Source organism: Haemaphysalis longicornis, unplaced genomic scaffold (assembly GCF_048455015.1).
Source record: "Haemaphysalis longicornis isolate Haplotype H1 unplaced genomic scaffold, Haemaphysalis longicornis Haplotype H1 scaffold_3, whole genome shotgun sequence".
NCBI lineage: Eukaryota > Metazoa > Arthropoda > Arachnida > Ixodida > Ixodidae > Haemaphysalis > Haemaphysalis longicornis.
This window is the reverse complement of record NW_027526335.1, coordinates 193,543,976-193,606,951: the sequence shown is the minus strand read 5'-3', so window position 1 is coordinate 193,606,951 and position 62,976 is coordinate 193,543,976. Positions and strand designations below refer to the sequence as shown.

Below are 62,976 nucleotides of genomic sequence, written 5' to 3'. Positions count from 1 at the left end.
GTGTACGCTGATCCGCAAGGGGCTAGCCCATGTGAAACACCAGCAATTTCTGGGCAACTCAAGCACCGCGATCGAAATGTGCGTAACCGAACTAGCGTTCATCGGCAAGGGAGGCAGATCGCGGGGTAGAAGGCAGAAGACGTCGACGTCGCTTCTTCTCGCCAGCATCTACAGCAATCCAAGGCACAGCGGACAGAAGTTCAAGACCCTCTTCAACAAAGTCAAAGACGCCACGACCAAAGCTAAGCGAGAAATGGCCAAGATGGGAGACGCCGCGGCGATAGTCTGCGGGGACTTCAATGCGCAGCACCTCGAGCTAGGATACACGGTAACCACAGCAAAAGGGAAAGACCTGTTAGAAGACGCCGCCGAAGCGGGTTTCACGCTACTAACGAACCCAGCACAGCCATCAAGAATAGGGACGTCCACTGCCCGGGATACGAACCCGGATCTTGCCTTCGCGTTGCTACCCAGCGGTGGTACCGCGAGGTGGAGAAACACCGGGATCAACCTGGGCAGCGATCACTTTATAATCGAAATAGAGATCCCGCTGGCCCACACGAACGGGGACCAGAGCAGGGGCAATTCAAAGAGGCACAGACTCGTAAACTGGGACGAGTTCAGAAAGTCCGAGCTGGGCGAAATAGCCGACATAGACGAATGGTCCGCGAGGTTAAAAGAAGCCACGAACAAAGCCACGAAAGAGGTGGAAGCTACCGGAGACATCGAAACGATGGACTCGAGGCTCGCACACCTCCTCGACGCCAGACGATCGCTTCAGCGGCGATGGCGAAGACAACGACACAACAGAAAGCTTCGTAAGAAGATAGCCGAGCTGGGCCGCGAGATCGAGCGGTACAGCAAGCAACTCTGCGCCCAACAGTGGTTCGCCCTATGTAACCAGGTCGACGGACAACTACACCGCAGCGGCCCCTGGAAGATCCTCAGACAACTGATGGACGAAACCAAGAGCCACGAGTTCCAACACACCCGAATGGCGCAAATCCTCCACACCACGGCGCGCCAGATGGGGGAAGAAGAGATGCACAAACGTCTCAACGACCGTTACCTACCAGAGACCAGCAGGGAAGACCACCGAGACTACGAGGGGCGGCCCAACTCCCACTTGGACAGAGATATCGAAGAGTGGGAGGTGAGGCTCGCAACGCAGAACCTCAACTGCCGTTCGGCCGCAGGGCCGGACAAGATCTCCAACAAGACGCTCCGCAACCTGAACGACTCGGCGATTGCGGCGCTAACAAAGTACTACAACGAGTGCTGGAGGAGCGGCACTCTACCGAAAGCGTGGAGAACGTCGAAGACGATCCTGCTACCCAAACCTAACAAGCCACCGGGAATAGAGGGCCTGCGCCCCATCTCGCTCACGTCCTGCGTGGGCAAGGTGCTGGAGCACGTACTCAACACCCGGTGGAACGACTACCTGGAGCGACACGGCATCTACCCGGACTCCATGCTCGGGTTCCGGGCACGCCTGGCGACCCAGGACGCCATGTTGCTGATCCAGAGGGAGATCCTCGACCCTCCGGGCGGGCTGCCCGGGAAGGACAACCGGGCAATCCTGGGCTTGGACCTGCAGGGTGCCTTCGACAACGTGAGGCACTCGGCGATCCTGGAGCAGGTCTCCCGCCTGGGCCTGGGGGCGAGGTCCTACAACTACGTTCGAGCCTTCCTGTCGGACCGCACGGCCCGGCTGGAAGTGGGAGGCAAGAAGCTGGAGGAGCGGAAGCTGGGCAGTGTCGGGACCCCGCAGGGTTCGGTCATCTCGCCACTTCTCTTCAACATCGTCATGATCGAGGTGGCGAGGCGCCTGGAGACGCTGAACCCGGGGGTCCGACACTGCCTATACGCCGACGACGTCACCATCTGGGTCACGGGCGGCAGCAACGGGGAGATCGAGTCCAATCTCCAAGCCGCGGTGGATGCCGTGGAGTCCGCGCTCTCGAGCACGGGCCTGCGGTGCTCGCCGCAAAAATCGCAGCTTCTCATCCTGCCGCCCCCGGGGAGGCACCGGAAGGCGGCAAGCCAGGAGGCCGCAAGGAGCATCGTGGTGCGGACGAGCGACGGTGCACCGATCCCGCACGTGCCCGGGCTGAGGATCCTGGGGATGTTCGTGGACGGGGTCCAGACGAACACCACGGCTCTGAAGAACATCGTGACAAAGATCGGGATCGCCACCCGCCTCGTGAAGCGGGTGTCGACAAGACACCGAGGCATGAACGAGAGGGGGCTCCTGCGTTTGCTGCAGGCCTTCGTCATTAGCCAAGCAACATACGCGGGAGCCTTCCACCGCTGGACCAAGGCGGAAGAAGGCAAGATCGACGCCGCCATCAGAAAGGCCTACAAGAGTGCCCTGGGCCTACTACCCAGTACGAGAACGTCGGCCTTGCTGTCTCTGGGAGTACATAACACGCTCTCGGAGATCAGCGAGGCCCAACGAATATCGCAGCTGACCCGGCTGAACGGCACGCCAACGGGCAGGAGAGTCCTCGACCGCGCGGGGCTCAAGCCACCGGGAGATCGAGCAAGCAGCGACGGGGTGCTAGAAGAGCAAGTCCCCCTGAGCGACGAGGCGGCGAGGGGCATCATTGTGTTCCCGCTGCCCAAGAACATGGACCCGGAGAGGGACCTGGACCGACGCAGGGCGAGGGCGGCAGCTCTGGCCAGGCAATACCAACACGACGGGGGCGCTGCGTACGTGGACGTAGCCAAGTACCCTGGAAGGAGAGACGCCTACGCGGTCGCAGTCGTCCAGGCATCTACGGGGGATCTACTCAACGCAGGCACCGTGCGGGCCAGTACGCCCGGCCAGGCAGAGGAGGCGGCGATAGGCCTGGCGATGGGGGTACCGGGCACCCGCACGGTGCTAAGTGACTCAAAGACGGCGGTAAAGAATTTCGCCAGGAGCACGGTCTGGCGGGATGCCGAGCGGCTTGTGGGGCTCGCCAGGGCCTCGCGGGCTGCAGGGAGCACCCCCGCTAGCCCGACTACCGTTATCAAGTGGTTCCCCGCACACATGGGGGAGCTGCCGAGCGTCGACAACCGCAACGAGGAGGCGGACGCGGCGGCCCGTGAACTTGTCAGATGCCGGGACGCCAGCACCAGCCTCTCCGCGGATGCAGGTGAAACCAACGCCGAGGAAGACCTCGAGCCCCTGACGGACTACGGAGAGATCCTAAAGCGATTCAGGGGCGAGAGGAGGGAGTACCCGGCCCCGCACCACGAACTATCCCGTGCGGAGTCGGTGATGCTTCGTCAGATGCAAGTGGAATGCGTGCTAACCCCGGCGTTGGCGCGCCACATCTGCCCCGAGGTGTTCGCAGACCCAGTGTGTAGCGTCTGTGAAAGGGAACTAGCGACACTCGGCCACATCATGAAGTGCGGCGGTGAAGTGCGCGATGGGGACGGGCAGTCCCTGGATGCCACGTACCCCGAGCAAGTGGAACGCTGGTTGCGCTCCATAGACTCATCATCACAGAGATGGGCGATCCAGCGGCTCGAGGAGGCCCTGGCTAGGCAGAAGAGAAAGGGGACCAAGGACCCGGTTACCGGGTGCCGTGGGACCCCAGTACCGGACGCCCTGCCAGGAGCACACCCCGAGATCTAGGTCCAGTGCCCTAGGACTTTTAATAGACTAGGGCATTAGAAGGGAAGCCCCGAGCCCTGCGCGGCCGGTTGGCAACCCCACGCAGGATCTGTAAATAAAGTCTGTTCTCTCTCTCTCATCGCTCACTCAGTCACGATGATGGTGACACGACTCAGCACAGACACGGGCGACAAAGGGCTGCGCCCTCCAATAGTGAGCCGAGGTGTACCCGGTGGCAATCGAACGCTCCCCAGGGCTGTGACGGGCGAAGCGTCGGTTCTCCGCCATTCAGCGATCATGCCAGTGCTCATGAATTGCAGTCTAGAGTCGAAAACATGCCCAGAAAATGCAAAATAAATTTTGATGTCTCTTTATGGTTGTCTGTCTGTCCGTCTGTCCCTCAGATTTTCATCATTTGGCGACGTTAAATATAAGTTATTAATGGTAACTTAACCGTAAATGAGCTATGGTTAAGGAAAATGCCATGGCGCCATTCTGTGTCATATGTTTCCTCCAGGTGAAAAGGAATACACATGCAGTGTTTCTTACAAACGAAAACATTTCTCACGCAGGATCCCATAGTGGTCCGAAATTTTATTTTGTTTTTTGTAAATTCACCAGAAGCGTGTCATGGTAATTTTGTATAAAACTTGCTAAAACAGTTGGTGAGGCCGATTAGGCTATCGCTGCTGACTATAAACGCTTTTTTTTTCCTTTCTTGAAAGACTGAAATCACTGTGGATTGTTTCCATAGCATAGGTAGCCACTCAGATTTTTGCATCATTGATGCCGTGACAAAGTACCCTTTAGTGTCTTTTTTTTGTGAACACGATGTAAAATTCGATGTGCATGTTGATGGCACCTCAAGCTGTTTTCCCCAAATTTGATTGTGCAAAAGCTAACTCTTGTTTTCTGCACAGGCAGATGTAGTCCCCCCCTTTTGCTTACTTCATTAGAAAAGTTTAACATTCGCTGTTTTCTCGAGTTTGGAGAATTAAGTCCTGCAATAAACTGAGATAGATGCAGATTCAAAATATTTTCTGAAAGAATTACCCTGGTCTTCTCCCGCGGGCATTTCCCCGGTCTTGTAATGGCTGATTAGCCGAAAGGGCGACTGTAGAGCATGTGGTTACTAACCCACGCAGAGAACGATCCGGGGCCGTCCTCACTATCCGCCTCTGAAATGCTTTTAGCTGAAGATGCAAGCAATGAATGACGACTCTATCTCATGTATTAACTACCTAGAATGTTATCTATCGCAACTTGTGCACAAGCCTTCGTCGCCTTCAGTGTCCACTTTTTTTCGTCATTCTCCTTTGCTAATGGTCCTTTCTGTGTACTGACACCCCTTACTTCACATATTAGTTTGCGCGCCAGTGATATGGGCCACAAAATAAAATAGTACTATCAAGGTTATGCAATCTGTAGTGTGTTGTAAGTATCCTTGGTGCGAGCTTTTAAATATTTGGTGTAACCAATGCTAACACCGACCACAATATCGTTGCAGGTTTGGTGGCCACTACCTTCTTGCAGTGAAGACGAAGCCCGCGCGGAGCTCCAAGTGTTGGTGCTGCATGTCGCTATGCGCTGGCGGCTGCTACCTTATGACGGTACTGATTGATTGATTGATGCATTCATTCATTCATTGCGTGGTTGGTTTGCTTCTATATTTATATAAGTATTGATTTAAATATAAATAATTAGCTGCTATAATTAAATAAATATATTTGATTACTTGATTGATTGATTGATTGATTGATTGATTGATTGATTGATTGATTGATTGATTGATTGATTGATTGATTGATTGATTGATTGGTTGGTTTACCGCGCCTAACACCTAGGCTATGACGCGCGGTAGTGCAGGACTCGGTTAATTTTGGCCACCTGAGGATGTTTAACGTGCTCCGATATTTTGACACACAGGTGTTTTCACTTTTCCCTTGCATAATAATGGGATTGGGAGTATCTTTATAAAAGGAACAACTATGATACTGGTACTGCAATATCTTGAGGTGTCCAGTTTACCATGGCGCTTCACTCAATCTTGTTTGCATTGAAGTGCCTAGAATGGTGTTATTAGAGTAAAAAATTCCCCGCATTTCCCCGAGGGGAAGAATGTGAAAGTGCGAATGCAGGAGTTGAATTTGCGCGGTTCGGTAATGTTCGCGAAAGAGAGATCACACACACACACACAACTACAAAGAAAGAAAGATGGATTTATTCACAGACACCTATTTGTGTTGTCGTTGTACTTGATTGCTAGAGCGGATCTCAGCTTTGAAATTTCGTGTCAGTACTCCTTTAAGCGGGTGCATTAGCCCTTCTCACGCCCGATTCCTGGCCAATCCCCCACGTGGGTATGTGACATGTCAGCGGCCAGGCAGCGCGCGCCCATCTCCCCCCGTTGCCAAGGAAGACGACGAGATTCCTGGCCAATCCCCCACGTGGGTATGTGCCATGTCAGCGGCCAGGCAGCGCGCGCCCATCTCCCCCCGTTGCCAAGGAAGACGAGGAGCACGCGCACCCGCAGCTGTTGCTATGTGGACGGACGGCGGTCACCGGAATTCAGGGTCGCTTATAAAGTGCATTCGCACCTAATATTAAGGTTGGGTTCGCCGTTATACCAGTCATCATTGCACCCCTGTATATTGTTGTCAACAGTGTACTGAGGAGGCAAGCTATGAAGTGTTGGTCATTTCCGAAAGTTCATTGAGGCAGCAACCAAATGTTTATGGTTTTCAGTGCTTCGCCGTTTTTCTCAACTGCTTTCAATCAATAAAATAATTATTTTTTGTAGGGGTCGGATATCAGGCGGGAAGGAGTTACATACTGCTTGAGGGTGGTGCCTGACGACAGGTGTAAATGGCAGCATGGTATACACTAGTCAAATCATGACAAGGCCCCATTTACAACGTTAAAGCCGAGGGTACCCGCCACGGTGGCTCAATGGCTAAGCAGCTGTGCTGCGGAACTCGACGACGCGGATTCGATTCCAAGCCGCGGCTGCCACTTTTCTGATATAAGTGAAACGCAAACACGCCCGGGTGTACGAGATTTGGGCGCACGTTAAAGATCGCCAGGTGGCCAAAATTAATCCGGAGCCCCTCACTACGACACGCTTCATAGCCTGCGTTGCGTCGTCGCGTTAAACCGTACAATCAATCAATTAAAGCCGAGGGTAACAGTCGGCGAACGTGATTGATAAAAAATGTAGTGTGAGCACTATGCAAGTATACAAAAATTCCCCGCATTTCCCCGAGGGGAAGAATGTGAAAGTTCGAATGCAGGAGTTGAATTTGCGCGGTTCGGTAATGTTCGCGAAAGAGAGATCACACACACAACTACAAAGAAAGAAAGATGCATTTATTCACAGACACCTATTTGTGTTGTCGTTGTACTTGATTGCTAGAGCGGATCTCAGCTTTGAAATTTCGTGTCAGTACTCCTTTAAGCGGGTGCATTAGCCCTTCTCACACCCGATTCCTGGCCAATCCCCCACGTGGGTATGCGCCATGTCAGCGGCCAGGCAGCGCGCGCCCATCTCCCCCCGTTGCCAAGGAAGACGAGGAGATTCCTGGCCAATCCCCCACGTGGGTATGTGCCATGTCAGCGGCCAGGCAGCGCGCGCCCATCTCCCCCCGTTGCCAAGGAAGACGAGGAGCGCGCGCACCCGCAGCTGTTGCTATGTGACGGACGGCGGTCACCGGAATTCAGGGTCGCTTATAAAGTGCATTCGCACTTAAAAAAAAAAGGCACGGACCATTTAAATAAAATAGCTGTACTGTGGGTGTAGTGACAATTCATAATTGTTTACAAACATTGCATGAACCCCTTCTCGGTAATAATAACGTAATGCTTTATTGTTTCTCATGTACTATGCGATGCTGGTAGTGTGTTTTAACAACTTCAACTAAACTCACTCCGTCAACTTTGCACCAGCCAGTTAGCACGACACCTAGTGCTTTTATGCTTTGCCTTTGTTTTGAAGGTCGGCCTTCAGCCAGGCAATCTATACAGAGGACTTTCCATATCGCACATATTTACTTTGAACTCACAGAGTCAGCAACAAGCCCTGCTTTGTCGAACGAACTAGCGACGGAAAACACAACCATCACCACAAAATCTATGACTGTCTTCGTAATACCAAGCAAATTTATTTCATGGCACCTTCTAAAGAGCTTTGAGGCTTCTTCCTCAGTTGCCTATTGCGGAAAATTTTGTGACCATTGAGTCAAAAATTCGGTGCCCGGAATACTTAAAAAACGGCTCCTTGTAAAATGTTTTCCAGGAAGAGGCCTATAATACCGCGATGCGTGCTACTTAGCAGTGGCTAAGGGTGGCGTTTCTCAGCAGTAAACTGCAGATAAAGGGACCAGGATAACGTTGTTCAAAGAGCATTCAGACAGTCAATTTCATCATCATCGCAAACTCTCCTTTCACACCACGGCAGATACTAGCAGCGGCGCGACACGAACGAGTCAGGTCGACGTAACTCGAAAACGGTCAGGTGAATCGATAAGCAGTAGTTCTCGAACATCAACACAGTCCATGGACAACATGCGACGGGAGCAAGGCGTTGCAAGCATGCAATTAGTCCTGGATGCCTTCCCAACCGCAATGTATAGAAAGTCCTCGCGAGTCCTTGCACTTTTCTTTTATTCAAGCCACCTTGCAGGACACTTTTAAGCAACCGTTGTATCGGCTCTTTTTTTTTTGGCTTTATGACGTTTAAATATGGACAGTACCATGTCGGCCATGGGCACAGGTACAAGTAATGAGGGGTGCAACATCATTCGCATGTGGGGACTTCCTACCACAGCGAATTTGTCGTTCCTTGTTAAGCAACTACAAGCAGTGCTGTCAAAAGAGCCACCAGTATGCACAACTATATCTCTTAAAATCCATGGTGTGTTTGTCTCGTGGTTACAGAGAATGCGTCGTATCTTCTCAATCCACGTTCAGAGCGTCCAGCACTGAGACCCAGAAACCACCTTGCACGCTCAAAGGAGCCCAGAACTCTGTATCCTCACCTTATTTGTCGGTGAATATTTAGAAGAAACGTCTTGCGGGAATCGGCAACAGGAAAACAATTGCCATAACCTATCTACAGCAACAGCGCCACCTATAGCACAGACGTCACACTGCTTGCCCATGCGCTTCCAAGCAATCTCTATTCCCAAGAAACAATTTTTTATCCATTTAGTCTATGTCGCCTTTCTGTTTCTTCAAGAGCAGCTTGTTCAGTGTAAATATGGTAAAAACAAGCTACATTTATCCTGAAAGACTTTCCCGCGAATGTCCGAAGCCAGCGTCGGTAAATCAGTTTAAAGGGGGATAAAATTCGAGCGGCACTTCATGACGCACTTTTGCATTCAATAGGCATTGGAATTGGTCATAAATACTCCGAAATGACCTGTGAACTGTAGAATTCTGATGATGGGTGGGTTTTATTGGCACACGGCCGGCTGGTGCAAACAGTGCCGGAGCAGTTGTTATATATGAGAGATGAAGAGGTAATACTAAAACCGGTTAGAAGAACGGAAGTAAAATCAGTGAAAGAGAATGAGGATGGCTGGTGTAGAAGACTAGTTTGTGATTATGCGTGGTATGAAATTAGGTCTAAAAGTTTTACTTCCTCTAAATAGTTAAAAATGCGCTTGACAGAAAACTCGTTAGGAAAATAGTATTTTTCAATGCAGCATATGTCACCTTAACAGATTTTATGTACATCTGTTTGTCATCTTCGCTCATTTTTATACACTTCTTTGTGTATGTGTTGTCGTTTATTTTTTTTTTGTCACAGAACGCGTGGGGCCTAAACCGTTCTCATTGTTTTAATATTTGTTTCTCTGGATCAACATAGGATGTATTAAGCCGCCGCGCGCTGTTCTTCGCTCTGCCAATGTATCAGGGGTCTAGGCCTTGGTCAAGTGTTGAAAAAGACTTTTTGCCTACACCCTCGCGTCACTGCTTCTTTTGTAAGTGTGTGGTGCTAAATAAACTTGAAACTTGAAACTTGAAACTGGAAGGTAAGACCGGAACAACACTGGGTGTGGTGGGATGTGTTGTCAGTAAAGTTGAGGAAAGTGCTTGTGTCGTATTGTGTCGATTGCTTTGCATTGAAGTACGTGGGTCACGGATAGGGCGTCTCCACACCTTGCTACACAGGCATCTTGGAGACCCCGTCAGCAGGTAGGAGTGTGTTAAATGGGTGTGACCTATCCGTCACCTAGCTTAGCCAACTTTGTGTGTATGTTGTGTGTGTCAGGGGTGTATGTTCCTCCCAATAGTGGCTTTGTTACGGGCAGTTACTTGTCTGTCTCTTCATTCCAGTGCGCTCACCGTGTTTTGCGAAGGGTTTGTCTGATATCTGACTTAAGGTCAGTGTAAGGTAGTATTGTTATGTTCACTGTATTTGTAAGCGCAGCAGCAGCCGCCATTTGATTCGCTGTCTCGTTTCCGGGGATACGCGAGTGACCTGGAACCCGGCAGACGGCCACTTCAAGAATTAACAAGTATGCTGACATACTGGCCTTGTAAACTAAATTAAAAACATGATTTTTGCAAGACGGCTTACATGCCAATGCACGAACCACGCTCAAAGAATCTGTGGGGAGATGATAGACTTAGGTATTTTATGTTGGACAGTGTGATTTAAAAGCAGAAATATACCACAAGTTTCTGCCGTAAAGATGCTGTTTTTGGGTTTCAGGGTCCTGCAAACCCCGAATTGTGGTCCATGCGCCGCACACGACACGCTAAGGGAGGTTTTAGATGCGTCGCTAAAAAATTATGCACGCCTGTATTTCTCTTGAAGAAACAAGGAGCGCTGCAAAATTGCAGTGGCCGGCGCTCGTTTTTTATTAACGGCTACAATAAACAAGTTGCATATCACAGGCCGAGCTGCCATAGTGGTAAAAAGTCAGAAAGGGTTGATTTGCAGGTGTCTGAAAAGGTGACAGATAGTTATGACGCTTCTTCGCTCACTCTATGGGAGAACGGAGCAGAAGTAGATGGACGATTTAAAAGAAGTTGGGACATGGGTATATCGCAAATAAAGGTTCCAAACAAGGGTGGGTTATTGACGAAATTTTAAAAAAGCGCAAAGAAGGTTCATGTATGTTCGCTATTGATCCAGGGACCATTTATCGCACTCGACATATACGCTTTGTACGGGGCTAGTGCGGAAAGCGCCCGACGCGAGGCGAAGCCCCAAGTGCAGCACTGACCTAACATTTTCAGTGCTGTTTTTGTTGCTGAACCATACACCACGCTTCCATAGTCCAAGCGGGACCCCGCCAAGCTTGTCAAAACACGTAAGAAGAGCTGTTGCCGGCACCCTAGGATTGGTGTGAAAGAACATTTAGAAAGTTTATTGTTTTAAGACATTTATGTTTGAGCTCTTTGATATGAGGAATGAATGTAAGTTTTTGATCTAAGACGACGCCTAAAACGTTGTTTTCCTTTTGTAAAGGAATCTAGTCGCCATTCAGTTTAATTTCATGATCGGGCTGAATACCGCGCGTCTTTCAGAAGACGATGCAGGTAATTTTCCCCGGATTAAGCTTAAAACGATTTTGATCTGCCTAGCAAGCAAGCTTGTTTCCTTTAAGCTTGACCTGTCGTTCACATATAGACAATTACACGATTTAAAATATATTTGTACGTTGTCCAATTACATCGAACAAGAAGTTGATGGCAATGATACCTTCCGAACGGAATTCATCTTGACTATAAACAAGGTGTGGCTCAGAACGCCACCTTGGGGCACGCCATTCTCCTTCGCATGAATGTTTTATAGTGCTGACCCAATTCTGACACGAAATGTTCTTTTAGACATGTAACTAGGAATTGTGTTTAGTATGTTACCTGATATACGAAAAGATTATAATTCTTGAAGAATGCCATAGTACCATGCAGTATCATATGCCTTTTCAATAACAAAGGACACCGTCATGCAACATTGCTTATGTAGGTAGAATGGTTTAATGTAGGATTCTAAGGCTACTACCTCATCATTTGTAGAACTCCGGAATTCTAGTTTATAAAGTACTCAGCAATGCTCGGGCCCTCTTTTTTGTCGTTTTAAGTGAATTTAAACGTATAAAAATTAATCAAAGCTTGCATTCACATGCAATACTTGAATGGCGGAGCTGTTATAGATGAGTGTTGCCGGATACATAGTTAAGTTTCAGTATTATTTGTTGTTTGCATTGTTGCGATGCTCCTAATTGTCATATACAGCGAAGAGGTCGTCGTCTTCGCGGCGGTTGGTAATTGCAAAGTCCTCCTCAGCATTGTAGACCTCCACAAGCTCAACTAGAGGGGTCGCGCAAGGCCTGAATAACAGCGACGCTGCAAGGTTTATAAGTCACCACGCATTTGTCCAGTTTTAAATTGTTTATTTACATGTTGCGAGTTTATTGTTTATTTACACTGTGCAAGTAGTATTCATCGTCATATGCATCGATATCATCGTGTTCCTCATGCAAGCATTACTTGTGTGGAAGCGCTTCGTGACGGCGCTGAAGTTAGTTCTTTTTTTTTTTTTTGCTGAAGCCACTCTGCGAGTCGAGAACTTGAGGATCGCTGAGATGCACCCGCTCACGAGTGCACGGCATTAGTTTGCTCACCGTGGTTTCGGCCGTCTTTTTTTGCTGAAGCTACTGCGCGTGCCGGGAACGCTCGACGGTCACGGCGAGGCACGTGCTCACGAGCGCTCCGCATTTTCGAGATGTTTTTTCCTGCAACGGTGAACTTAAGGCGTGTATGGCAGCTCCGCTATTAATGGCGAAACACGCTGGCACTGGTTCGGCATTTTTAAAATAGCTCGTTGAAATCTTTTCGGATAGCTTGGAGTATTCATTTAGGGTCAGTAAAAATATAGTATAAGCCTGTTTCCCTGCAGTGCGCAAGATTATCACTGATATTCACATAACGTCAGTCGAAGCAGTGGTTATTGAATACTTACGGGGATCAGCTGTAAGGTTAGATCCTAAAATGGTGGAGGCGTTGGAATCGCAATCAGCATGGTCACATTTGCCTAATCCCTCGCTGTCATTTTTCTTGTTCACTGTCATGCCACAGTGATCACAGTCGTTAAAATTAAAAAAGGAGCTTTAACATCTTCGCACTCAATTTCTAAGCAGGTTTCGTAATCTAGGTGAACATTTCCACAACAAAATTTCATCATTGAGCGTACTATTCAGCGGCTTTTTAGAATGGTACAAATCACAGTTAAAAGGCGAGGGGGAAACATAGGTTAAGTATCGAAGCATTTCGGTCCAGAGGCTACGTCAACCACGGCCCCCACAAGCCACCGTTATTTTCTGGAAAGCCTCTCGGATCGAACGAGTCATCCACTGGCGCCACAGCCGTCTCGTTGTACTCCTTGAGCTTGTTCAACATGAAAGAAAGAAGCTGAAACCAAGAACAACAACGACGATGTTCTGTCACAACTTTCCCTGACTTTTCTCCCAAACTTTTTCCTAGTTGATATCTTCCCCAAGCATCGTTGAATTTTAGAGAATGTAGGTTTGTTTAGGCGGGGCCCACCTGTCAACATTCATATAGGCCGTGCTACTTCATGATCCGCAGGCTTAAAAAACATTGGCCTGTACACGCAAAGCTTAGGAAATACCTACAAGTGTTCACCATGGCCTACTTTGCCTATTTTAAAATATAGGACTACTGTACTGAAATAAACACATTGAAGTCTCACGTGCTAGACAGTTAGCGCCATCTAGGTAAAACTAGATAAACCGAAATGTGTTTCTTACTTATTTTTTCTTTCATTACACAAGCGATATATTTCTAAAAAAAGCAAAGTAGGTCATTAGGAAGATTTATTTGGATGTGTGAGCCTTTTAGTATTGGTACACGATGCTTTTTAAGTCCGTGGTCATGAATTAGTAAGTGCCATAAGAATGTGATCTGGTGAGTTCACCTTAATGTATCTAAAGGCAGTCTGTGCAAATATTTTTATACATCGACAAAAGCTGTGGACACAAAATCCAGCTTCCCATATTACTTACGAGATAGCAACAGCATACAGGTTTTTCAGGAACGTTTGTTCCTATTACTAGAATACGCCAGGAATGTTGGATGACATAATGCGAACTAATAGTGACTGTCGCAATCGCTCTTCCACTGTATTAAACACCACCGAATTCAAGACACCTTGCATCACCTTTGAAAGTAACTTATCATTACAAGGGTAAAATGCTTATCTGCTCATGCTTATACACATAAAAACTTTTATGGGTTATTCCTCTCCGATTGTGCGCGCAAAGATTGTCACGTAGCTGTTTGTAAGTCCTCTGCGGATTCTCCAATACCAAAAGCCCAGAGTTGGGCCAATTATTGCAGTTCTTTTCTGCGACGTTTTGGTGTCGGCCTTTCAAACGAGCCTATGGCCGGTTCGCATATTTTTGTGCAGCAGCTGGGTGACCTGCGAAGGGGGTTTATAGGCCTGAATATATCCTGTTTGAGTAGAAAGCTTGGAAGACGCATCTGAGAATGTAAACCTGTCTTCGCGAGCTGCTTTTATCACATTAAGAGCGATCGGGTGGGGTGGGGGTCTGTAATCTTGGTAATCATTGTCGCTTTGTGTTTTTATTACTGCTGCAAACTCGACCAAGACTATGCCACAAGATCACATTGATTGTCATGAACCACCCTACGATATTGCTTTGATCTGTTCTGCCCCTCAACTAGAAGTCCACCACAATTTACAACACCAACAATAACTGACGGACACGTCGAGACGCTGTTTGAGGGAGAACAGGGTGACGGGCCAAACTCATGCGCGGATAGCGGTGAGTTTGAATACTCGTCCTCTTGGAATCCGGTCCACCAGAGACATGCATGAAGGCCACAGCTTTGGAGAGCGAAAAACTACGTGCGGAAACGCGCCGCTTCCACGCATATTTTTGGCTCTTGAGCATCCGTCATCTTCACGTCTACGCCAAGCGCAGGGCGAATCCACCGGCATTGCAGCGAATTCGGGATTTGCGAAATTTTGGTGCCATACCCCTAGCCTGCGCCCTTCTTTGATTTTGTCGCGCCATGTCCGCAAACGTGCAAACTTCTGCCGGAACCCCCCATATATTTCTCGCGAAATAATAAACACGTTCGAACGCTTCAAAGACATAAATATTATGATCGCATCCAGTGCACGCTTAAATGCAGAAAAACTTTCTACGACCCCCAAGCACTCCCAGTAATAAATTGTTAAAGCGTTAGGGGCTAGTTTTCAAATGTGGCCTCTAATTTTCCAAATGACACTTTTACCTTCGCGTCTTCTTTCTGTCGGCTACTCTGACTGACAGGCTTAAGCAGTTGCGTTTGATATGCCTATGTCAAGTACAAACGTTGCTTAGCCGTCACGCTTACTATTACGGCACCGAAAGCAAATTTAAACTCATTGTACCCTGTGCTGTTGAGAAATTAGCCGAACGACGGATTTCAGTTGAGAAATTAGCCGAACGACGGTTGAGAAATTAGCCGAGCGACAGATTTGAATCGCGGCCGAGTTGACTGTTTTGCTAATGGCGAAGAAAAACTGCAAGGCGCGTGTTTCGAGGTTTAGGTGCACGCAAGAGACTCCTGGTTAGCCCAAATGAATCTCTAGCCCTTCCGTCAAGTGCGCCTCATCGTTCACGTGCAGCTATGTGGCCTAAACCATGCCCAACCCAAGAAATAAGTGAATGAATAAAATTATTTCATAAGGATGGTGCAATGGCGACAGAAGGGAAAGGTCGTAAAAGAAGGAAAGATGGGAACGAAAGAAATAATAACCACTTGAGGACGCTAGAATTCAAACCACGTCATCAATAACGTTAGGGAGGCGCATCCGTGTTTTTGAAGTTTGAGCTCTATATCGGACCGGGCAGCGCCATGTGACCGCACATTTCAGTTGATGCCGTATGGTGCCCACAGGCCTTTGCGAAGATGGCGTAGACAAATGCAAGGAGCAAAGGGAGATAGCGGGGTCGGTGCAGATCGGTGCAGGCAGACAAAAGGAAGACGACGGCGTGTAAAGAGAGGGGGAAAACTGAAGATCGCGTACATAAACATGCAGGGTGGTAGGAAAAGAGAGAAGTGGATGGAGATTAATAAGCAGATAGAAGAGGAAGATATCCAGGTATACGCTGTGACCGAGACGCACTTACGGGATTTGGAGGAACCTCCGGTAATCGGAGAGTACGTATGGGAAGGTTGTAATAGGAAGGCTGGATAGAGAAAAGGCGGAGGAGTAGGTATGCTGGTACGGCAAGGGGGCTAATTGGAAGAGAGGGAAAGAAGACGGTAAAGAACATGTGTGGATGAAAGGGATAGTAGAGGGTAGGGAGATGGCTTTAGGGGTGTCTTACCTGTGGACGGGTAAGGATAACAAAGAACAAAACGAAAAAGTGGTGGCGTGTCTAAAAAAGCACATCGAAGATTTGAAACGTTCCGGGGAGCTACTATTGGTAGGGGACATGAACACCCGCATTGAAGATCTAGACGGGTACACAGACTTCAACGGAAATCTAATGCTAGATATGTGTGAGTACCAGAAGCTGATCATAGTAAATAGGGAACAAAAATGCGAGGGTCAAATAACATGGGAGTGTGGTAGGAGACAGTCGGGTATTGACTACTGCCTTATTTAAGAGGGACTTTATGAATGGTTGGATGGAATGACCATAGATGAAGAAGGGGGCCACAGTCTGGGCAGTGACCACAAGCGCATAAACCTGAGTTTTGAGAAACTGGGGGGCGAAAAAACGGGTCGACCGGGGCAGCGCACAAAGTTAAACAGCAAACAAATTGCGGTTATGGCCAAAAGCATAGAGGCAGACATAGAAAGAAATCCTGGAGAAGAGTGGGAATATGACATGCTCATCAAGACTACGCGGGAAAAAATAGTCAAGGCCGAGAGGGCCAATCGATGGAGAGGGAAAAAAACACTCAAAAGCTGGTGGAATAAAGAAATCAAGGTGGTGATAGAGAGGCGTAAACAGGCGTCTAGAGAGCACAGGCAGGCCAAGAGGATGGGGAGACATCAGGAGGAGGTGGACCTGAAATGGGAGCAGTATAAGCTAATGAAATAGGAAGTGCAGGAATTAGTGCAGGCAAAAATAAAGGAGGACAGCGAGCGATGGGTAGTGCAAATACGAGGAAGGAGTAGAGACGCGCCGAAAAGTTTTTGGAACCATGTCCAGGCATTACTGAAACGTACGAGTGCCACAGAAGGCGGTACTATGAAAACGAGCAGGGGCAGATGCTCAAGGGAGAGGAAGCATTGCTATACCTACACAAAATCATCACGGAGAAGTTCAGTAAGGTGGATGAAGAGGCCCCGCAGCGACACAGAGATGTCGCGGCGGGTAGGCCGGAATGGCTGGAGATAGATGGGGACAAGCTGAAATGGAAAAAAGCAGAGGAAAAGTTCCCCAAAAATACCGCGGCAGGCACGGATGGGATGCCGATGGAGTTGATTAACCAGTTAGGACCAAAGAGCAAGGGAAAGCTACTGCAAGCCATCAGAACAAGGATAGAATAAAAGGCAATACCGGCCGCGTGGCAAATGAGCAGGATGAACTTAGTGTACAAGGGCAAAGGAGTCAGGACAAACCCGAGCTCGTATAGGCCAGTAACCTTCACGTCAGTGCTGTACAGGTTAGCTATGCAGGCAGTGAAGTTCGAACTAGAGCAGTGGGTGGAAGAAGATAGGACATTAGGGGAGCTACAAAATGGGTTTCGAACTAGACGACAACTTATTCGTGGTAAGCCAATGCATAGAGGTGGCGAAGATGCAAAACCGACCTTTGTGGTTAGACTTTCTGGACATTAAAGCGGCGTATGATAATGTAGACAGGGAGCGGCTTTGGAGTATCCTGGAAGACGATGGAGTTGGGGCAAAATTCCTTAGCTTACTCAGGGAGCTATACCGGGAGAACCAAGTGCAAATAGTGTGGGAGGGGGTAACATAGAATAGGACTGTATACACCTACAAGGGTTTGAAACAAGGATGTCCTCTCTCTCCGCTGCTGTTCATAATCTACATGGCGGGGTTAGAAAGGAAGCTACAAGACAGCACGCTGGGGTTTGACTTATCCTACATGAAAAACGGGCAGGTGGTGGAACAACGGGTCCCGGGACTAATGTATGCAGACGACTTATTGTTGATGGCGGACAACCGGATAATCATGCAGGGCTTATGCATATATGCGGTGACGAATCGACGCACCTAGGGCTATCCTTTAGCAGAGAAGAATCGGGGATTATGGTTTTTAACGACGGCGCGGAGCACAAAACACTATCAGTGCAGCAAGTAGAAATACCACTGGTGTAAGAGTATAAATATTTAGGAGTATGGCTGAACAACAGCGAAGATTACACGCAATCGCATGAGGCCACCTTAAGACGAAAGGAAGACGGAACGCGGCTATAATGAAGCATAGAGCCCTCTGGTTATACAGCAAATACGAGGTGGTAAGGGGAGTCTGGAAAGGGGTCATGCTACCACGATCACTTTCGCTAATTCGGTTCTCAACACAGATATTTTGCTACCAATACATTGTCAGGGAATGTAAGCAGTCCAACATCAAAGCAGGACCACTTTGGGACGTTTAAAATACATATGTAAAACGTGGTTACTTAGCGCGGTAAATATGGGACAAAAGTAGAGACCACCCAGGATTAGCGCTAGACATCAACTGAAATTTTTACTACAGATTTCGGCGCACGTTAAAGATCCCCAGGTGGTTAAAATTAATCCGGAGCCCTCCACTACGGCGCGCCTCATCGCCTGCGTTGCGTCGGCGCGTTAAACCCTACAATCAATCAAATTTTTACTACACACATCAAAAGATATACAGGAAGGGCGCATGCGTGAACATGCTCAAAGCACAAAGAAAAATGACAAGGTCAAGTGGTGCATTCTGTTACGCACGTGGCTAGTTAGCATCCAGATATTCTATTTCTTTTTTTGACAAACTAGTATATGCCGTGCTTCAGGTTAGCAGAGATGGCCCGGAATTTTTTTTCCTCTCTGCGACATGGTTGTTTAACACAGTAAAGCCGACTTTAATCAGTCAGGGAGTTAATAGTGCCTTACGCATTTATCTGACAATCTCCAGTAATAAATTGCTGGACTTCTTTTTTGCAAGGCCGGGTATGCACGACTTTGCTCCGTACGTTTCGTAGGTGGTGAGCACGTTAAAATAAAAAAGCCAGTTGTTAGCGCTGCATTCGTTTCAGTCCCCAGTCTCATGTGCTTGCCGTTACAGCCCTTTAAAGGTAAAATGCTTGTAAGCTCTCTCAGATAGCGAACAGTTGGTCATTGCTTACGCGAAATTCTTTCCTGCAAGAAATTGTGAACCCTCTTCCACCCAATCTGTAATCTGCTGTAACAGTGGTGCTGCGGGTTGTCATTACCAACGTTTCGGCATCTCTCTTGTTGGTGATATTAGAGTCGTCTTAGCGGCTAATTGTCATTTCATGTGTTTCCACATAGTTTCGACGAGGCAACAGTTACAGCCATTTTCTGTAAACATACCCTTTCCGCAGATGGCCATGCATCATTCACTGTGCAACACAAGTGGAGGAGGAGAAGGAGGAAAAACTTTATTGTGAGCCAGGTGATGTGGGAGTGGCTCCTCAGTCCAGGAGACCATGGGACGACCTTGCTGTCTCAGCCCTGGACACCAGGAGTTGCTGTGCATCCAAGCTGGCGCTGGTCGTCAGGTTCTCCCACAGCTCAGGAAGGGGAAGGGAAGTGGGTAAAGGAGGGAGGGCTGGGTTGTGTGCGCACCCCAAGATCATGTGTATGAGGCTACATGGGTTAGGGCAGAATTTACATGTGGCAGAGTATTGGGTGGGGTACATCCGATGTAGCCAAGTTGGGTGAGGAAAGGTGTTTGTTTGAAGCCTCCGGAGTATTACTTCTTCTGTTTTAGTAAGATGTGGGTGAGGAGGGGGAAAATGTTGTCTTGATGTGCGGTAATGTTGGGGGATGTCTTGAAATGTGAGCAGGGGAACGAGACTTGGTGGTTCCTTAGAGGCATGGGAGGAGAGTTCGCAGGCTTGTCTATGGGCAAAATTATTGCCCGTTAGTGAGGAGTGTCCCGGGGTCCACACAATGTCGATCTTCCTGTTGGGGGCGTGTTGAGCCAGGAGGTTCCACGTAGTTGAGGCCACGTAACCCGATAAAAAGCTGCGACAGACGGCTTGACAGTCAGTAATTAGAATTGTGGCGGGTGTTTGAGTGATGGCGAGGGCCACAGCAAATTCTTCCGCGGCCCAGGTAGATGTGGTCTTGATTGAGGCGCAGGTGATGATCTTGTCTTTAGTGGTTGCTACGGCTAAGTAATGGGACGGATTGGAGTAAGGGCTGGCATCTGTGTACAAAACGTTAGGATTTTTTCCGTAGATTCGTTCTTGGGCTTGGCTACGGGCGTGTCGACGACCGGAGTGCAAAGTGGGATGCATATTTTTGGGAAGAGGGCGGACACGAATGGATTGACGCCTATTATGGGGAAGAGGTTTTCTGTCTGTGGTTTGAGGAATTGACAAAAGCCAGCTAACAAAGACGCTTACACCGATTCCTTTAGAGCACGCTTCACTTCTAAACACAGTGCATTGCTGCGAATACATACTTTCAGTGACAATACAAGCCGTCTTATATCGAAAAATGGACCTCATACTACTTTTTTGCTTTTTATGAACATTTTTCTGCACCGGAAAACGGTTTTTGCGCGATGGAGAAACCTGCTTCGAAGAGAGCGTGAGACTAAACCAGCCTAGACTGTCGTCATGGCCAGCGCTATAACAGCTCCCCTGTTAATATTAGGCATTCTGTACAACATTTGCATGGATGGTAGGGATAAATAACGGTCGCGCAATGATTAGTTCCCTTTGGATGTTGGAAACAGAAAAGGTTTGTACATCTTTGAATACCCCCGAAAAATGAACAGCGTTTTGTAGTATAGGTTGCACCTGTTTGCTCCTTCCATGAAACCTGCGCCGTACAAATTTGGATAAAGTAGTACCAAACTGGATTTAGATTTAAGTGGGCTCTTTGTAAAAATTATTGACAGCGTGATCCCTATCGGCGCGGACAAATTTTTGCTTTCTTGGTGAAAGGCCGTCACTGGTTGTGTTTTAACAGCGAAAGGTTTCTTGTATTCGCCTTCATTTAGTGACAAGCTATGTTGGAGAACAAAACATGAAAGTAATCTGTTTGAATGCAAAAGTACAGCAGCGCTGCAAATGCATTTTTATGTTCAAATGAATCGTATGGGCTATTTTGTAAACATCCATCCGCTTTGTTTCCATGTCCAAATCGCCACATTTCAACGGCTTTGGCGAGGATACGAAAGTCATTTGCCTCCATTTACGTCAACATTCAACAGCAGCGCCTACAGAACACAGAGCACAGGTCGACAACCGGAAAAAGTTAACAATCAGTCAAATACATTGCCAATATTCCTAACCTTGCATCGCCTTCACTGAAAAAATAATTGTATTTTACTTACGTTGGATCTAACCTAGAATACGCCTCTTATGTTGGGGACCCCGGTTACGTTACATTAATAAATAGTTTAGAAAGTGTTCAAAGCCGCTCAGTCCGCTTCATTCTATCCGACACAGCAAGCGTTACTACTATGAAGGCCGCACTTAACATTCCCTCTCTTGTTTCTCGCAGAAAGCTGTCTCGACTATGCCTCTTCCCAAGGTATATTATGACAATCATGTGCAGCGATCACGTTTCATTGCACACCCTTCTAATACTTCTACCCGTGTAGACCCCCATCATAAAATTCACATTCCTTTTCAGCACACTACAACATACAATAAATCATTTCTTCCGAAGACGTGCACTGGTTAGAATCATCTGCCTGCTTCATTGTTTACTATCACAGACACTCATCTTTTTGGCGCTGCACTTACAAACCTTATCTCAAACGTACACCCCTAGGCCTTAACTGTTTAAGTGATCTTTTTTTCCCTTTATGTTGGGGACGTGAAGGAGCGCGCACAAAAATCAGCTCGGAATTTTTGACAGCGATGTATTTGTGAGTTACTGCTTCTTTTCACTTTATACTTGTATCGTTGTTTAGCAGTCTGTTTTCAGTTTTTGATCAGATTCACTTTATACTTGTTATTGTACCGTAACACGTGTGTGTTGTCTCATGACTTCTTGCAGTTTTATTTCTTTTAGTTGCCTTCTTTTTACGTGCTTTATATTCCAGTATTCATGTAGCCCCTCCTTTCTATAACGCTTTTTGTAAGCCTTGAGGTTTAACATAAATAAAAAAGTAAATAAAGAAAACTTCGCTGCAATATTTCACTCAAACAGGACACTTATGGTACCACCAAAATATCACTTACGTCTGGTCTAACATTGGCAATGTTTCTCAGCTCGCACGGGTCCTCAGCAATGTCGAAGAGGTAGTGTTCTTGCCCAGGGAAAAAGTTCGTTTTTTGGTCCCTCCCGCAGTACACGGTAGCATTCCGTCTCCAGAAGCCATCGCTACATACAAGCGACGCCTCTTCTCCGTAGAAACGTCCCAGCACGGACGCCGCCTGGGACTGCTGCAGCAGAACGTCAAGATCTCTATACGGCCGGCTGCCGCCCGGAATCTGGTATCGTCCATCCCATGTCGCCTGGGAGCTTCCCACGACAACCTTGAAATTGGCGTAGAGAAAAGAGGCGGTGCCCTCTTGACTGTCGATGTTGTGCAGGATCTCCGTTCGTGGTGAATTTGCGCCGGCAGAGAGCGCCTGCCACATGTCGAATCCATCCAGGTGACCGAGATCCTTGATGTCCCCTCCTGCGTTCCACAAGCACAGTAGTTAATGAACCGTGTTTTCTGCTGAATGCCGGGCTTTTTAACACCTCGAAGCTAAATTGGACACCAGGACCTTATATGCACGTATATGTTACGGAATATTCAAGCAGATAATACTGTCACAAATAAATACGGTGTCCAGCAAATTTGGCTGAAATTATTGCTAATGAACACAGGATAACTTAGCAGTCGGGTCTTATTTTGCACTATGAACATGCTGGCAGTTCGGTCGCATCTCTGGTTACAGTTTAACTACATATATCAGTGTTACGAAACTCTAAGGAACGGCAGTGCATGCCAGCGTCCAAAAAGCAAAATTTAGCATTTCTGTATAGGTGAAAGAGTAAGCTTTTTTAATAACTATTGTAATACCCGAAATCGAATCAACTCGTCCCCATCACGCGTTCTACAACTGCGCTTCACCGCCCATGTCAGAAATTATCTAGCACAGTACAAGACATACCTTAGCCTAGGTCAGGTTAAGGATGGCCTACCGTTTTAAATTAGCTAAGCTAAGAACTTTTGGAAGTGCGACGAACACGCAGAGGCGGTGTAATACCCTTTCCACACGGCAAATTTATTTCCATTCCCTATGAATGTCCGTTCTTCATAATGACATTTCTTTGCTGACACACGGGAAAAAAATAAAGTGACATTCGATGAAAATGACATTAAGAACCTAATTAGCTTGTGTGTTGTGCCCCCAAATGTATAATCTCGGCACCAGAGACTCGTTCGGAATGCCCACCCAAAACAGATCCCTAAAGCGTCAGTAGCATTAAAATATATTTACATGCTTATAATTTTTAGTAATTTATTTATTCATATAATGAATTGTAACAATAGAGTTGTAAATGGAATTGTCTCGCTAGTCTCGCCAGTCTCGCTAGCAGACCAGCTTCAGCCGGTGTGGTTGGCGCCAGCGGCCAGGCTTGGTTACATGCTCCATGCTGGTGCGACGGCAGTGTTCATTCGTGTTCAATAAGTTGCTGCTCCTGTGCTTAAAGGACATTCGAAAGTGCATTAAAGGTGTTGAAGCTCTGCTCGCTCAGTTTTCGCAAATATTGAAGCGCGTACTAAAATATTTTCTCTGCGCAAGTTTTTACTTATCGAAGCTGCCATTTCTTGAAAATGACATGATTTTGGCCGTGTAGCCGCGAGTCAAGAAAATGGAATTAAGTCGAATGAATTACATTCGACGGGAATGACATCGAATTTGCCGTGTGACTGGGCCATTATGCTAGGTAACGCGACCGGAAGTTAGTTTAGTTGAGTGCTTATCTTGACGTCAGACGGCACTATAGACGTAGTGTTGTACGAAAGCTACACAAATTTACATTCCGATTGTTTTTTTCTGGCACAAATTAGGGCGGGAAGGTGAGAAAACACTACACAATATAGAAATGGCCCACCTCACTGCCGTTCCATTTTGTACTACAATTGAGGCCGTTTTTCTTGCGAAATGAGCCAGATCCAGAAACAGAAACTGAGTCGGATGAAACTGCGCTGAAAAACAAAAACACGGCAACTTTCCCCTAAAAAAGGGGTGGCAAGAAAATAGTTGAAATAACGCCCATGGATATCTACGGATATCTTAGTTCGTGTCAAAAATGAGCCATATCCATTTTCCCAATGTGAGTTCGCCTTTGACTTGAATGTTTAGACTGTTTCGTGGGTGTTTCCAGTAGCTTTTTTTTTTGCTTTTCGGGGCTGGCTGATCATGAATTCAGAGGACCATTAGGAGGTCGGCGAAATACCTGATGCCAGATATCGGTGACGAAGTGAGCGAAAGAAAAAGTGAACGACATGAAACTTAGAGGTGTGAAGCAATGATTCATTTCGTCTCAACCGTCCCTGCGAAATAAGTGTGGGTACATTTATTTTTTTACTCCCATATTCACCATTTCAGTAATAAGATAAAAAGCCGCCGCCTACAATCTCTGGAAAATCTCCTCCTGCTCCTCCACTTCCCTGAGAGTACGAACCACTTCATTAATGTGAAAAAGATGTGAGCAACCTTCTTGTGAACCGTTTTGGAAATTCATAGCAAAACAATGAAGAGCTTGATGACTTCAGCTTCTTAATGTAAGATTTTCAGTAGAATATTAAGCCACTTTTTCGACAAAAATTCTCACAAATAGTTCGAGGGAGATGCTGTTCCCCGTACCATGTTATCGTGAAATTTTTAGTTCCGGTCCAGGGCAGGATGTTTATCACGTGTGAAAAACATGGCAGTCCCAGCATCCATGAAAACTTCCTTTTTTCAAGTTACATACAGGAACGCTACCAGTTAAAACATGGATGGAGGAGAAGGGGCTGTTTATTAGTTGGTCTAACATGTGTACGCTGCATGCGAAAGCCGAAACAGTGGAACATGTTTTCGCGGAGTGCTGGGACGGCGTATTTTTTTGGGATGTCTTACAGAGAACGTTAAAGAAAGACCTGCCCATTTCAGCGCATGGCATTCGGTTCCTTCCGGTGGCGCGCAAAGATGAAGTCCCGTATGATTTGATCATGGCGCTAGGGTTACATGCCATTTGGAGGACCAGAATGGCTGTGCGACATGCGGACCCAAATGCTCTAGCTGTAAGCAAGTATTTTGCTCAAAATGTCACGCTGTGGTATGAAGTGTACAAGTTACAGGACCCCGAGCTTGAATGGCTTCCTGTTTTGGAAGAGCTGTGTACATTTGATGTTTATTTGAAGTCCTTCCGTCAGCCAAAGTTTGGCAGGCGGTTTTTAATTTATCCGTGACTTGTATTATGTCTGTGCAAAGGGTAATAGATCAATAAATAAAAAAGCCGCGGTGGCTCAGTGGCTAAGGCGTTGCGCTGCGGAGAACAAGGTCGCGGGTTCGATTCCCGGCCGCGACGGCCGCTTTTCTGATGGAGGCGAAAAGCAAAAACGCCCGTGTGTGCGGGATTTCGGCGCACGTTAAAGCTTCCCAGGTTGCAAAATTAATCCGGAGCCCTCCACTACGTCGCGCCTCATCGCCTGCGTTGCGTCGGCGCGTTAAACCCTACAATCAAACAATCAATCACTTCATGAGTGCCATCAGGCGTGCTCACGAAAATTACCTTAGAGAAAAATTCGAAAAGAGCTGCTAAGGGTGCCACCTGCTCTCCTGGTATACCTCTAGGGTTCGTAAAACCCTGTTGCATATTTTTATTGCTGTTTCCAACAATACAGAATCGCACCTTGGTTGATAGCCAATTTAAATAAAGTTCTCATAAGAATGCCGCATCGACTTGAGTGTTTCAATTCCAAATGAGCCAAATTCAAACTTATTATCCCGATATTGGTAAAATTACGGCATAACTTTTAATTACTTTGACCATAAACTTCCCCTATCTAACATGTAAAATATGCCATATAATAGCTTTGATGACGTTTTATTTAGGTCCGTAACAAACTTCCGCTTGCTTCTCAAATTCGCGTCAGGTTTATCTGGCTCATTTAAAAAAACGCCTCAATTTGAATTGAGTGCCCGTATAATACCACCAACAAATAGTAAGAGGCGTGATCAAGCACTTCGGGACATTTTGCTCCTGTCTGCGGGCTAGGTGCGTTGCAGCGCAAAGCTGAACCCGTGCTATAAGTCATGTCGTGGGAGAACCTAGGAGCCTATTTAAAACAGCTTGAAGATAAACTGAAATTATGCAATACCGTGCTCTTCTTTGTTTTCGCTCTCGTTGAATTATCGTTTCTTTTTTACCATGGTTTCTGAAGATGCAGTCATTGATTTAAAGTAAATTCGCTAGGAACAAGCTCCACATAAATAAAAAAAAACAGTTCGACTGGAATGTGTACCTCACAAGGTACAGCTGGGGAAGACGTGACATTGAAATGTATCATATTTTGACAAATCGTCGATGGTCATCCAAGCTAGGGTAAGCGTGAATAAAGGTGCGAAGACATTACACAGCGCCCGCCAATCGCTTCGAATAATCAAGTCACAGGTAGCTCTCGCCATTAATTCTGGTCAAAATGCAGGTTCGCTTTGGTTGTGGCCTAGCATTCACCACGTATTAGGGAGATTCCTGCCAATCCGCTGCAATTTCTGCAGAGCTTGCCATATTCGTAAAGACAGAAATTCCCATCTGAAGGATATAGCATTACCGCTATTAGGCAACATTAGGTAGGCAGTTACTTAAAGAAGCTTCGTACCCCCAATCACCCATGTGGTTGTGTGGGCTCCGGCGCATACCCAACAGTTGCTGCTATCACTCTACCAACTGGATACACACCCGCAAAGTATAACATAACGACGGTGCTGTACTTTCCTGCCCTGAAACAGTACACTTGTATGCTGCGACAGCGCTCTGCTATCTCGCCACCGACTTCCGTGTATGCGGGGGGGGGGGGGGGGGGAGCTGGGGGGGGGGGGGCGGGGTGTATTAGGCAATCACTGGATTTATTAGTCAATTGCAATAAGTGCTATCAGTGGATGTATAGACGTTATGCAAGCTGGCACTGTACTCTAAATCCTGTGCGCGCACTCTGCAGCGTACCAAAGTGTTACACCCACGGAGTATCGCATTCCCACGGAGGTTATTGGTAAATGTTTTTTTTTTTTTGAAGAATTTCGGCTTCTTTTTCATGATCTTCCGGGGATGGCTTACCAACGTCGCCTGCAAGATTTTTGCCGTTCTCAACGCCAAATGGTCAAACACAGCTCATTATTTTCTTCTTGTAATATTGCACCCTTAACCGAACAAATTGAAATATTTCCTTTATGATATAAACGCATAGTCTTAAAAGGCTGGAGGGTATGATACACGCAAGTATTAAAAGCGCCACGAAAGCAAATTACAATTTAGTCTCATTTGAAGAAACTAGGCTTCAATATAGACTCAACTCCCCTCCAGCAACGAAAGGCACTTTTTAAGTGTAAAAAACAGAAGTGTCCAAATACTTTCAAATTAAAAAAAAAATGGTCAGGAGTAACGTCGTATGAGTCAGCCCTAAAAACTTAAAAATATGAATATCAGTGTGTTAACTGCACGTTAACATTCCAGTGTAGCCATCAAATGGGTGTATAGGCCCCACTACAATCGTCCTGTTATGTTTCTTGGATATTGCTTAGGTAGGCGGCCGCCAATGGCACAAACAAGATTCGGTGACGTCATAAAAACGTTGCCAGAAAGTGGCTTTGCAGTCACCGCTCTATTGTTTCTACGATTTCAAGTTCGATAATATTATTATCATTGTTATCGGAATGAAGCAGTCTTTTTAATCACCCAAATTTCTATTTTGTCTTCGTGGCCCCTTAGCTACTTTGTCGGCCGAAATGCAAGTCGCAACAAATACCTTTTCTGCAAACAAACCTTCTCTGACCAGAATTCGAGTTTTTGTGGTGGCCGAGCGTGTGCCAGGAAAAGCGCAATGTGGGAAAGCCAGCTTAAAAGTACTAAGCTTATAACTAATACAAACACATAGAGTCGCTACTGACGGAGCGGAAACTCTCCCTTGAAAAGTGAGAGCGAAAGAGCCGACGACAAGCAAACGCATATCACCGTTCGCGTTTGAGATATTCGTCGCTGTGAATGTATGGCGTAGTGCACGACTTGTAAAACGAACGTCGTGGAGTGTCGTCTACGTCAAACCCGATTATAACGAACCCGGATAGAGCGAATTGTGCTATATATCGAACAAAGAAAGATCCGTTACGCAAATACGCCTGAAACACATTCCTTATAACCAAGATCACATCTGATATATCTAACTCGGCGCGCCTATAATTGCCACCAAAGTGCATGGTCTTGGAGCGGCCATCGAGATGTTGATTGGCTGCGATGGAGATTTTGAGCCTCCCATGGACCGACGTGACTGCCCGGACTTTCCGTAACTGTTAACGACGCAACTGACTCACGATTAAACCCTCCTAGTCAGTGAGTACGGACCAAGATGGAAGCATCGGCGAACGGTGGGAAGAGCCCGCTAACGTTCCCGATGTTGTGCTGAAAGCAGTGCCCTTCGAAGATTGCCTGAGTGTCGACGACGATGTTGCCCCCACTGTGAGCCCCTCGGACGCCGACACCGCCGCCGATGTCATGGCTGCTGGCGCTGCTGGAAGCACTGAAAAGGCGGGGCATGTCGCGAGCGGAAGCCGTCCGATGCTTAATAAATCGCTTTCGGCAGTCAATGTTCTCTACCATTATTGATTCGATATTCAAGGACACGGACTGCAACAGATGAAAATAATGCCTCATGTAAAGAATGCTGTGCTAGTTGACGCCGTCAAAACGAAAGTGAAAACCAGAATCATCCCTTTTTGGGAAAGCAGGTAGTTCCAGCGGAAAGTAGCTTTATTGCTTGCAATAGCTCTAAAGACAGTAGTAAAGATGGGTGTTTCTTAGGGACGACCAGCGTCGATTCTAAAGAGAAACAAAATCCCCTCATACCTTTCACGTGAATTCATCGTCCTCTATAGGTCGCGTCCTAAGAAGCGTCGTTGGTCATCACGTTCGCAGGGCAGAAGTGGGGATTGGTACCGGATATCTTGCTGCTAATTAAAACACTACGGTCACCTTCATTATCCGCTGCCCCCGTGGTAATGCACGCAGTTTAGCTAATTCAAGAATGGTTTTGGCGAATCTAGTCGTGCATACCCATTACAAAATGTTCGGCTAACAAGAGCGGAAAAAGAGCCACCCGAGGGAAGTTGCATTGATACGATAGAATGGCGCACAATTTCCCCAGTCGTCTTCCGTTTTATCGTGTTTCCTTTTCTAAGCTCAACAATTTGAAACAAGTTAATGAAGCGGAGTAATCAGGTACAAAACTTCGTGCCTGCCGCAGCAGCAGCAGCAACTGTTATAATCACCTAATAAAGCAGCATAGTCCTTCTAAACGGCATCTAACCCTGATAAACGCCACGTGGTCCACGCGAGTGAACTAATTACTTTTCTGACGCAGCTCTGAACCAACCAGCCAATGTTTTGCGGCGTTTTCCAGAGTGTAAGGTATGTAAAAAAAGTGGCCTCGTGTGGTTTACTAACCAGCGGCTGAGTAGAGCGTGGGCAACCAGTCGGTGATGTGCATGAGCTGCGACGAAACGATATGGCTGCGCTGCATAAGTGGACTCCAGATAAAAGCTGCTCCCCGAATACCTCCTTCCCACAAGGTGCCCTTCATTCCACGCAGAGGCCAGTTCGAGCCAAAGTTAACCCAATAGCCTCCCGGCACGGCACCGTTGTCGCTGCTGAAAACGATGATACTCTCTTCCAACATGGACGCCTCTTCTAATGCTCCCAGAAGCGCTCCTATAGACTGGTCCATGGCGTCCACCATGCCTGCAAACCAAGCAATGCGGTTATAAATTAGATAAATACTAGCAGCATTTGATACATCTTTGTTGTGTTCGCGTAGCCTTTCATTAGGGCAGCGGCCTGTTTGACCGACGTAATGCTTGTTGCTTGTTGCATATAGAGCCCGCGGAAATTTATAGATTAGGTGAAGAGTGTATCAGCGTTCCTTCTGTATCGCTGTAAACAAAAGAACTGAACTATCGGCTCATGGTTAATAATTGTAAATGGCTTAGTGTTCCAAGTGATAATGTAATTTTTTTTAAGACTCTCTTTTAATGCTCCCTGTTATCTTCGTTTTATTACAGTGACCAATATGGTAGTGTATATAAGTGGTGTTGTTTCAAAATAAATATCAGTGATAGTAGCGCTTCGTCTCGTCTATGCTTTCGTTTTCTTCTCTTGTCCCCGTTCAAGTTTGCGCTTCCCGCCAGTGCAATGTATTACCAACTCGCACAAGCTACCGCTCTTGCATTGCTTTGAGTTGATGATTAAGGAAACAGTTTACCTGCATACGTTGTCCTGTTCACGTCTCCAATGTAAGGGAACTTTTCAATATTTTCTTCAGGTGCCTCAACCTTCTTCGGCCCCGATGTGCTGTGCGTGGCTTGGTGCGCCAGAAAAAGAAACATCGGCTGTGCAAAAAAAAAAAAAAAGTAAATACGTCGGTGTGTTTCGGCCATGGTTTCTCCAATTGGAGACATTGCAGATGCTTTTAAAGCAGGGTTTGGAATGGCGCTCGTTGGATTCTGAATCAAAACATCTGACGCTAAGAGGGAAAAGGACGAAGAATTACGCAAACGAGTAGGCGCTTATACGCTGTGTTTCCTCATTAGCTCTGTTGGTTGTGATTAAAAAATCTGTTAGTTGTGGGCGCTTCACTCGTTTGTATAATTATTTGTCATCGTCACGCGCAGCGCCAGCAATGTTTTTAGACTTTTTAAGCGAAACTTTCCATTGCTAACTGGTGTCGTCCATCGTTACGCCAAAACGCACTTCACGAAACCGAACATACTGAACTTCTAAAAGACCGTTTTCCGTGGTCGGAATCGAATCTGGGTCCCTTGCGTTATGCATCTGACGTCTATCCGATTGCGCCATTTCGACACTGTTTTCTTTCCTAACGCCATTCCGAACCGCTCGAAGCACTTCGGATTTTGTACTTTGACTTTGGCTGAGGTTGCAGGGGAGAAATCTTCGTGTTTTAACCATCTTTCTCTTCGGAAAGAGGCTTTGACTTTCTTCCATACTGGGTCCCGACTATTCTTTTCGTACGCCGAAGTAGTAACCCAAAAGAACCAGCAATGTGTCATTGAAAAGAAAAGGCAGTTCAAACTGGGATGACAACTCTTGTGAAAAAATTGTATGAAGAGTCAATCAGTGATTTCCCTACACCCCCCCTAGGGGGTGTGTAGACCCCCCCTAGTTTTTCTGGACACCCCCCCCAAATTTCACTCTTGTCAGTCCTTGTATGGACCTTTTCCTCCCGCACATAAACACACATATAATTTACTTTTCTTCATTGATTCGATGCCGTTCTTTGTTTACAACCGTAATCTTTGCAGAAGCTCTTTCAGCATGTACATTTAAAATGGGCAATTTGGCGAGGCGAAGCGCTACGGAAGCTAATCCTGGCGTTTTAATAAATTGGGAGCGTACAATCGGGGCCTGATTTATAAGTGCTGCATAATTCGTGTACTACCTAAACATTGTTTCAAGAACTCAAATTTCGTCACTGGCCCTGGTAACAAGTTCGAAAATGTCCTTATACGTTGAAAAATGGTGAGAAATTAAAAAAAAAAGACTGAATACGGACCTTTTATGGTAAAAAATGAATTTCTCTAAATTTGTTTTTTTCTTAGATTGAATAGAAAGCACCGCCTCTCAGGTGTATATATATATATATAGAAAATGAAAAACGTACGTCACGGGGATGAGCGTTTGGTTAACGGACGTCTATTATTTAACTAGTGGGATAAAAAACAGCTTTTCTATATTATGAACCCCCCCCCCCAGAGCCATTGAGACACCCCCCCTTGATTCGATGCCTGGGGAAACCCCTGGAGTCAATTCAAAGACGTCTGTGTTCAATCCCTCTGAGCAGCTCATCTTCGCGAGGACTTATGTTCCTGGCATTATTAGTGTAGCGTAAGTGTAGCAGTGTAGATTCTTTCTGGCAAATCCAATCGTGGCTTTACTTCTAAGACTATTGCGAACAGTTTAACCGGAAGCAGCAGTGACGATAAATGCGAGAGAAATGAGAGCAACTCAGAAGAATAATAAAGATTTGTTTAAGTTTATTATTATCTCCTAATTTGTGAAAAAGTACGAATCTGAGGTCTCAACACATTTTTGTGATTTTCGTGACGTACTGTGCGTTTGAAGCCTGTAAACACGACTACAAGAGGCACTATTCCCATTGTCACCACTGCTCTATTTGCGAGACTGTTCTCCAAAAGGAAAACTTTGCATTTAAATCTAGAGCGAGCAAATGGCTGCACACTTCAATGAAGTTGAACCAGAATTAGAGCGGTATGTAATTACAGATTTGGATGATGGGGGGGGGGGAGAGAGAACGGCATATTGTGTTTTGAAAAAGGAACAAAGAATAACTGGATTGTTTTCTCACCTGTGACTTGTTTCTGTTGGCAATAATATATTCAGCTCGTTCTTCCAATAACTCCGTAAGGTACTCGCCATCGCCGTTTAATACCGGTTGCAAGCCGTCAAAAAAATCAATACCTTCGTGGCCGTTCTGGATAGGAGAAAATTGTGGTAAGGATTTTCTTAACAAAGCGGTTCTTTTTTAGTTTATTACGCGAAAAGCCGATATGTCTAGTGCAACAACTTTTATTATTTGTTAAGCATCAGCACCGTGTAGTCTCTTCTTTGCAGCACTTTTAATGTTTCGGTTTAACCAAGTTGCTACTTGCAGTAGTCTCGTCTGCTTTTTTTTAAATAGTATAAAGAAATGGCTTATCAAGGAAGCCCACAGTAACTGCAACTCACGCCTGTGGTATTGGGGCTGGTTTCTCTCCGTTTGGAAACATTTTTATCCACGCAGAAATGTGCCAACAGCGGGTGTTACATCGTTACCCTGAACCGTTACTCTCATCAACGGAAGTTACAGCATACAATCCTGCGTAAAAGGTTACGTAGTTCATCTTACGTGAAAAAGAAAATCCCGAATGCGATCGACTGCTCATTATCAACAGTGGGTGGTCGAACCGTTTGTCGTGAATCGGTAAACGTTATTTATTTTTTGCGGTTCAGTTCCGGTTCGGGTTCAGCGGCCTCAAAAAATAATGGTTCGGGTTCTAGTTCAGTTCCGGCAGAAACGCCGGTTCGGTTCGGTCGGTATTCGGTTGCTCCGTTTCTGGTTCGATACCCTGCATACTAGCAACAAATTCTGGCGAAGTTACCCCAGAAAGCGTCAGTACGGAAATGTCATACCACGAAAGAATCCACTACTTACGAATTCGTGAGTAATTGTATTGTCGTGGCCCACCAAAAAAACATTACTTGGGGATGTAAAATGTCAACTGTTTGAATCAAGCGAAGCCTTATGCTCGCTTCATCGTGTTTTTAGACTTAAATACGGCGTACAAGGCACTGTAGGCCGGCTTAAACACACCAGATGGCCTCCCCTCGAATATGAAATGGTGCTGGTCTGAATTTCTGTACATTTATTTGTTCTTTGGTGGGCAACCTCTCAGGCATCATGTGTAATATTCACACGGACGGCGTATTTTTACAGCAGATTTTAGGTAAAGCAATAGCACATGCGCAGCAGTTACATTCCGCGTATGCAACGTGACCTGTTTGAATTTTGGCATCCCTTTCTACTTCACTGGCGTCTTATTACTATCCCTTTGATTTCAATTTCTGTGTTTTCTCTCATTTTATTTCAATTGGTGTTACGTTGTTATATTTGGTGTCTAAATTTTCACTTTGTGCAGTTTCCTTAATTTGCTGTTTTGTAGCTTTTAGTTTTAGGCTTTATGGGCATTTTTAATCGTTGCTGCATGTTTTTAAGGTTATTCTGTGCTTAAATACGCATTTCTTTGAGATCTTGAAGAAGTGCATGGTATCTTTATTTTGTGTCGCTGTCCTAGTGTGCTTGCTCTGTCACCGAGCGTTTTTTTGTCGGCTGAATGTTTTCTCTTGAAAGCTGTTTTCGCTCGGGCACCACGATCAAAACCCACGTAATCACCTAAATAAATGTTTAAGCTCCGTATTTAGCAGTTATGGTTGCCGATAAATCGCTTTGATGAGTTACATTCAGAAAGACAGAGCAAACAAACTGAAATAAATAGCAGTTGGTCCAGCGTGGTGCCTACACTTCACATGTACAGTTGCAACCAACTACAGTTCAATAATTGTTAGACGGTGCGCACCTTATTCGGTCATTACCCCTTACCAAAATAACAAGGTTTGGTGTTTTCGACTTACCCTACGAAACACCTATTCCGAATTTTAGATCTAGCACCACCTAGAGCAACTGCATAGAGACATGTCTCAAAGTAGTAAATAAAAACACCCAAAGGCATCTGTCTTTCGTTACAAAACATATTTACTTGCAAGACGCCAGATATGATGACGTTGCTCAGCCCGCGAAGGATAGCTTTGGATCGAAGCTGGTGCATTCCCCACTAAGCCTCTCGAAGCATAGAAGGTCAACCCAAAGAAATCCATGTTTTGAAAATGATCGTTAGGTACTAACGCGGAAAGGCTGCTCTTTTCATATGTTTCCCACAGCGTTTGATAATGCCGTTTCATGAATTGGTGCTTTGAAGCAGCCACCACATGTGAGCCAGTTTGAAGTTGGGCCCTGCGTGCCCACCGCTTTTTTCATTAGCGGCGACTGAACAGCAGACCCAACAGCGAGATCACAGGTTGCTGGTGCAGAATTTCACATCGCAGGCGCGATGCCAGTTTAGGTCCTGTGTCCCCATTTCGTCGCAATAGCAGTCCCCCCTCCTTTTCAAACTCCAGGGGTCGCTGCTCCTGGTGCAAGCTTCAGGAGAGTTGTCGATTCTGGTCGAGTCATCTTTCCGGTTGGTGGGAAAGTAAAGCTTCCGTGGGCGCTTAGTGAGGCCGTCTGAGACCACGGTGGCTAGCTAGAGCTTGCACCTACGGAAAATCGCCCCCCGAGCCTACTAACGCTGTAGCCTTAAAAGAGGAATGCACCCGGGAGCATTTTACGCACCCAAATGTACTGGCAAACAGACGCAGTGTAACGGGTTATCCTCGGCCGCTGACTCCACGCTGCACATGCGATACCTCCTGTCCTATTTCCGCTGAACTATCTAAAAACCTCCCTCCGACGTTATATTATTTTCAGGAAAACTATCTGTTTAAGAGGGAAGTAAGCAAATGCATTCATAATTAAGCACCACTGCTACCAGGCGCACGAGAGAGGAACGTCTCGATGGACAGCGGGCGAGTTTTAGGTGTTGTTCAGCAAGATATTTCTGGCCAAAGTACGCAAAGACATGCGGTCTGGCTATGTGCATTAATATTAAAGAAGTGCCTTGCATTTCGGACGCTGCACATGACGATTGCGGAACCCAGTTGACGGAGTACAAATTATCTATTAATCTGCCACGATGCCCAAAAGAAACCCATTATAATTGGTCGATCATCATTTGTCTTGATCATTACCAGTACCCAATTTTTCACTTCAAGTTGAAGCTCTGCAGCCCCACCCTTCCGCGCTCTTAAAACCCTGCAGGAGATTACCCTTCCTGGGAGGATATCGATACCTTGAGAGCTCACTACACGCGCCTCGGACAAATTACGGTATTCCAATAAACAAGATTTTTGCAAATCATAGCAATAGCACTTCAACAAAGTGTGGCCACCTACCTAAAGTAAAAGTTGTCGCACGACCTACAAAGCTCCTATGCGTCTTTAAAGAATACTGTAGAAGGCAGTAGGAATATGGCTTTATTTGTCCCGGCTTTGGAAGAGGTAGGTACATGTAGTTTCCACCATAAAATGTGACGGGCACATTCTACGCCTGGGACCTGGGATGAGCTATCCCGTTCAAAGTTTGATGTCCAGCTTTATAGTACACGCAGTCGTAGAGCACTGTTCTAACTATTCCGCACCATACAAGGCATGCACTCGCTCAAATTTGCGCACGTTACATCCCACATACTAGCCGGAGCCTAACATTGTTTTCAGGCATAAACCGTTTTCTCATAACAAATCGTTTGAGTTTCTTTGGAGTTTTTCCGACTGCCCAGTTACAGTACGGGCAACAAAAGTGCATATGTGTGCAAGTTGTTTAATTGCCCTCATAATCACACCCGTTTTGTGCAATCACCACCCCGTGACTGCTACGTTCGCGTCCATTCGAGTGTTGCAAATCCTTTTGCACCTGAGCGCTGAGCCTTCCGACGTTTGCTGCGGAGGTACCGCAAACGTTAACTTATGTTGTTTACAGAATACTTCTGTCTAGTTGAAACTAGAAGTGTTGGGCTCAAATCGTACAGAAGCTCCAAGCTGACAATGCGCGTATTCGTGAGAGGAATATATTGCACAGGTTGTAATTGAACCTGTGACATTCCCATATATTTCGCGCGGTGGTTAGCATAATTAGTTATGTAATTTCAGAACACAGTCTTCCCATGAATGCCTAATTTACTTATAAACATTTGAATAATGCCTGCACGCTGTTGAAAAGAAATTTTCATTGTCCTTTTGTGTGAAAATGTGGTGAAAAGCAGAACCATCCCATTAATTATTACACCAGCATGGCGTGTATAACACTTCCTCCTGCCTTCTTAATTCTCTTACATTGCAGCAAAACGGAATGCACAGGTTTCAAAACATCTCGAGAAACAGTGCTGACTCTGTTTCTATATTCACTGTTTTGCAGGCACGTACAATTGAGTATGTTACACAATTTGGGAGGTCAAAATAGGTTGACACAAAGCTTGTTGAGCAGCCCACAAGGAAGAAAGCATAAATGAGCTATTAAAATAGGACAGAGATTTATTAAGATTAGCCATTTTGGGTAAATGCGGTACGGTGGTTGTTATATGCACTGGGCAACTTAACAAATTTTGTTTTACAAGAGGGCGTAAACAAACGCCGCTGCCTCCTGTTCATAGTGACAAACCCTGGTGAAATATTTGCACAAGATTTTTGTATGACTTTAGTTAGTAAAGCAATGATTTACAGCGAACATTTTCTGGGTGCGTTGGGCAATTCTATTCTGCATATACATCGCATGCATTTCTGTGTGGCGTCGAATCTATAGCGCGTACTTACGAAATTGAGCACGTAGGTGTAGTAATCTACAGGTCCGTTGTATTGTCCATAAAAGGTGTCGAAACCACGATATGTTGGTGTCTGGTTTAAAGTGGAATACCCAAGGTTCCACTAAAAACAACGTAAAAACGGCGAAAATTATTTCACGCATGAACGCTTGCAGCTGTCACTAAAATGTGCAGCACCTTGTCTTGTGTGCCTTATTCTGTAATGGCCCGCGCTAGAAAAAATCAATTTGCGCCAAAGCAAACAAAAAACATAAATACAGGAAGCGCCAACCCCGTTCACCTTTCTTCGGTATGCCTGTTCGGCGGTAACGTGTATTTCGAATGCAAGCAAATGATAAAAAAGGCCGCGTATCACAAGAACACAGGTCACATATTTAGTGAAGAAGCGTAGAAATAGACATAATTATTTCGTCCCAAACCTCAGCACAGAATATTCGAGGGAATAAAATGCGAGAGAGAAGCGAGGTGTGACTTATTACAACCATGAGGATGGGAAGGAGGCGCTGAAATTTCATTTCTATAGCTTTCCCTGCATTCCTTTCATATTTTGCATCCGTTTAAAATAATGAATAAATAGAGGCAGCAAATCTGACTTTGCAATATCTCCATATTGGCCAAAATACGGAAGACCTAGATGTTTCCTTAAATCTGATGAAAAGTGGCTGTGTGGCGTGACCGCGAAGTATTCTAAAACATCTTTTTGCGACTGTCGTATTGTTTTAAAAAAACACGCGAAGGTATGCACACAAACTCGGTGTCGCAGCCAAAAACAAACCATGCGTGCTTTCCTTATTCGCCGTGTCATAACATGTTTACTGTAGAGCCTCGTGTTTTGCTTCAATGCTAATACATTCATAAGACTGTCTTGAGTGGACATAGCTGGAGACGGTAGTGTTACACTGTTACCCTGCAAAAGTAATCAAAGTGTCTTACTACATCTTTCCTACCGAAGAGGGTATACGAAGTTGCAGCTTTGTGCATATCCACTCAAGAGTATTTGAGAGAGCTCGAAAATTTAGTAAACTGAATTACAATCAAAAGAGGTCTATGCTTCAGTCTTTTTCACAGCACGGCCGTATTATGATTGGCTTTAGCTTAAATGTATGCACTGCAGTGAATTACCATTAGCAGGTCAAATGCTCCAAGGCACCCAATGGTTCGTTCAAGGCGCCTTTTGGAAGATAAGAACTCATGTTACCCTTGGGTAGAAAATTCATTCGACGAAAATAGGCTGCGTAGAAGTGAACACTTGTAGAACAATGACAGATGCGAGAACAAAAAAGTGCTGAAAAAATGTGGTTGATCTTTCTTTCATAGGAATCGGTAAAACACAAAAGTGAAATGTGTTTTCAGAGCAGCAGTCGAATGTTAATTGTGCATCGATATGAAATTACACATCGCTATTCATACTTCGTCGGTATGGCACCGTTAGATGGATCAACATTAGACGCCGGATTACATGCACTGGAGAATTGCGTAAATCTGATTTAAACCCCAGGCACTCGCAAAGCGTGCGAAGGATACCGACCGAGTCGTCAGCGAATCGTTTGGTTACGTCACGCTCCGCTACAGCAAAAGAAGCTTGATTGGTCGGAAGCAGTCTCGTGGGTGTGCTTGGCGAGCGACACCTGCTGCAGGTCGCTTCGGCAAAGGTACGACAACATTGGCCCTGCTCTGTGGCGTGTATGATAGATGCTTGCTTTGCGACGAGCTCAGCTTGTGAAACACGAAAGCCAAAGCTCGTAGCTCGGTTCGCAGAGCTCGGCGGGGGGATAAACACGGCAGCTTGAGCTGCTATACGCTGCTCTGCCAAGGCGCCGACTATCGGCGCTCATTAGCCTCATGACGCACTACTTCGCGTCGCCTCTCCTAGAGGGTAGCACGATCTAAATGGACAACTGAGAGGGAAGGACATCAGGCGCGTTCGTACAGCCATACGCGCGCGACTTCATGGCCTAGTTGGCAGCGCGTCTCACACCTCCCGTTACGGCCAGACTGATCGTGGTGTCGAATCCTAGCCCCTCCGCGTCAATGAAACTTTCTGGTGGTGTCATTTCCGTGACGGATATGACGTCAATGAGGTTTGTGTACCCCGTCATAAAACACTTTCGTGTTAAAATTACACCTTGATCACCCCTCTATGAGGAAACTCACTAACTCAAGCTCCGCCCGCAAATTGATTAAACTAGCCCTCTAATAAGCTTATTTAACCAAAATTTGCTACCAAACAGAACACACTGCCCCAGGTAATCTGATTGTTGATGGCTGCTTCCGCGTGACTGCAACTTCGAAGTGCGTCGACGACATGCAGATGCCTATAAAGCCTTTGGTATGGATTCGAGGAACAATTTTGCGCGGACGACAGGAATTTCTGAATTGGCTGTGAGCCTCTGACGCAGCTGTAATCCTTGCACAATATAACCGGGTCGGTATGTGGTATTTCAAGGAGGCGGGGGCGGGCGAGAATGTGATTAGAAATTGACGTAGCGAACTGACAATGCTTAAACAGGGAAAGTTTGAGAGAGAGAGAGACAGAGAGAGAGAGAGAGAGAGAGAGAGAGAGAAAGAACGTCATTTGAGCCCTAACAGGTAGAGGGAAGGGGGCGAGATGGAGCAATTCACCAGGCCTTCCCCGTTAGACGGTAGCCATGAGTCTGCGGGCCCTAGAGGCCTCTTCCGCCAGTTGGTCGAGTTGTTGCTGTAAGTCAGTGTGACAGCTGAGCAAGACGGCCTCCCGCTGCCCTTTAGTCCGGATGTTTAATAGTCCATTACGTGGGTGAGGGTTCTGTGGGAATGCCCATACGATATGTTGTAGGGTAGCTGTGTCTGCACGGCACTCGCGCCTCTCTGAATATCAGTCTGCCTATTATCGGTTATAGATGACAGGGTCTGGGGTGATGTTCGGCTATATTCCGACGAGATATTCGGGTAGTTCCGGTGCAACGCCTAAACGTTAACTGAACGCACTGTAATGTCTTACACCACCCTTAACTGAGCTGAAATATAGGCAACCACCTTTATTTGCGAAGAGAATGCGTTGTTTTAACGTAAGGGAACGTATAACAGCAAAAAGCGTTTACAGTGAAATATTCTCACGGTTAAAAGAATTACGCGGAGGCTGGTGGTTAACCAGGTTAAGCCTCAAAGTTTGACTTGATGCCTAAGGTAAGGTTGCGGGACACCTGCCTCCGCATCCAGATGAGGCGCGCAACCAATGGAGACGCCAGGCGGGTGTATACCCCATGCCGCAGCCAATATGCCTGCCAGGGGTACGTATATTTGCGTACGCTTTGTTGAGGACGCTATACCCACCACCACACTCAACCCAGTTCACTGCATGGCTGGAAATAAATTTTCACGAGTCTGAGTGGTCTAATATACAAGTAAGAAGACCATACGTAGGACCTTATTCAGCATGTACCTCCGCATTTCTGCAGTACGTTATTATACATGAAGTATCCTCAAAATCGATCTCACTAATACAGGAATACGCAGCTGGGGAAACCCTTTTCCCAACAAATATTACCAAACCATTAGCACGGGGCACTGTTATTTCAAAAAACGAAGATCGCACGATGTCGCGGATTGCGGGTTGGTCAAGCCAGCAAAAGACAAGTAGATTCTGATGTGAAGAGGTCGCTACCCAGTCTTCAATAAGACTGTGGGCCGATGCATCCTAGCGTGCAAACCATTCTGACGCTCAAACTGCTGTTTCCTGCTACTTCTGTGGAAATAATTTTAAAATAGCCTATCTAGCTTACGTTCATAACTTCACTTTCTACTGTGCACATAGGGTGGGCTTCAAAAGGCTCCTGTTATGTGTAGTATAAGCAATATCATCCAAATAGAAAATACCTAATGCCATTTAATAAGTACCGCCAGGAGCCTCCATGTCTTCCTTAGAAGTGCTATGCCCCAAGCTACTTTGAAGTCGGTACACTACCGTACACAAACGCCCCGCTTGGAGGAGATCTAGTCAGCGGCAATAAAACCACTCGTGTCAAAATATGGAGGCTCTGGGGCCCTTTAATGTATACCTCATCTGACCTCATTGAGTCATTAGGGTGGCGTGATGTGTCGCATACGGAAAGCGGGGAAGACGAACACAGCTTAAGAGGAACCACTCTGACAATGTTTGAGCATTTTATGAGCGCCAAGAATTTTCAATCTTAGCAACATTTATTTGCTCGGCCTGCCCAGTAGCTTGCGGAAAATCGTACCGAGGGCATAGCTCGTGTCCAAGAGCCGAAGGTTGCGTCTTACCCCATATAAAAAGAAAAACCAAAGCCCCTATCTTAGAAGATAGACGGTTAAAATGCAATCTGTGTCAAACTGAAAGCCGGAAATTCTAATCCCTTCGAGCGGATCGGAATGCCACAATAAGACAGACAGACGTCGGCTTCATAACGCGAGGGACGCAGGTTCGATTCCCATAACGGGAACCGCTTCTTTCTCAATGCCCTTGATGTGCCTTGGGCACCCTTATGAATGAAACGGTCTTTATCACGTAAGTATACGTATAGAAATTTTGTCTTGTGCGCTCCATGACGACGTGAAAACCTGTGCCGCAACGCAATGGCATATGACAAAATGCTGGGTATATTCTCGCCTTACTACTAGCCGTGATTAGACGTGTGTATAAAATCTTGCTTATTGCTGGAGTGCTTGCACCCGTCCGCGCCATCGCTGCTGCTTCGCTTAGCTATACGTAGAGGCTCCGCGCTTTTCTTTCGCCAGCTTACCTATCTCTTCCATCACCCCCTTTCTCCTCTCTACTCTTTCATCCCCCTCCAGCCCCTCTCCCCCGCACTGGGTTGTATGCAGGTGAGCCCCCAGATGGGCTCAATAATTTCCCCAGTGCAGTTCCTTTCCTTTTCAGCCGAACCACCTACCTACATATACCCGTATTTTATGTAATCCGCACTCACGTAAAACTACGCGGCTATTCGGGATGTGTTGCCGAGCCATGTATCACTGACTCGTATTTGAGGGGTGCGACACAGCCCAACAGTTGTAAGTTATTTGCCACATTTTGTATTTTTATTCTGTAAATATGGCATAAGAAGTTGCACTGCATTTCAGAAAATTGGATTGACGTGCTTTTTGCCGTGTCGAAGACTATTTTCTTTGACTACTTTTTATTTTAAAGTGTTCCCAGTAAATTCTAAGCATTGGCTAATGTTTCCAGTATATTGATTTGTTCTAAGTAGTCAACATATTAAAAATGCACAATAATTCCAAATTGCGTCAATGTATTTCCAATTATTTAGCTCATACGACGTCATTTTAAGCAATTTTAAATAGAGCACTGGTGAAGGCAAATATTCGGAGGGATTTATAGTAATTAGAAATTCAGTGTTTCCAATAAATATTGAGGGGCGCTTCAAAGGCAGACGGCAGACGCCTCGGAGACGATACACAAAGGGCGTTTATTCCGAGTGGCAGCCCAGAGCACGGACCCTCGGAATGATGATTATAATAGCAGTGAGAAGAAGATGAAGTGCAAGATGACTTATACACAGAGTTAGAGGAGGGGCTGCTACTCAAAATATTAGTAACAAAAAATATTTCCGTAAATATTGAAAACATTCAGAAATGACTCCCATTATCTTCAAGTGTTTTATTGTTTAAAGTTGTTCAAATTACTTGCCTAAAGTATTCCCTTTTCGGAGAAACTGCACGGGTACCGGGAAAGATAAAAGTAACTTTGCATGCTGCAGAAATAAATACGCCGTAAATGCGAAGCAACAGTGGACCAGAAGATGCAGAAATTGCCACAGAGGGGTCGAAAGGGATCGCGGTAACAACAAACGGACTGTTTTTGCGCGTTAACCGACGGAATTTAAATTCGGAATGTGGAACAAGTAATGCATTAATAAATTATTTCACTACAAATAATCCAGTACAAATTAATCAAATCAATCCACTTTACTCAGCCACCGTATGCAACTAGACTGTCTGAACATCGGCACGTTTCTCAGCCACGAACAAACTACACCTTGCAGATGATTGGGTATGCCCTTCCGAAGTTTTTCAATGGCCTTGTATTAATTTGTTTTGATATTTACTCTTGTACTACATATATGCTGTATAAATTGTTTGCGATTAGTTTCTTGGGTTTCTGTACGGTTTGTTGCATATATTTTATCTTTAATGACTACTGCTCTTCACGTCGTTATGTGCACTGATTGATGCGCTATTTCTGAACTACGGAACATATTGTATATCTGTGCTAAAACTTTTGATTGACACCCACAAACTGTGTCTATGTATTGGTTAGTTTGTTTCCACCCCGCTGTTATCCTACCTCTGTGAAGGATGTAGGGCCTGGTCAAGTTGCTGAGTGCCACCTTTTTACCCTATTAACAAACAAAAGACATTTAGGGGGGTAATTATGGGCTGTGTAGAGGAGGTGCAGCTAAGTATGGTCGGAAACTGCTACTTCATCACTAAATTCAAGAGCTCTCTGTAATCCAGCCCAACGTTTCTTAACCGAAAATGCTCAAGCCTTAAAATGACTGCCTCTGCACAAAATGGGTTGCAACCCAGCGGTGCAAATATAGTTCTCATCATGCTGCTTGGACCGTGTCCGCAACAATTAAACGTGTCATTGAAGACTAACTTTGATATTTTGTCCACTTTCATACCCTCGGCCATTTCTTACTATAGAAACGCAACTTTTATTTCAAGGTATTCGACAAAAATAAAGCGAAATGCACAGAATAAAAGTGGGTACGGAATACAGGCGACGAATTCAGGGATTTTATTTTCCTTTTTTTATACGTGACTGAAAAGATTACATGAAATATATCGATAAAGTATGATAAGCCCGTCGGCCGGGGTCAAGCCCTAAGCATAAGGCGGCAACCTGAACACCCTACTGTTATCACAGCCACACACAAAGCAAAACAATTTGGTTAACTACGGCAATTCCTCTACTGTAACACGAATAATGCAATCATAAATACAAGTTTTCGCACCGAAGTGCCAAGGAAACAAAGCAACTGGTCCTGATAAAAGTTCGCAGACTTACCGAAAGAACCGGTTTTACAATTTCTTCCTAAAGGATGCTTGAACCAATGCCTAACACGATGTTCATTATTTGTCTATTTTTACATAGCGCCTTCGTGCCTGTTTGTACGCGTGATAACTGGTGACCAAAGTAGCGCATGTAAAACATTTTCCTTTTTGGATTCAGTGGTGCCTCGCCCATCTTACACATTTTCCTAAGAGCACTTACTTTTCCGACGATGTGCGTTTCGTATCCCAAGTCCTTGAGGTGTTCAGGTAGAATTTTCAGGTCTAGAGGCAGCCCAGCCGCTTGTCCGGCTGTTATAGTATTGTGCTGTAAACCTTTTAAAAGAAGAATAACCACCAGATTAGTAAGCTGGCTGCGAAAGGAATACTTTAAATCTGTTGTATCGTTAAAATAATCCTGGAAACATGTGCACTCGCATGCGAGTTGATCGCTCGCTAGGCGTAGATCCGACTCGAAAAATGCTCGACTTGTGATTGCCGTCAATTGGATTTTTTTATGTCTTCCAGCAAGAAGAACGTTAATACCCAGCCAAGCAATTTATTCACCATTCCATCCCTGCGGATGTGGATGTCCAGGGAAACTGTTGAAAATCACTACACCTGCTAAAGGAAACATGCAACGCGGGATTGCTATGGAGTAACGGTTGTGATAATGGCTTTGTTTGCGCTGTGGTGCAAAGTGATGCGTTCTGCAGTGATTAGCTACATATTCGGCAAATAAAAAATTGAGACATGCTCCGTACCGCGTGGTTGACAGGTTTAGATCGCTGCAGCATGCGCGTGAGTGTTGTCCCCGATGAACCAGAATGCAATTTTGCTTACCTGGTTTCAAATTTCAATGTTAAACGAGGGATGGCAACAGCTTGTGTGTCATTAAAGTGCCTTAGCCACGCGAAGTTCTCCTGCATAGCTCCCGAGACGGAAGTTGCAGCTGATGACGGGGTAAATGAATTACTGCTTGTCGGGTTTAACAATGTCACTATGGAATTTGGAAACATACAAGTTCTAGAATAGGGCATGCCGCGCGACACCCAAAAGTAATGGCACGTGACTAGATCGCATGCATACCATTCACCGAACCCCCGAATTTAAGGGAAGCTTTGGAGTGTGCCGGTCTGCTTCATGACGTAATTTGCGGTGATACGCAATGCGGAGAAAGAAACGCAAACAAGATGTCGCAGGAAAGAAGCCGGAGGCAATTCGCCCTGAAAAAAGAAAATTTACCATCCCTTCCTTAAGACAGTCCAGACAAGCGCGAATGCTTAAAGTGCGTTACAAAATTTCCCCGAAGGTGCGTCCAAGAGGTCGTCAAACTTTCAAAGACACAAATAGCAAACGAAGAACGAACCCATGCGACGATTTTTCGAGTACTAAGTAAAGGCATCTACGAACGATGTAAATATGCATCGAAAAGTTGTTTATTAGACACAGGTGCAATATCGTGCGCCTCCTTCATGATTGATGTGTTTATTGTCCTGTCTGTAACCACTCCTTATTCCCGATTTTTAAGCAACTGTTTTGACAGAACGGAAGCACGGTTGCAGTCACGCGCCGTGTGTAGTGATTTTATCGGAGCTCCTCCGTCGACCAACCGGTCTGTGGGGAAATGCATTAGTTTTTCGACAGGGCGGCATAGGTCCCAATAAGAAAGCTTTCCCTTTAAAAGTCCGATAGCGGAGGTAGTGACGCAAATATAATAGTGATGTGATAGTTCTTAATAAGCATTGCAAAGCTTTCGCCTTAAAATCCCGTAAGCAGACTTTTGTTTCCAAAAGACGTTTGTCGTGCACCTATGTCTGTCTGGTATTTGTTGAGCAATCTTCACTGTTCAGTAATAAATATTTTAGTAACTATTCCGCCACGTAAAAACAAGGTTTGCCTGTTAAGATGGTATTCTAAAGATAATGGCATTCCTTCTGGCGACATTTCGTTTCAAGTACTCAGCAACAACCACCAGTTACGAGTAAATATTTAAACCTGTGACACAGATAGGTCAAGTATATTTAGGAATTTTAGAAATATATTCCTACACATTTACCAGGTGAATACCAAATTGTATTGCAGATATTCTCGGTACTCTTACTTCACATTTCGACTCCCGCTTAAATTTACCAGCTACCACCAACATCATTCCACATCTAATACGTGGCCACGGCTGCGCTGCTCAGCCGCCACGAGAGTGCCGCAGAACTCAAGAGGCTCCATTCGCGCATATAAACACAACCATATTTAAAAAAATATACCGGTTGTCCAAAAACGGTAAGAAATATTTGTACAATATTTTATTTTTAAAGGATAACTGTCCATGGTATCTTTGTAGCTTCTGTGAGATTGATCTTACCAAGCTCGCAACAGCTTTTGTGACATAGAAATATACAGGTACCCCCTGTATTTGTATTTCGAGTTATGATTCAGGTATATATATATATATATATCATATATCCTTTCATGTATATATCTGTTTGCCTCCGCTGGTATGATTTTATTATGAACCTGATTCACATTTATCCTCGTCCATCAGCAGTGAATTTTGTGGTTTCCCTCCCGTTTAAAGGGCCTTTAAGGGTAAAAATATCTTGATGATGATAACTGTTTTCAAGCAAATATCTCACTCTGTTCGTAAGCGTTCTTTGTGGGCATCCCACGCTACTAAGGCGTGGGATGCCCACGGTCTTCTTCTTCACGGTCTTCTTCACGGTCTTTGGTCTTCTGGCGTGGGACGCCAGAAGACCACCAGTATTGTCAGATTACCCAGTCCCCATAGCACCCTGGCAGCGACCAGCAATTGATACTTCTACGCACAGCAGACCTATAGAGCGTGCTAATACTCTATTGCGACAGCGACGAATCCGACGCCTCGAAAGGGATCGCCTTCAGAACGAAGTGGACATTTTCACGGACGCAAGCGTAAACCAGTACGGCGCGGGCCTTGCTTGGACATGCCCTGAGGCACCGGTTCTCTCAGGGTACACTACCATACTTGGCAAAGAACTTTCCAGCCTCGATGCGGAGCTGTACGCTATTAACAACGCAGTGTCAGCTATCGCTTTTGACTGTGACCCACCTCTACCGCCCTCCATACGCATACTCACAGATTCGTACGAGGCCCTCACAGCTTTGCGATCGTATGATTCGACCCACCCTGTCGTCCACGAAATTCTGTTTCAAATTCAACTCCTCAAACGGAACAACACCAACATCCGCGTCGACTGGGTACCTGGCCACGAACCATTTTCTTCAGGCAACCAGGCGGCTCATGTGGCCGCTCAGGAGAGTTCCCCCTCTTATCCTCCACTGGTGCCTGGGGTAAGGCCGTCGCGGTCCCCCTCTCCCTCCCCAGCGATGCGTATTCATCAGCACAAGAAGGACCGACGCACACGTCTAAAAGCCCTAACTCCAGCTGGCTACCTCAGCCGCCTACCTCCTATTCCCCGCTCAGGCGAAATTTTTATTAACAAATATATTGCAAATTCAGCATACACACCTGAAACACTTCGCAAGTGGTACACCCCTCAGCTGCCCCCTCGATGTCCTTACTGCCGTGCCACCACTCCATCAGACCTCGCACACCTAGTTTGGTGGTGCCCAGCTTTCGCCACGCACCGTACATTTAAATCTCCCCAACCCCATCCCGATCCACAACAAACTGATGCACAACTATTATATGAAATAGCGGTTTATTCATTTAAAAGCGGTCTGGCACGGGTTGTTTGAGCGGGTCCTCCCCCGAACGAACTGGTGTATGTGCTCTAACCCTATTGCGATCACCATGAACTGGCCCATGAATTGCAGGTTCTAAGAACTGGCCCAGTTATTGAGTCTACTGAGAACAACCAGCATTTATTTGTTTTTTTTTTCTCTTACCCTCCCTCCCCATTCCTTTCCCCCATCGTGACCAGTGGTCATCCTTTTCTATTAAAGGCTGTCTCTCTCTCTCTCTTTGTGGGCATTCCAAAGAGGAATGAATCTGAAATGCTACGTTCAGTGCCACTTCAAAGGCGATGGCTTGTCTTATGATTTTCCACTGGTCTCATGGCTTGCATTATCGTCTATAGGATCAAGAAAAGGTATTTTACCTGTGTGAATGGCGTACAGGCCTGTCATAAGACAACCCCTTGAAGGCGCACAGACTGGCTGCACGTAGTAATTGTTGAGCACAACTCCGGTGCAGGCAAGGGCATCAATGTTCGGCGTCGGGATCTGAGGTGAACCGTACACGCTGGTGTCACCACGGCCCTGAGTTCAAAAAGGACACAAGAATTTCGTTATGATCGCTAGGAGGGGTAGTATACTCTTGCAGTAGCTGATCAAGCTTGATATCACCGTAAAATTTGCCGTGTCAAAAAAAAGTATGCAGAAATTCACAGATCTGCCAACTGACGTGTACCATTCTTTCGCCGCTTGTCATCATAGTACGTTTTTTACAGCCAGATTCAGCAATGAGTTGTCCAATACGTGGAGTCATTGTATTCTTCTGGAGTTTTTTTTTCGGTTCTATTCGTCAGTTACACTTGCATCGATATACAGTAGAACACCGCTCTTACGTTCCTCAGTGCTGCGTTTTCCCCGCTGCTACGTTGCGTTTGTCTAGTGCCGGCGCAACTCGCATAGAGTCCCATCTATTAAAATCATCACTGGTTCATCGTGGCTCAGAGTACGTTCCCGGATTATTGCTCGCTGTCTGACACTCCTAAGCCGTACGGACAACGTGCGCGTACCGCCATTTTGACGTTTCACGAGCCTTGGCCGGGCGTGGCTACGGCACTGACTGCATGAATTGATTGATTGATTGTAGGGTTTAACGCGCCGACGCAACGCAGGCGATGAGGCGCGCCGTAGTGGAAGGCTCCTGATTAATTTTGACCACCTGGGGATCTTTACGTGCGCCTAAATCTCGTACACACGGGCGTTTTTGCTTTTCGCCTCCATCAGCAAAGCGGCCGCCGCGGCCGGGAATCGAACCCGCGACCTCGTGCTCAGCAGCGACTGACTGCATGAAGCCGCACGCGGGGACGATTCGTCACTACTAGATGTCCCCATATTACTCTATGCTATCACAACCATCACTGCGCTTACAACGGAAGTTTTAGTTCGGAATGCCGGGAGTGCGTGTTTGCCATAAAGCACCACCGCAAGAATAGCACGTGCTTTTGTCGTCATCATGAGCTTCAAGCTTTGACAACACCGTTGAACTTGCAACCGCGAACTTCGTCGTGCTTAACGGCGTCGCGAAAACAGGAAGCCCTTTCCCTTCAGGAAGAGCTTAACGTACTGAACGCAGTAGACAAGCAGCCAGTGCGGAAGAGAGTCGACATCGCAAGGGACCTTTCATTGCCACCTGTGGTGTTTTCCAGCGATCGCAAGAAGCGTCCATCCTACATTCTTGAGTTTTTTTGAGGTTCTAAAGCCAACTTTGCAGAAATACATGGGGGCAAGTCAAAGCTGTGGTGTTTTCGTTTATTTACGAAGAATTCCTCACTGCTGCGTGTTCCTGGTTGGTACGTTTTGCTTTCCTAGACCGGTGAAAACGTATGAACGGGGTTCCACTGTACTGATTAAGTGCATTAACTGAAAAAGATATTTTTATTCCTGTTTCCGTACTTCTTCTAGTTTTCTTGTTTTTGTCTGCGTTTTGGGCTAAACGATGTACGAGATCTAAATGTTGGTTTCGTAAGTTCACCTTTATAATTGTTCTATCTTTTCTTCTTGTTGTTTTTTTTAAAATTACGTTGGACCTTTTATCTCTGTCAACGTTATTGGGACCCTTATGTGTGAAAAATCGGCCAATTAGCTATTTTTGTGTAATATTCAGGTAGTTACATGATTGTGCCTCTTTCACTGTTTTATTCACCTTTACGTCGTACTTTTCCGAGATTTTTTGTCTTCCTCTTCTCTGTTTCCGCGCTGTTTTTCGTTGTGAAGTGTATAGATCTGATACAGTCCCCTATCTCACCCTTCCCCACGCATCTATATCCATGCGTAAATTTATCAGACCTTCGCATCGTTGTCCTGCATGATCATGCATGATCGTAGTCGCCAAACTGTTGCCTGCATTGTTTAGAGATTGCTCCTGAACCTGCCCCTTTTTTTCCGCATAGAAATAGTTTGAGAGAAATTAGAAAATTGGAACCCCGACATGAAGATTTCGAAGGAATCGCAATAACAAAATAGACTCTCACTCTTAACTACTAGTGCGGTCGTTCATATCAGAATATAGGAGGTATTACCGAGAGGTTAGCCCTAACTGCCTCTCATTAGCATGTAGTCTACTGCGTCCTATGCTTCATTAAGGGACGAAGTTTCACTTTCGCGCGATCGCGCAGCGGGGACCTAGCTACAATTAGGTCGGTGCCGGACTCCGTGCAGTTTGCCGTTTTCTGGCCGTGCCCTCGTGTACGTTGCTGAAAACAACTGCGAACACCGCTGTGTACCCGTTCTCGTATACTATCAGTTGTGTACTAAAGCATTAATTCACGTGGTATGTGCTTGCTTCCCTACAGATACCGTCGAAAGACGGTCGTCTGCGGCCGCCCTTGCCACGTGCCTCAACCTCCTCTCTCCCTACCGCACACCCACATGCTGTTCTCCTTTTTTCAACCTACATAATCAATAAAACGCAGGTTTGTACAATTCCAATGTCTTCGCTATCAGTTCTTGAAGCGTGCTTTTAGCTCGCGCATCTCAGCCACGTTGTCAGCAGGTTTTTAGATGCGACGCATCTCTTGCTCTGAGGCATGTCCCTCCTGCGTCGTCGTCGCGCCGTCCGTCCGCATCCCTCCTCCGTTCTTCTCTCCGACCACTCCGACAGCTTTGTGCAACACTCTCACTCCGGCTCATTATCATAACAACAGTTGCTGCGCTTATTTTTGCGCGCGCTTCACTGCGTTAACAACTGCTCCGGCGCGTGCGGTGTGCGCAAGTGCGCGCATGCGCGACTCTCCTCCGTTGTCTCCTCTCCTTCAAGCGCTGTGAATATAAAGCGAGTATCGCGCTGCGGCTGTTCAGTAAAGCGCTCGCTCTCGTTCGACTCCGCGTGACTTTGTACTTGATGACTTCATGGTTGACTTGATTCTTCCGATGAAGACGTGATGGAAGCAATTACGGCCATCCTCCGCGTATAGAACACCCGCATGTGGTGGAAATGCATCATATACGTTCACAACACGTTTCATGCGGTTTAGAGAATCAACCCAATGGAAACACCAATTGAACCCCCCGATGCGTCGCATCCCAACAGGGTTCCCTCGCGGAAGATGGGCGTAATTTTTTTCTAAACTAAAGAACAATTAAACGTGTTTTTCTAACTGGAAAGATTTCGGTATCTTTTGAAAATAAAATGGCGCCTCGGTGCGGTGGCTAACCTGGGAGAAACTGCATGTCAGCGCTATTGATAAATAGATGCACCTCAGATATCAAGAATTCATCGGCACCTCCGGCTGACCCTTTCCGAAGTTCTGACGCTCCCATTATCGCTGGCTGAAGCGTAGCAGTGCTCCAGCCAACACTCTTCGCCATTCCCGGTCACCATGCTTTAAGCAAGCATTGGCTAGCATTATGAAGAAAATTCGGTCTTCAGTGGCGCTCGCTTACTGCTTGTTCAGGAATGCCACCAGATTCAGTGTCCGTGACGTTTACTTTTTGCTTTTTTTCTGGGCAGCGAGTTCATTGCGCGATGGGGTATAAACGCTAACAGATCAATTTACCAAACTCGGCAAATCATGCATGCTTGACAGGAACAAAATAAGAACAAAAATGCGCGCAATTAACCCTCTGATTGTGGTTGGAAAACGATAGCGGTAAACGGCGACCGCAGCAATTGCCTATGCGACGTCACTTGAATTGCCACACGTGGCTCTACAAAGAGTGAGACTAGAGACTAGTGAAATGTAATTCACCACAGCCTTTATTACTTCGCAACGGAATTCATGACTGTTTTATCAGTGTAATACACACTGATATTTTCAGGTTTCACAGTAGAAACATTCGTTCCTAATGTTAAATCCATGCATGACGTATGAATGGTGGTTGGTTGACTTGTACTGGTGAAGGACATAACTTTAAACTCTCCCGATGCGAACCAGATAAACCACTTGTTTTTCGCTTTTGAGACATTCATATTAAAGTCCCCGACAATGATCACGGGCGCGGTGTGATCCATCACCAGTTAGGACAAGTGTGTTCCCATGAAGCCACCCTATGTCAGATTTGGCTGTATTCGGTGAGATCTAGAGCGTGAAAATCAAGCGTGTGAAATTCCATTGCTTGTATTAGCAGAACACAGACCATCGCAGTCGACGTGCATCATTCGCATTATTCGCGGACGTCGTTATCATATTTTGTGCGGTTTCCACTCCACAGGGGCTTTGAATGAGCGCAGGGGGTCGACCGGTAGTACAGCGTCTGTCTCCCCATCTTCTCTTGCGGGCGTTTCTAAGTCGCTACGAACACGGGCTCTCCCTCCGTTTTTCTATTCGTGTTTAGGTTCGATTCCTGGGGGCGCAAGTGATTTCCTTTATTGAGCTTGGTTGTGAGTTTATTGGGGCGCACTGTAAAGTTCAGCCGTTGGCTGCTAGAGAAAGGTGTCCTTTAAAAAGGATTCGATGGGTATATTGAAATTGATATATCTTTACAAAACACTAATTCGTCCAAAGCTAGAATATGCCTGCGCACTATGGGACCCTGGATTCGGTTATCTCACTAACGCTTTAGAATCAATTCAAAACCGCAGCGCACGTTTTATCTTGGCCAACTACTCTCGCATGTCAAGTGTAACATCTGTGACACTCACCCTTAATCTACCCAATCTTTCTTTGCGCAGAAAAGCAGCTCGAATGAATCTATTTCACATGATCTACCACTCTAACCTGATTTAAAAAAAAACGAACTGGTAAGTAGTCCACCATATATATCACCACGCAGTGATCCTCCCTACAACGTGAAAGTTCCACATTGCAATACAAATCTATTTTTTGATTCCTTCATCCCTAAAACATCATAACAATGAAACTACTTGCTCACCTCAATCGCCACAATCACCGATGCGCGCGCATTTCGAACGGCCGCCTAACGCTACTTTCGTTCCCACTAAACTTTTTTTTTCTTGTTGTTGTTTACACGCGTCCATTGTATATTTATCGAACATGTATTCGGTCTCCCTATCTTTTATACTGATTTCTTTTTGGTAGATAGGTTTATTTATCGTGTGTTCGTATGTTCGTTTTGTATTTTCTTCTGCTTGTATTTTGGTCTCATACGCTGATTTTATTTGATAAGTGGTTTTTAATTGAATTGCATTAGTTCATATGCTCGCTTTGTATTTAATACATTGTTTGAGCCTGTATATCGCTATTATCTTTGTATAATTTCTGGAAACATTATAATTTTCTATATGTAAACCGCATTTGTAGTGTAACCTGACTAATCTTCCCGTGTACAATTGTTTTGTAAACTTAACCCCTCCCTTCTGTAACGCCATCTGGGCATTGAAGGTATTGAAATAAATAAATAAATAAATATTGGCTGCACTGTTTCTACAATACAGATTGGAACGCCACAGAACCAGTGACTTAAACCCAAGAAGGCTCGCACGCTATCCCTCGCTATCCCAACGCTATCCAAATCAGTTTCAATGGACGCCCATTTAAACATAGCACGTATTCCAAAGCTTCGCCACCTGAAGGTGGAGAAACTTTCTCCACTCTGTGAGGCTGCTCCATTTATTATTGGAAGGTATTTTATGGGACCATTAGAGGGCGGAATCCACCTTGCAGTTTTCGTTCACCCTAGCTGGGTTCTAGGCGAAGGGGCTCACCTGCCCGATAACCTGGGGTACCATTGCCCTAGTAATATTTTCCGGAACACTGTCCCGGCACAGATTTTGTGAGAAAACTGATCTGTTTCCTGTGGCCCGCGGGTAGCACGGGGTGCCCTCGTGGGTGTGTGGAGGACTAATATCAATGTCCTGGTTATCCTCAATGTCGTCTGAGCTTTAATTGTTATAACGTACGTCATGCACGTAGCTCCATCGCGCACACGATATCAAAGGCCCACGTACTTGCTTTGCACAGCAGAAATTCCAAGCATATTCGCATGGCATAATACACTCACCAGATCGTCCGCAAGAATGAAGATGATGTGTGGCCTCTTCGGAAATGTATGCGCAGTCGCAGCCAACGCCATGCCGGTGAGAAGAAAAACAGCTTTCATCCTGGTCGTTAAAGGAATCTGAAAATGACAGGTGTTTCCGATGTACACTGCACTCCTTCGAAACTATCACAAGCACATTCGCATAAAAGGATTTAAATACAAATGTTAAAAGTCGCGATTGCCATATACAATGGCGCAGGATGTGAAGAGATAGCTGTCTCCATCGAATTGCAATGGCGTAGGACCCACAGCGAGGCGCAAGTGGCCTTGTTGGACCGAGAACAGATGGGGTGAAACCATCCTTACTTCCAAGAGCGTGCGTACTTGCGGCCACTCGTTCGGTGCAACAGCAACACGTGCACTGTGATTGAACTGACAGACAGCAGTTGTGTTGCTTCTTACCGGCCTTTCCGTAAAAATTCCAGAGGGACATTGTTCGAAATCCAGGCAGCTGCGTTTTTGTTTTCAACTTTTTTTTTCAACACCGCTACAAGCGCGCACCTGCATTATAAAATTTTAGTTATTAAACTGTGATGCTTCCTAGGTTGATTGTAACCCCTCGCACGCTATCTGCTAAATTTCCCGCTCTGGACGGCTCGTTATAACAGTCATTGGCTTTAGCGTTCAGTACATTTAGCCTTGTCATGCCCACGATGCAGTGGGCGTTTTTTAAATGTCGTGCGCTGTTGTTTTGTTTCTTTGAAATTGAAGACACTTGTTCCTACGCTCTTGGACAGCAGTTTTACAGGAATATACGTATCGAAACACATGCACTGCAGCTTGGCGGGTTTTGACAGAGTTCATTTGCTTTTTTTTTTTTTTGACAGAAACCATGCGGGAATTATGGCTCTTTACAAGATCGAGCCCTGCCGCGAGTGTCTCGTGAGAAACGGGACATCACTGACGGGTGCCTCGTATTAAGCTTTGCGTTATCGGTGAGCTGGTGAGATGGCTGTTTGTATTTTTTGCGGAGATTTATATATGGGGTACTTCTAAAACCTTATTTTCAGCGCCGCCTGCGTGCCCTGCCTTTGTCATTTGTTTTCTTTCATCCCATGCGTTGCACAGAAATGTAGCGAAGTTGTCAACACATTTTAGGGCCTTTCCATGCACGAGGCACTGGGCTTAATGCCGTCACGTGCACGTGACGTTCTATTTTCATTAGGAAAATCAGTCACGGTAGGATACGCACTTAAAACTTTGTCTCGTTCAGTCGATTGTGACCAAATCTCTAGTGCGTTTTTTAAAAAAAAGCTTTCGAAATGCTAGTGTCAGAGAGGACAAAGTTCTCCCCTATAATTTTCCTATGCCTCTCAACAAACCACTGACAAGCACACAGCTCTAGCAGACGAGAAGGTAACGCGGTTTCCTGCACAAAAGCAAGTTTAAAAAAAAAAAAAAAAGCTTTCGAAATGCTAGTGTCAAATAGGACAAAGTTCTCCCCTATAATTTTCCTATGCTTCTCAACAAACCACTGGCAAGCACACAGCTCTAGCAGACGAGGAGGTAACGCGTTTTCCTGCAAAAAAAAGCACGTTTTAGGAAACCAAAATCAACGCAAAAGAAACTACGGTTCCCGAGTAAAACTATCCCGAAAACCGTTGCCCGCGATGGATGTCGACCACGTGACGGTAAGGGGAGAGGGAGAAGAACGGTTGTATGATACCTCAGACGACTGCATCTGCACGCATGCGGTCGTAAGCAACATATGGCAGTCAGGCAACGAGAGCGCCTTGTTGCATTTTTGAGCGGGACATTGGGGCAAGAATGAACATAAAGAAGACGACGATGCAGGGTTTAACAGAAAGGAAGAAAAGGAAGGCGAGCAGCGTTCGGACGCCATGTTTGTAGGAGATTAAGCAATTCAGTCTGATGTAAATAGAGATTTTCTTTCTGTATGGCGGCTTCGGACTCCTTTCTTCATCATCTAATGGTGCCTGGAAACCCGGGAAGGAAAAAGTCGGGGCCACCAAGCTGGCGGAACGGGTACCAACCAAACTGAAGGCGGCGGTAACAGTGTCCACAAGGTGGACCAGATCTCGGTAACGTTCTCAAGACTCGAAGTCATCCTACCTTCCGCCTTTTAGAAGAATGAATTCAACTATGCGGATAAAGGACTGTTCCAATTGGCGGAGCCACGGTGGTGCTGTCCAAATACGACCAACGCGAGGGACAGACAAGACAGCGGCGACAGAGTATCCTCACCTCCAACGATCGCCCTCGATGGGACCTGGGAGCTACTCCGTACACGGTGAGGAGAATGCTGAAACTAATCGCGCAACGAAAGACACGCTACATCAACAGCAGGGAAGAAGTTTCACTCGGCCTAGGATGCCGCTTGAAAGCTAAAGACACAAAGGGAAAGAGAAAGGGGAATCGCTCGGAGATTGTGCAGCGATGCAAGGGCAACATTAAGCTTGACCATCAGAACCACAGATGTGTGGGACATGTTGAAGAATTTTCTGCGCGACATACGAAGAGCTGAAGTTGTGCTAAGGCGTTTAAATGATGCAATTGAGCAGTTTATCGACAACGACAACCTGAATGAGGGATTCACCGATAACATTGAATATGAAGACATGATAATTGACAGTATGAGCCGGTTGTACCATCGATTAAAAGATGACAAGGTTGACACCAGTGAACATTGTAAGATAATTGAGGCATTTAATGGATCAGTAACCTTCAAAGTTTTTTTCTCTAACTGAAGCGTGCTACGAACATTCCGATTTTGAAAACGCGCCTGAAGACGTTAACTCGACAGAATCTGCGCTCCCATCACATTTTCAACCGCCGCAAGCCAAGGGAGAGAGTGCGTCACGTTCGTTGTCTACACTTGACATCCAAGCTAAAGATGCCTTGTTTTCTACGCCACTTCAAGAGTCCTCGGAGAGTACCGGAAGCTACACAGTCTGCATATCAAGCCGTGTAACTACTTCAGAAGTCACTTACAGCAAATGTCCCAAGCATCAGAATACAAGGGCGCCACCCGCGGAAATCGAACGGCGAGATAGGACGCAAATATTTGTAGTGAGCGGCCAGAGATTGACCATAGATTCAAAGATTGGCATTGCCCGTAAGGGACGTCGCAGGCTGATGGAGACAGGTCACAGCGGGCGTTGTGGGGAGCGCAAGGATGCCTCACACATCGACAGCAAAATTTCGAAAGCACAACGCGCGAGGAAGGAGCGAAATGCACTAGAGAACTCTTGTCAAGCTGATGAAGAATTTCCATCTGAATTTAAGACCGTGGAAGATAAGCTGCGAATTTCTTCCTGGATACGTCGACGGCAGCGGTACTCTCGGAGTGTGCCCAAGAGAAGAGCCCTACTGGCAGCACGAACATCTGGCTGACTTAGCGGTATCGACACGAACGGAGTTATAGTGCTTTGGGGTCAAAACGTGTACAGTCTATTCCCTGACAGACCAACGTTCGGAGGACCTGTGATTTGCTGTGTTGGGGAGTGGCTACCTTCATTTTTAAATGCAGAGCATTTCTTTAACTCACGATGTCACTCTTTCTAGTTGTCCATCGTAGTCCGCACCCCTCCCCCTACACTATATAAAAAATTCCCTCGCACCTCCCAGAGGCGGAGAGTGTGTAAGTGCGAATGCACGGTTGTTGATTGCGCGATTACGGTGGATATCGTGATCTTAATGAGTAGTCGAGAGATTACACACACGCACACAACTACAAAGAAAGATATTTCACTCGTTATTGCTGGTACCGTTGCCCGGTCCGCCATCATCGTTATCGAGATGCAGGACCAGCGACCGCTCTCGACGACGGCGTGCGCTCGACTAATACCCTCCCGCGCCACGCGGCCGCTACACGAGCGCCCTCACGCGTCGCGCCCGCCGTTACGGCGAGGGCTACACGAGCGCCCTCACGCGTCGGAATGCGGAGCGCCCGCTACGCGAGCGAGAGCTCTCCCGCCCGAAGTGGAGAGGAGGCGCCCAACACCCGCAGTCACTGAGCGGAGAGAGGAGGAGGAGAGTAGCGCGCGCCCATCTCCCCCCGTTGCTAGGGAAGACGAGGAGCGCGCGCACCCGCAGCTGTTGCTATGCGGACGACGGCGGCGGACGATTCAGGCTCGCTTAAGAAGTGCATTCGCACTTAAAAAAATAATACTTACCGGCGCCTGGTTTCGATCCCACGACCCTGCGGGCGGAACGCAAGGTACATGGTGCTCTACCCACTGCGTCACAAAGCCGGCACAGAATGGAGGGCTACGAACGCGCCTTTTATCCTTGACTCATTCAAACTACGTCAAGAAGCTGCTGATACAACGCATTCACTACCTGTTGGCGGAACGCGACGTACATGGTGCTCTTCCCACTGCGCCACAATAATCATACCCACCTGCTAATAAATGATGTCACGTGACCACGTAATTACGTCTCCGCATTTAATTACAATACAACAACCAGCAGCAACAAGTGCAACAACATTAACGTAACGCAAACTACTTAACGTCGTGCGCCCCCGGAAATGCTCTGCATTTGATCGTGCCCCTCGCGAGGGGGATGTTTAGTTTCCTGCCGCAGCAAGAACCAGGCGGCCTCCTGCGCAGTTTGTGGCGCATACCCACTTGGGGGATTGGCTTAAAATTTCAGAATAAGATGTAGAATAAATTATAAGCACTCAAGCCTTTTTTTTTTGCGCGGGGCCGGGAGGATGTTGCATTTTTTGCCGGGACATTGGAGCAAGAATGAAAATAAAGAAGAGGACGATTCAGGGTTCGACAGAAAGGAAGAAAAGGAAGGCGAGCAGCGTTCGGATGCCATGTTTGTAGGAGATTAAGCAATTCAGTCTGATGTAAATAGAGATTTTCTTTCTGTATCGCGGATTCGGACTCCTTTCTTCATCACGCCTACCACGAAAACACCTTGCCGGAAAGTATAACGCCATGCATCCTTAGTCATTCTTGTATATGTCCATAAAGAAAAATAACTAGCACTCCATCTTCCTCGGTGCTTCAGTGGTTAATAAGGTGTTGTGCTGCTATGCCCAGTTACACTCATTGAATCCCGCCGTGGCGGCGCTGAAGAACTAAAACGCCTTTGTCAACACTTTGGTGCACGATAAAGTTGTCCTGGTTTCTCATAATATTCCGGAGCCCCCCACTACGCCGAACCTCTAACACCAGGTGAAACTTTGGCGCGTAAAACTTTTAAACCTCGAATCTTACTGCGGCCCTGCCAAAATGGATAAAAAGGCAATGCTGATGAATGGCGTGCCGAATGCCGTGCGCTGTGCGCTGTGCGCCTCCTTAGTGGCAACTGAAATACCAGTATTACAGGGACCGCTGTTAAACTTTCAATTAAAGCGGTTTTAACATTGCGTGAGCGATGAATGCTGCTTGTAAACAATACTTTCAGGGCAATGGGGCAGCACAATGTGCAAGGCACGTCGTTCCGGCAGCAGAGAGAAAGACGGAATAGCACAGAACAAGAGAGCGAGGAGAGCGCGTCGACAAAGCAGTGTTCGAAAGCTGATGGAGCTGCGTTCGCAACGATGGCATGATTCCCACGGAGACGTCAAGTGGAAACGCAGCTCGCCGCCTGCCCCTGTTATGGACTACTTTTGGACGTACTCTGTCTCTACGGGTCCCGTAACTAGCGCCACCGCTTGTCAGCATTGTAGAGTTAAGTATGCAGAGAGTGCGGGGCGGCAAAAGAAGAGATGGGAATGATCGCGAAAGGGGGGGCGGTAGGCGATGATTGTGCAAACATCAATGAAGTAAGGTAAGCAACGCCGCTGCTAAAGCAAGGGAACGTGACCACTGAAACAATAAAATTTCTTTCTCTGTCGGCACGGTGAACTAGGGATGTGTGATAAATGCCGCGTTGCGGACACTCAAGGCGGAGCAAGGCATGAGCATCGTGGCCAGCCTAGAGTTGGGACACTGACCATGTGCTAACGCACAGTTTAGGATCGAACACTGGATACTTATTTTTCTTGCAGAATGCCTGTTGTGCCCATACGAAAATGGCTTATGGGTGTCTATGAAAAATACATGGTGAGCTATGACCGACTACGGGTCCCTATGATCGCCCATAAAATGGCATAAATTAAACTGACCAGCTGTGGAAGTTTTTATGCATCCTGCACTAAAGGCTACAAACTATACAATTATCTTTAGACGATCATGGAACACCCTAGTGTGTTTAGTTTATACAGTCACAGCTATTCAGGTTATTCTAGCCAGCTAAAGAAATATGTATGACTTTAGTTCTATAGACCAGCCGCGACAAAGCTCTTTTGGCTAGCTCTTGACCGTTGTTTAGCTTTAGGTCTACAAACTTAAAACCATTTAGCTGTCTTTTGCCAGCTATTGAAAAGAATTTGCCCTAAAGCTAAAGAGAGACAGCCATAAAAGTTCCTTTGGCTGGCTATAGGCCGTTGTCTAGCTCTAAGTGCACAGATTTTAAACCATCCAGCTGTCGTTGGCCAGCTATTCGAGAGAATTTGCCCTAAAGCTAAAGAGAGGCTGCTGTAAAAGCTTCTGCGGCTGGCTACAGAGCAATATGTAATTGTGAACCTTGAGGCGTGTGCCAGTTAGACAACATTTAGCCGACCTTAGGAAAAAGTATGGCGCAGAATCTACAGGCCTGCATTCATAAAAGCTTCCTTAGCTAACTACACAGTGACATAAGGCTCCGAGGCTCCAGCCGCAAATGGAAGAGTGTTAGCCTATAAAGCTATAATTTCAGCAACCATTAAATCCTATTCCGTTGGTTTCGTTTATGACTTATGGCGCGAAATTCATATACTCATGATTTACCTACTACACACATTGGCGAACGACGATGAGGTTGATAGGCCAGTTATATGAAAGTATTTGTTCAATAGCATTAGCTACTGATTATACCAACAATACGGGAAAAGTAAAACTAAAGGCAGCTACTGATTAACGATCAAATTTTCGGTTGCAACTTTAGATACTGCACGTCGGCAAAGCTTCCGAATTAACGTCGAGCGTAGGACGTGTAAGTTCGGAGAATTCTTCCTCGACGGCCCTTCGCTGCCGTGGTCAGATAAAAAAGGGACTTCTCTGAAAACTGCTCTATCAACGTCCAAGCAGATTCAAAATAACTTTCGCGGCCCACACTACGTGCTGACATGGCCAAAAATGTGGTGGAAGCTGCGAATAACCACATTCCTTCTCCCGCGGAGCCCACTTTGAGATTAGTCATGGAGAAAGGGGGACAACCATGGGAAAAACGTGGCAGGTGTGACACAGCGCTTGGAGGCACCGGGGGTTGGTTTCTCCCTGGAGCACTACAGGGAGGGTACACCAGTGCGGTATACGATTTTGCCATGTTTGCGGACACCCCGGAGGACTTGCAGAAGCTCCTGGAGATTTGCAGCAGAGAAATAACCCGGATAGGCTTGCAGTTTACCCGAACGAAGTTTATGGTCATGGCATGGGGTGCCGAACAGCCGGAGGCATCGTGAAATCTTCAGGGGGGCACTATCAGGCTGACGGACCCAGTGAAGTACCTGGGCATGAGTTTTACCAGTGGGTGCGACTACATGGCTGCTCACGAAATGGCAGTACGTGTGAAGGCGGCTAGGAGCAAGGGCATGTTGGGCCGCCAGTCGCTTTGGTCCTTCAACTGCTATGAGGTGATGAGGGCCTTGTGGAAAATGGTGGCAGTGCTTGGACTTACCTATGCCAATGCGGTCTTCTGTCTCTCGGCGGGCGGAAGAGAATTCCTGGAAAGGTGTCAAAGGGGTGTTGACCGGCTGGTCCTTAAGGTGGGGAAGCATATCCCGCTGGAGGCCATTCCAGCGGAACTCGGTTGGTCGAGTTTCGTGGCACGGGAGGCAGTGGCGAAGAGCCACTACGAGGGCAGACTGCTCCGGCTCCCAGACACGAATATTGCCCGCCAAACCTTGGTGCATGTCAGCTACACCAGTTGTACCACCAGGTGGGTAAACCGGTCGGCTGCACTTCACCGCAGGTATGGCCTGCCAGCCTTTTCACTCACAGCGACGGACAAGTGTCTGACTGCCCAAGCCCGACGAATCCGCGTGCAGCAGGTGGAGACAGCGGAGTGGTACGAGGCAGCGAAGCGAGAGTCGGCGCTGACAATGTACGTTCAAGAGAAGAGGAAGCTCCGCCGAGAGGGCCTTTACGACAACTCGTGGGGCTGCGGCTTGTCGGCCCAAGCTCGAGGAGGCGTGCTGCGCACATGCGTGTGGAGGGCGCGCTTCACAAGTGAGCTACAGACATCCTGTGCCCTCTGTGGTGAGTACGAAGAGACTCTGGAGCACCTGATTGTAGGGTGCCCCAACATATCCCCCCCTGCCCTGACGATGTCGCTGCCCACCACCCTGGGTTTCCGGATGGGCAGCGGCATAGAGCGTGAGGTCATTGAAATGACGAAGAGGCGGCTGGAGTTTTGGTGGCAAAACTGTGCGCTAGGGCGAAGGCTGTGAGAGGGACTACAGGGGCGCTGCTCTGTGGAGCGACGCAAGGAGTGACCTTTTTTTATTATTATTTTTTTGTTTTTCAGTGTTATGTTTTTTTTTTGGCTTGGTTGTGCGTTTGAGCAGCGACCGCCTGTTTCAAAGGGCACAGCCACCATCACCATCTCCACACCGAAGGAAGCACAGAAAGAAAATTCGGGGAAACGATTAAGAGGCAGGGGGGACGCCCCTGTTCCTATCTTATTTTTGGTTGTTTGCTTCTCACGCTGGTTTTAGTGTGGGTACCGAAGGAAAGGTTTCGTTGAAG

At 46.4% G+C, this 62,976-nt stretch overlaps 1 protein-coding gene across 1 annotated transcript; it reads right to left on the bottom strand.

Moving 5' to 3' along the window:
* Positions 1-12,327: 12,327 nt before the first annotated feature.
* On the bottom strand, positions 12,328-54,262 carry LOC144175619 (arylsulfatase I-like). The gene is made up of 9 exons (XM_077704673.1): positions 54,191-54,262; positions 48,160-48,319; positions 44,286-44,398; positions 37,038-37,148; positions 32,386-32,511; positions 30,265-30,391; positions 29,451-29,744; positions 21,989-22,431; positions 12,328-13,027 (listed from the first exon to the last, which is right to left on the bottom strand). The coding sequence occupies exons 1-9, from the start codon at positions 54,260-54,262 to the stop codon at positions 12,899-12,901; spliced, it is 1,575 nt and encodes a 524-aa protein (XP_077560799.1). The 3' UTR covers positions 12,328-12,898.
* Positions 54,263-62,976: the final 8,714 nt, after the last annotated feature.

What these genes read in the sequence shown, in the direction of transcription:
- LOC144175619 (XM_077704673.1), bottom strand. Translation starts at nt 54,262, where the DNA reads ATGGCGTTGGCTGCGACTGCGCATACATTTCCGAAGAGGCCACACATC. An exon ending in GAACAGGACAACGTATGCAG is followed by an intron (nt 29,745 to 30,264) that starts GTAAACTGTTTC and finishes CTTGGTTTGCAG; the next exon opens with GCATGGTGGACGCCATGGAC. An exon ending in CACGCTCTACTCAGCCGCTG is followed by an intron (nt 22,432 to 29,450) that starts GTTAGTAAACCA and finishes TGTGGAACGCAG; the next exon opens with GAGGGGACATCAAGGATCTC.